Source organism: Aquarana catesbeiana, unplaced genomic scaffold, assembly GCF_042186555.1.
Source record: "Aquarana catesbeiana isolate 2022-GZ unplaced genomic scaffold, ASM4218655v1 unanchor9, whole genome shotgun sequence".
NCBI classification, from domain to species: Eukaryota; Metazoa; Chordata; class Amphibia; order Anura; family Ranidae; genus Aquarana; species Aquarana catesbeiana.
The window spans coordinates 113,117-185,205 of NW_027362750.1; the positions used below are offsets into that span (position 1 = coordinate 113,117).

General features: G+C 46.1%; 2 protein-coding genes across 2 annotated transcripts in view; both read right to left on the minus strand.

Moving 5' to 3' along the window:
- LOC141124019 (putative deoxyribonuclease TATDN3) overlaps positions 1 to 2,570 on the minus strand; it is a 20,289-nt gene extending 17,719 nt beyond the window's left edge. The window contains exon 1 of the mRNA XM_073612089.1: positions 2,391 to 2,570. Coding sequence (XP_073468190.1) covers positions 2,391 to 2,555 — 165 coding nt within the window. The 5' untranslated portion in view covers positions 2,556 to 2,570. The remainder of the gene's footprint in view (positions 1 to 2,390) is intronic.
- Positions 2,571 to 31,251: 28,681 nt separating this feature from the next.
- Positions 31,252 to 51,516, minus strand: LOC141124021 (putative deoxyribonuclease TATDN3). The gene is made up of 7 exons (XM_073612092.1): positions 51,337 to 51,516; positions 47,849 to 47,881; positions 43,967 to 44,040; positions 37,058 to 37,142; positions 34,532 to 34,594; positions 32,424 to 32,533; positions 31,252 to 31,552 (listed from the first exon to the last, which is right to left on the minus strand). The coding sequence occupies exons 1-7, from the start codon at positions 51,499 to 51,501 to the stop codon at positions 31,267 to 31,269; spliced, it is 816 nt and encodes a 271-aa protein (XP_073468193.1). The 5' UTR covers positions 51,502 to 51,516; the 3' UTR covers positions 31,252 to 31,266.
- Positions 51,517 to 72,089: the final 20,573 nt, after the last annotated feature.

Below are 72,089 nucleotides of genomic sequence, written 5' to 3' on the forward strand. Positions count from 1 at the left end.
TCAAAGTCACATTCAGTGTGAACCAGGGCTAAAGGATTAGTTCACCTTTACTTTTCCCAAAAATTTCCCAATACATCACAGTGTCTTTAAAGGAGAAGTTCAGCCTGGGCTCGTTTGGCTGGGCTTCTCCACTGGGTCACAAGAGTGCAATTCGTTTTGCACTCCTGTGACCCGTTTTCAGCAGAGAACAGTTTGAAATCCAACATTCTTCCCACTGACCCCCAACGTAGAGGGACATTCTTCCCACTGATCACCAATGTAGGGGGACATTCTTCCCACTGACCCCCAATGTAGGGGGACATTCTTCCCACTGACCCCCAATGTAGGGGGACATTCTTCCCACTGACTGCCAATGTAGGGGGACATTCTTCCCACTGACCCCCAATGTAGGGGGACATTCTTCCCACTGACCCCCAATGTAAGGGGACATTCTTCCCACTGACCATCAATGTAAGGGGACATTCTTCCCCCTGACCATCAATGTAAGGGGACATTCTTCCCACTGACCCCCAATGTAGGGGACATTCTTCCCACTGACCCCCAATGTAGGGGACATTCTTCCCACTGACCCCCAATGTAGGGGGACATTCTTCCCACTGACCCCCAATGTAGGGGGATATTCTTCCCACTGACCATCAATGTAAGGGGACATTCTTCCCACTGACCATCAATGTAAGGGGACATTCTTCCCACTGACCCCCAATGTAGGGGACATTCTTCCCACTGACCCCCCAATGTAGGGGGACATTCTTCCCACTGACCCCCAATGTAGAGGGACATTCTTCCCACTGACCCCAATGTAAGGGGACATTCTTCCCACTGACCACCAATGTAAGGGGACATTCTTCCCACTGACCACCAATATAAGGGGACATTCTTCCCACTGACCCCCAATGTAGGGGGACATTCCTCCCGCTGACCATCAATGTAAGGGGACATTCTTCCCCCTGACCATCAATGTAAGGGGACATTCTTCCCACTGACCCCCAATGCAGGGGGACATTCCTCCCACTGACCCCTAATGCAGGGGGACATTCTTCCCACTGACCATGAATGTAGGGGGACATTCTTCCCACTGACCATGAATGTAGGGGGGACATTCTTCCCACTGACCCCCAATGTAAGGGTACATTCTTCCCACTGACCCCCAATGTAAGGGTACATTCTTCCCACTGACCCCCAATGTAGGGGGACATTCTTCCCACTGACCATGAATGTAGGGGGACATTCTTCCCACTGACCATGAATGTAGGGGGACATTCTTCCCACTGACCATGAATGTAGGGGGACATTCTTCCCACTGACCCCTAATGTAGGGGGACATTCTTCACACTGCCCCCCAACGTATGGGGACATTCTTCACACTGCCCCCCAACGTATGGGGACATTCTTCCCACTGACCATCAATGTAAGGGGACATTCTTCCCACTGACCCCCCATGTAGGGGGACATTCTTCCCACTGACCCCCCATGTAGGGGGACATTCTTCCCACTGACCCCCAATGTAAGGGGATATTCTTCCCACTGACCCCCCATGTAGGGGGACATTCTTCCCACTGACCCCCCATGTAGGGGGACATTCTTCCCACTGACCCCCAATGTAAGGGCACATTCTTCCCACTGACCCCCAATGTAAGGGGACATTCTTCCCACTGACCTCCAGTTTAAAGGGACACTACAATTTTCACTGTCGGCGTCTCTTTTCTGGCCATTACTATTATTCTTTTCATCCCATGATTGCTACTAAAAATAATTTGGTTGGATAGATAAGGGTAATCTTTTCTGGGTGTCAAATACTCAAACAGGTGTGTCACAATCCATATTGTTTCCCTTATTATTATCTGTAAAGATCTGATCACACTCATATGCCTTACACTGTAGATATAATAATGTTTAGCGGGGGGTTCCCTGAGACCTGGAGATTATTTCAGGGGTTCCTCTGCGGTAAGGTGGAGAACGTCTACTCCCAGGTTGTAGATAACAAGGAATTTGCCTCCTCCTATTCCTTCTTTATTGAACTGTATTATAATTGTACTGTCCCCCCATCTACATTGTAAATCGCTGCGTAAACTGTTGGCACTATATAAATCCTGCATAATATAATAATGCTCTCATACATACCTGTAATATTCCTGTCCTGGCTGCAATCCATGGCAGGATACATGGGGCAGATCGCTCTGTATGCTGCCATGTTGGCACCAGAAAAACCGCATATTTAAATATTGTCATTGGAAAATAAAAGTCAGCTGATCACATGATTGGCCGGGCCAGCAATGATTCAATCAATTTGGAATTGTCAGCCCCATACACCCCAGGGGAAGAGCTGTGTTACTGTGATAACTGCACATTACAGAAGCATGGAAGGAGAGAGCAATGAATAGGACTCTCACCTGATTAAATTCTGCAGCAGACAGGTGACAGTGACAGTCCACCATCCCCCCATTCAGCTCCATCCCGGCTCCCCGAGCAAGAACTTCCAGACATCTGTCAGTCTCCAGCTCAGCATGGACTCTCACTGCGCATGCGCCTCCCCAGCCACCAGCACCGCCCTCCATCTTTGTACACCCGTTCTTACAGACCTAGCGATATAAACGCCAAAATTGTAACTTTTATTCCGGTAAAACTAATTTTACTCGAGGTAACTGTATTAAAAAATGTCCTCTAAAAAGTGATTTGTGTTTTATTTCAAGTACTGGCAACTGTCCGGTGTAGTAAGATGGCGATTTTTCCGTTTTAGCAGGCAACTGGTTACGTTATTTTATTTTTTTTGTTACTAAATTATTTTAAATATATCAATTACAAGGCTGTATGAATACAAGTTAGTTAGAAATAGTAATAAATAAAGATTGGGAGTAGCAAGATGGCGGCTGTCCGACTTCCGGTGCTCATTTGTACAGGGAAAAATACCGAAATATGCTGTGATGTTCGTTTGTAAAGAATGCTTAATAATATTCTAATACGTACAGAGTAATAACGATAGAAAAATATGAAAGCAAGCCGTCCCTTCAACCTACACGGAACGAATGTGTTAGGGACGGTTCCCGGGGGTGCAGATTTGGAAACGGAACTTCCGGCGCGGGGCTTTCCGGTTTTTGAAAATGGCGGCAAATGTTGACAGTCCGAAGCGTAGGAGTCTCCGCTTACAGGATACGAGAGTGGCCGCTGAGAACGGACCAGCTTCTTCCTCCTTCTCAGGGGCCCCGCAGAGCTCAGGACTTCCGGTAATGCAAAGAGCCTGTCTGCGGAGAAGAGGAGGGCAGGCACAGAGAGACAGGAGGGGTCCCTAGGCAAGAGGAGAAGCGAAGAGCTACTCAGGAGGAAGCAAGACCCCATTAAAGGGACTCCTCAGAGTAAGAATGAAACAGACCAGGAGCCCAATAACAGAGCGCCCTCCACAGGAAGGAAGGAGAAAAGAGACTCAAAGAGCGCGCACCCCGAGGGGCCCAACGCTGCCGAGAGGGCGCACACCGAGGGGCCCAACGCTGCCGAGAGGGCGCACCCCGAGGGGCCCAACGCTGCCGAGAGGGCGCACCCCGAGGGGCCCAACGCTGCCCGAGAGGGCGCACCCCGAGGGGCCCAACGCTGCCGAGAGGGCGCACCCCGAGGGGCCCAACGCTGCCGAGAGGGCGCACCCCAAAGGGCCCAACGCTGCCGAGAGGGCGCACCCCGAGGGGCCCAACGCTGCCGAGAGCGCGCACCCCGAGGGGCCCAAAAGTGCCTCTCATTCTCCTAGAGGTGATGACGGTAGAAGCCTACGACCACGGAGAAGCCAGGACAGCTCCAGTGTTAACATAGTGGACAACCCGCAAGGAGCCACCTCTTCCCCCACCACTAATGCCTCCCTCAGCAGAGAGACCAGATCCAGCAAAGCTAAAAGCCAAGAGCAGCCTGGAGCCTCTGCTGCAGTAAGAGGACTGGGTGAAGGTGCAATCTCAAGCAAAGACAAAGCACGCCTTGCTGAGCCCATCTCTGAAAAAACACAAGGCTCTGAGGGCTCTGTTGAGAGCAGCAGCCATGACAGTAGCCGGCGACCAAGGAGAAGCCGCGACGGCTCCAGCATTAAAGAAGAGAACCGCTCCAGAGGAGCCGCTGCTGTAACTAATGCATCGCTGAAGAGAGAGACCAGATCCAGTGCAGGAAGAATGCAGGAGGGATCTGAAGCCTCCATGGCCATCAGGGGTAAAGATGCCATTTCAAGCAAAGCGATATTGGAAAATGTAGACCTTGTGGAGCCCAACTCTCAAAAACTAGAGAACTCTGAGGAGAGCAGCAGTCATAAAAGAAGCCATGAGGGCTGCGGCTTTAATGTAGAGGATGACCACAAAGGAGCCACTTCATCCACCGTAACTAGTACATTGTCTACCAGAAAGACCAGAGCCAGCAGAGCAAAGGACATTGATGAACCTGGAGTCTCCATTGCGGTCGGGAGAGGAGGCGATGGTTTAGACTCAAGCCAGCAGAAGAATGAAAACAAAGCCAAGGGGAAGGATCTGAGGACCCTGGTGGGAGCAGCGGTCATAATAGAAGCTCACAACCAAAGGGAAACCTTAGTAGCAACAATGTTGATGTAGAGGACAGCCCCAGAGCAGCCGCTTTGTCCACTGGTACCAATGCTTCATTCACCAGAGAGACCAGATCCAGTAAAGCAATAAACTTTCAAGAGGAAAAAGGATCTGGGGACTCTGGGAGTAGCAGCCACAATAGAAGCTTACAAAGACTGAGGAGCCCTAAGGGCTCCAGCAGTAATGTACAGAGCAGCTCCAGAGGACCCAGTTCTTCCACTGAAAGGTGTGATTTAATCAGCGGAGGCACCAGGGGACATAAAGACTACGAGAAAGCTGGACTTTCCACTGCTGCCAATAAAAGGGACAGTGATACACTTTTAAGTAAAGGTGAAAGAGTAATGAGGCCCAGCAACCAAAGTGAGGAGACATTAGACATCTCTGGTGGGGTTAGAAGTCCGGGTAAAAACTTAAGACCAAGGAGAAGCTGTGATGGCTCTGGCATCAGTGGTGGCAATAGTGAGGCAATACGAGAAGGTTATGGTACACCTTCCAAAGAAAGGACTGGGAAAAGTGAACCTGTAACCCCGAGTGGGGATGTTTTGGGGAATCCTAGGGGGAACATCAGTCCCAGGAAAAACGTAACAAAAAATAAAAATCTCCAGGACCCTGTTGATGAAAGGCATCCTTCTAACTTGACCATGGAGAGCAATGCAGGAGAGGCTGCCAGAGACTATAAAGTGCACTGTTGTTCTAAGCAGTTACTGCAAGAGGTGCTGGGGATGTGTACAGGAATCTGCAAAGAAATTGTGGATAGTCAGCAGTATCTGAATGAGGAACAGAAGCAGCAGCATCACAAGAACTTGGTCTGGGTGAGAAGTGTTTGGCTTTGGAACCTGAATTTAATTTCAGTAGAGATGTTATGAGAGAGGAAAAAAAAAAATTTATATATATATATTTATTTATTTTCGTTTAAGGGCCAGTTCACACCATAGAAACGCATGCTTTTTCTGCATGTGCGTTTTTGATGCAGTCCAGTGCAATTGTTTCCCCCCTCTTTTTTTTTTCTTAAACTTAAATAAGGACATGTGTATTTCAGTGTGTTTTTGATGCTTTTTACAGCGTTCCAGTTTAGTCCAGTGCAGGAAAAATGCAGCATGTTCTACTTTTTTTTTTTTTTTTTCTTGGAACCCACAAATATTATATATTTTATAATCAGAGACCTTGGAGATTAAAAATGGTGGGTGTTGCAGTTTTTTATGTCACAAGATATTTGCATAGTGGATTATCAATTATCAAACTTTTTAGGAAAAAAATACACTGAGTTTTAGTACATAGAAATGCAGTCTAATACTCAGTTGTTTGGTAAAAAAAAAAAAAAAAGTTCCGCCGAGTATATAGACACCTAACACGCCATGCTTTAAAATTGTGTATGCCCGTGGAACAGCGCTAAACTATATTACCTAAAAATTTTCATAGGAGACACTTTAAAAGCCTTGACAGGTTACCAATTCAGAGTTACACAGGAGGTTTAAATTTTTTTTGGATTAACTTTATTGCTATCACAAGGGATGAACAACATCCCTTGTGACCGCATGAGCCTTGACAGGTCCTCTTTATGGTAAGATCTGGGGTCTTTCAGACCCCATATCTCTCCTATGCCCTCCAAAGCATCCGATCTGAGTTTGGTTTGATCGCCTGTAGAATTAAGATGCTGTTGCTCCCAACGTAGAACTCAACATTTTATCTGGCATAATGCAATGTCCGATAAAAGCAGGAATGTGTATTAAGCCAATTTGTCTCCATACACCCTCTTGGACTGGGTGTTTGCTAGGCGCTGACAGTATGGGGGAGATTTACTACAACTGGAAAGTGTAAAATCTGGTGCAGCTCTACATAGAAACCAATCCGCCTCCAGGTTTTATTGTCAAAGCTTCATTGAACGAGCTGAAGTTAGAAGCTGATTGGCTACCATGCACAGCCGCTCCACATTCTGAGTGCTCCAGTTTTAGTAAATCTCCCCCATTGTACATGGCACCTTTTCTGTAACCCGTGTGAATGTAACATTACAGAACTATATATATACAATTATTTTGCCATGTGTCTTTGTATATTTAACTTGCTCTCCAACAATTGTTTTTCTTTGTCGCAGTCCTAATTGGCTGTTTTACTTTTGATTGACAGGCCAGATTCTAAAGCCGTAGTTCTGGTGGAATCCGGGATCAGAATTCACACCACGGAGTTTGAATGGCCCAAGAATATGATGCCATCTGGGTTTGCAATGAAGGTTTGAAGGAAATCAATTACAGTCTCACTCAAAACATTAGTCATGTCATGGTCTTCTGAAGCTAGTCATAGTCATTACATTCTTAGTGCACAAACTCCTTTTGGAAGAGTTATGTAGTATATGGTAGGCCCTCAGACTACATGGTAGGCCCTCAGACTACATGGTATTCCCTCCGACTACATGGTATGCCCTCCGACTACATGGTATTCCCTCCGACTACATGGTAGGCCCTCAGACTACATGGTAGGTCCTATGGTAGGCCCTCAGACTACATGGTAGGCCCTCAGACTACATGGTATTCCCTCCGACTACATGGTATTCCCTACGACTACATGGTAGGCCCTCAGACTACATGGTAGGCCCTCAGACTACATGGAATTCCCTCCGACTACATGGTATTCCCTCCGACTACATGGTATTCCCTCCGACTACATGGTATTCCCTCCGACTACATGGTAGGCCCTCAGACTACATGGTAGGCCCTCAGACTACATGGTAGGCCCTCAGACTACATGGTATTTCCTCAGACTACATGGTATGCCCTCAGACTACATGGTATTCCCTCCGACTACATGGTATTCCCTACGACTACATGGTAGGCCCTCAGACTACATGGTAGGCCCTCAGACTACATGGAATTCCCTCCGACTACATGGTATTCCCTCCGACTACATGGTATTCCCTCCGACTACATGGTAGGCCCTCAGACTACATGGTAGGCCCTCAGACTACATGGTAGGCCCTCAGACTACATGGTATTTCCTCAGACTACATGGTAGGCCCTCAGACTACATGGTAGGCCCTCAGACAACATGGTAGGCCCTCAGACAACATGGTAGGCCCTCAGACTACATGGTAGGCCCTCAGACTACATTGATGGCCTTTTTCTGGCACCATCCTTCTATGTTTCTCACAAGCTTCCCAAGTATTATTTGATTGGTATGGTTGTCTGTTGAGCAGTTGGATCTTTTTTGAGATGGCCTTGGGCCAACCTTGTTTAAGAAAAGCCTTTTGGCATTCCAGCTGTGTAGGGTTTAACCACCTCCTGCCTGGTCTATTGTAAAATTACAGCCGCCCCGGAGCCTCTGTCTTCTGGGTGGACGTTATATGACACCCTCCCGGTTGCGTGCCTTGTGTGTCCCCTAGGGGTGTTTCGTCACATATGGCGACCCATCACATTTGGCTGCCCGCTGGAGTGGGCATGCGCGACGCCGCCATATGCGTTCCAACACTTATAAAACTTTTGTCACTTTTAACACTTTTTTAAAAGTGTTTAAAAAAATAAAAAGTGTTTTTGTCACTTTTAACACTTTTAAAACGTAAAGTTTTAAAAGTGTTGGAACGCATATGGGGCGCTGTCGCGCATGCGCACTCCAGCGGGAAGCCAAATGTGATGGGTCGCCATATGTGACAAAACAGGGGCCGTGCAGTGGCACAATCTGTGACCTGCTGTGTCCACCAGACACAGCGGAAGACAGATCGCTATACCGGGCCGGCCCTGGTACCATGTGATGGCTGTGACCAATCACAGTAGTGATCACATGTCAAATGTACACAATGGCTTATAGTCATAGCCAATCATTGTGTACTGTTGTGATCTCTGTGATTGGTCCCTGTGATCACATGGTACAGACAGGGCTAATCACAGCACACCTGTACCATGTGATAGCCAATCACAGCTATTGCAATAATACATAATGACACATGAATTGATGCCATTCATAAAAAATAAGCGAGTACACCCCTCACATTTTGTAAATATTTTATTATCTTTTCATGTGACAACACTGAAGAAATGACACATTGCTACAATGTAAAGTAGTGAGTGTACAGCTTGTATAACAGTGTACATTTGCTGTCCCCTCAAAATAACTCAACACACAGCCATTAATGTCTAAACCGCTGGCAACAAAAGTGAGTACACCCCTAAGTGAAAATGTCCAAATTGGGCTCAAAGTGTCAATATTTTGTGTGGCCACCATTATTTTCCAGCACTGCCTTAACCCTCTTGGGCATGGAGTTCACCAGAGCTTCACAGGTTGCCACTGGAGTTCTCTTCCCCTCCTCCATGACGACATCACAGAGCTGGTGGATGTTGGAGACCTTGCACTCCTCCACCTTCCGTTTGAGGATGCCCCACAGATGCTCAATAGGGTTTAGGTCTGGAGACATGCTTGGCCAGTCCATCACCTTTACCCTCAGCTTCTTTAGCAAGGCAGTGGTCGTCATGGAGGTGTGTTTGGGGTCGTTATCATGTTGGAATACTGCCCTGCGGCTCAGTCTCTGAAGGGAGGGGATCATGCTCGACTTCAGTATGTGACAGTACATTTTGGCATTCATGGTTCCCTCAATGAACTGTAGCTCCCCAGTGCTGGCAGCACTCATGCAGCCCCAGACCATGACACTCCCACCACCATGCTTGACTGTAGGCAAAAAACACTTGTCTTTGTACTCCTCACCTGGTACCGCCACACAGGCTTGACACCATCTGAACCAAGTAAGTTTATTTTGGTCTCATCCCCAAAAATGGGGATATTTATTACAGCAAAAAGTACAAAATATTGTTTTTTTTTTTCAAAATTGTCGCTATTTTTTTGTTTATAGCGCAAAAAATAAAAACCGCAGAGGTGATCAAATACCACCAAAAGAAAGCTCTATTTGTGGGGAAAAAAGGAGGTCAATTTTGTTTGGGTGCAACGTCGCACGACCGCGCAATTGTCAATTAAAGTGACGCAGTGTCGAATCGCAAAAAAATGGCCTGGTCATTCAGCAGCCAAATCTTCCAGGGCTGAAGTGGTTAACCACTTGTTTACTGGGCACTTAAACCCCCCTCCAGACCAATTTTCAGCTTTCAGTTCTGTCGCACTTTGAATGACCATTGCGCGGTCATACAACACTGTACCCAAATTAAATTTTTATCATTTTTTCCCACAGAGGTTTCTTTTGGTGGCATTCGATCACCTCTGCGGTTTTTATTTTTTGTTAAAAAAAATTTAAAAAGACTGAATTTAAAAATATATATATATTTTTTTTATATTTTGTTATAAAATGTTGCAAACAGGTAATTTTTCTCCTTCATTGATGTACGCTGATGAGGCTGCACTGATGGTCACCAATAGGCTACACTGATAGGCACCGATGGGCTGCACTGATGGGCACCGATAGGGCAGCACTGGTGGGCACTGAGAGGTGACACTGAGAGGTGGCACTGAAGGGCATTGATAGGTGGCATTGGTGGGCACTGAGAAGTGGCACTGATAGGTGGCACTGATAACTGGCAGTGATGGGCACTGATAGGTTACACTGAAAGGCAGCACTGCTAGGTGGCACTGATTGGCACCACTGGTGGGCATTGATAGGTGGCACTTGTGGGAATTGACAGGTGGCACTGGCAGGTGGCACTGGCAAGCACAGAGGAGGAGGCAGATGTGCCTCCTTCCTCTTCGGGACCGATGTCCCTTGAACATAAGCCGGTGATCAGCTTTTTTTTCTCCTCACACTGTCAGCGTGAGGAGAAAAAAAAACAATTACCGAGCTTTTGTTTACACACGTGATCAGATGTCATTGGCTGACAGCTGATTACGTGGTAAGGGGCCGCGATCGGCCCCTTACTCGGATCGGTGATCACCCGAGTCTCGGTTAATCACGCCGCGCGTGCCCTGCAGGGGGAGCGCTGGGAGCGCGCAAAGGGGAGGACGTCCTATGATGGCCTCCCAGAAATTCAGGTCAACGCTGGGGCCATCATTCGGCTACAGCACGGACCTCAAGTGGTTAAAGTATAACTAAAGGCAAAACTTTTGTTTTTTGGTTTTTTTTTTAGATAGAGGGCAGAGAGATTAGAACACCTGTCAATTTTGATTGCTGTCTCTGCCCCCATTATGGAGATTCTCCCTCTGTTTGTCCTGTTTACCATTATCATTGAAAAGGAAAAAAAAAAGGAGATCCCACATTTTTGGATTGTCCCCTGAAAAGTAATAGAGGGGGAAATCTTCCAATGGGGCATGAGTTCTGGTGACCTGGGGGTCCCCAAGGGATTCCCCTCATTTTCTGGTATTTCCTCTCACTTCCTTTTTTGGCTATGGGACAGGAAGTGAAGGGAAGTCTCCCTGCATTGGGACACAAATGGTGAAAAAAAAAAAAAATCTGACAGGGGTTATCATAGTTGCCAACATTGTAAAAAAAAAAAAAAAAAAAAAAATGTGGAACACTTTTGTGGCTGTAGGCGGAGCCGTACCATAATTAGGGGGCGTGGCATTCGTTGTAGGCGTGGCTTAGGAAAAATATACAAGTGCGCCGTGGCGAAAAATGGGCGTGGTTTACGTGACATGGTGGGCGTGACTCAAGAGGGTGTGGTTAGAGTCTGAGATGAATGATGGAAAGGGGGAGAGGGGGAGAGGGGGAGAGGGGGAGATGGGGAGAGGGGGAAAGGGGGAGAGGGAAATGACGCAACAGCAGCCCCAGATCCTACACAATAAAAATATGTGTATTCTAGAAAGTTTAACAATCATCAGATAAAGTTATTCCAAACACCTGGTGTTAGCACTTCAATCATCCCGGCACCATGGTTGTTATGGTGTCAGGATGATTAAAGAGCCCCCACCTCACACCAGGAGTCCCCGGCGGAGCTCCACCTCGCATCAGGAGTCCCCGGCGGAGCCCCCCCTCGCATCAGGAGTCCCCGGCGGAGCCCCCCCTCGCATCAGGAGTCCCCGGCGGAGCCCCCCCTCGCATCAGGAGTCCCCGGCGGAGCCCCCCCTCGCATCAGGAGTCCCCGGCGGAGCTCCCCCTCGCATCAGGTGTCCCCAGTGGAGCCCCCCTTATGATTCCCAGAGCTTTTCTTCCAATAATAATAATCCAAAAAGTGACTAAAAAAAACAAACGAAACTCCATATTAAGCCCCGGACCATTTGGCTGGCAAAAGACCAGAGACCAGAGCGTTTTTTGCGATTCGGCACTGCGTCGCTTTAACTGACAATTGTGCGGTCGTGCGACGTGGCTCCCAAAAAAAAAAATTGACGTCCTTTTTTTCCCCCACAAATAGAGCTTTCTTTTGGTGGTATTTGATCACCTCTGCGGTTTTTATTTTTTGCGCTATAAACAAAACAATAGCGACAATTTTGAAAAAAAATTCATTATTTTTTACTTTTTTGCTATAATAAATATCCCCAAAAAATATATAAAAAAACATTTTTTTTCCTCAGTTTAGGCCGATACGTATTGTTCTACATATTTTTGGTAAAAAAAAAAAAAAAATCACAATAAGCGTTTATTGATTGGTTTGTGCAAAAGTTATAGCATCCACAAAATAGGGGATAGTTCTATGGCATTTTTATTAATATTTTTTTTTTTTACTAGTAATGGCGACGATCATTTTTATCATAACTGCGACCTTATGGCGGACAGATGGGACCATTCACATTTATACAGCGATCAGTGCGATTAAAAATGGATTGATTACTGTCTAAATGTGACTGGCAGGGAAGGGGTTAACCATTAGGGGCCGGTGAAGGGGTTAAGTGTGTCCTAGGGAATGATTCTAACTGTGGGGGGGAGGGGCTATGTGTGACATGACACTGATCACCGCTCCCGATTACAGGGTGCTGTGATCAGTGTCCTGCCACTATGCAGAACGGGGAAATGCTTGTTTACATCAGCATTTCCCCGTTCTTCCTCTTCGTGAGATGATAGCGGGTATCCCCGCGGACATTGAGTCCGCAGGACCTGCAATCACACTCACGAAGGTAGCGCCCGGTGTTCTGGCGAGAAAGTTCCCCTCGGCGGATAAGGACCCCCCCCCGCCTGCGCAGTAGGAGCCAGCGGAAATAGCCGAATAGTTTGAAATCAGCTGTACACGGCGCCTGTAAGAGGGCTCCTCGCAGGCTCGCTGCGCTTCGGGCACGGCCTCGCTTCGCTCGGCACTTTTTTATTCTCCCTCTAGGTCCACTTGGATGGTGGGGCTTCAACCTGAACCCAGGCGCCGTGTACAGCTGATTGAAGATTTTCAGCTTCAGCTATCTTCGGCGGCTCCTAGTAGTTCGTACTGCGCAAGCGCTGCGCCTGCGCAGTACGGGGGGGGCCCTTATCCGCCGGGAGGAACTTTCTTGGCAAGACACCGGCGCGTGCGCCCGCAAACTGCTTCCTAAAGGGCAACGTCCAGGTACAATAATCTGCCTGTACGTGCCCTTCTGCCAACGTAACAACATTCTAATAATTGTCAAATAAGAATTTGCCAATCAGTTACTATGCCCTGTAGTCACAAAGTTATATCACAGTAGATGAGTAGAATGAGAACGTGGATGGCGCTGCTCTTAATGCTAATTACTGGGTGCAATAAAAGAGAATAGAATATCCCAGGATTCACACTGAATAGAAATAACTTTGATATATAAAACCTCCAATAATATCAAACCTTACTAAAAATTTTTTGGCTGAGAAATAGGCCAAGTAATCATGGATAAGCAAATTAAACAAACTCACCAGTAATCACAAAATTAGGTGTGTTCCCCCTATGGGGTATGAGTGTCATCCAAAGTGAAAATATATACCAAGGTGAGAAAATATAAATGAAAGGATCCCTAGTTGTAGAGAATTAAAGTAAAACAGTGCAAACCAAAAATCAGTGTAAGAAAGGGAAAAATCAAAAAATAAAAATAACTTTTAACCCAAAAGTATTGGGACAAAATGGCACCAAAGGATATTCAAAAGTATTGGGACATTAATAAGGAAAGATATATTTGTTGTGCAAATGTGGTTAGTGCAGTATCTACATATCCCCTTCCGTGTTTATATGCAGGAAATCTTACAAATATAAACACGGAAGGGGATATGTAGATACTGCTACAACTAGGGATCCTTTCATTTATATTTTCTCACCTTGGTATATATTTTCACTTTGGATGACACTCATACCCCATAGGGGGAACACACCTAATTTTGTGATTACTGGTGAGTTTGTTTAATTTGCTTATCCATGATTACTTGGCCTATTTCTCAGCCAAAAAATTTTTAGTAAGGTTTGATATTATTGGAGGTTTTATATATCAAAGTTATTTCTATTCAGTGTGAATCCTGGGATATTCTATTCTCTTTTATTGCACCCAGTAATTAGCATTAAGAGCAGCGCCATCCACGTTCTCATTCTACTCATCTATTGTAAAATTAGACCCTTAGGGGTACTAATTAGAGATAGGCAGCAGCTTTTACTCTGTCCTAAGCGCGGATTCATTCTTTTATAACAAAGTTATATCACGCTCACTGACAAGAACCTGTCTCCACTAATGGGGACATCTTGGTGGAGTCACCTGCCTAAGTTCCTAGGCATTTTCGTCGTCAGAAAAATGGCCGCCGCTCTGATCTCCGTTTGCTTTATTAGAGACAAGATTATAAACCGTGGTAGCTCGGAGCTGTCAGCGGACTGGTGACTACTTTCCCTTTCGGATAGTTTATATAGTTACAAAATTGGCAGAAACTCATCAGCGGTCACATGACAATGACAGTCAATAAAACCCACAGCCATTCCTCTCCACGTCTCTCTCAGACACAGGGGCCGGCCTTGGCAGCGGTAACGCCCATGGGAGGCGTGGTTGGTCGGCAGGCGGGATTTCTACTGTGCCTAGCTAAATCGAGAGGGGCGGAGACATTTTGAGCACGTGTTTACAGCTGCCTAATGATTTGCGGTGGTAGATGGTCTTGCATGTGTCTCTGCTGAGCACACACGGGACGATCTGATTGGTTGTATGGAGGTTGAAGTCTCATGCACGCTGTCAGGGTTGATGCTCCTAATTTAGAGGAACTATCCATCTTTTGGAACCAGAGCCCTCTGTACCACTTTCCTTCTCAGTCATCATTCTTTTGATTCTGACCTTTCCCATAAAAAAAGTTATAATAATAAGCAAAAAGTACTATTTAGGTACTAAAAGTGTTTTTGAAACCTAAAATCTTGTATAAAAAAAAATTTAAAAAGGCCCAGTTGACACCTGTGCATCGCATTGCTGCACGGTTTTTATTTTTTTTTGCACAACACAAAAAGTTCCCGCACCTTTATTGGGTGCAGAGATTGGCACTTTTTTTTTTTTTTTTTTACAGGGTGTTTCAGCTCTTTTGTTTTGCAACAAAACACGTATTTGCTGGCTGCTTTTGTACTTACCACCGTGGGTGATGAGCTATCAGTGCCCACAAAGCTGGTGCAGGTGTCCACAGGTTTAAAATCCCCCCTCTTCTTACTGCAGTGCTTCTAGGACAGGTCAGAGTTATTCTGATTGGTCAGCGCCAGCAAAGAGCAACGCTCTACTCCATCCTGGAAGTACTGCAAAAAGAAGTGGGAGAAGAGCATGAATATCAATTCATCACTTCCCGGGATCGCCACGCCATGCGTGGGCACTGACAGCTCTGCATCCACAGAGGCAAGTACAATGGGGACGGGGGCGGGGGCATAGGAACAAAGGAATAACCCCCTCAATCGGGACTTTGACAGACCACCCACTCAGAAATAGATAAAATATCATCTTTAACCGCTTGATATCCGCGCTATAGCCGAATGACGGCTACAGCGTGGACCTTAATTCCCGGGAGGCCGTCATATGACGGCCTCCCCTGTGCACGCGCCCTGCAGGGCGAGCACCGAGCGCGATGTGATCACCGAGTCACTGAGACTCGGCTGATCACCGATCCAAGTAAGGGGCCGGTCCCGGCCCCTTACCATGTGATCAACTGTCAGCCAATGACAGCTGATCACATGATCAAAACAAAAGCTCTGTGATCGTTTTTTTTTCCTCCTCGCGCTGACAGTGCGAGGAGAAAAAAAAGCCGATCACCGGCTCGTTAGCAAGAGACATCGGTCCCGAAGAGGAGGAGGCAATAATGCCTCGATTGTGCCACAAGTACCCCCTGCCAGTGCCACCTGACACATTGCCACCTGACAGTGCCCACAGTGCCCACCCATGCCATGTATCAATGCCCATGAGTGCCAACTATCAATGCCCACAAGTGTCACCTATCAATGCCCACCAGTGGTGCCAATCAGTGACACCTAGCAGCAGTGCCGGGACAAGGTCACCCAGTGCGAACATACCAAATTGCGCCCTCCCCCCCCCCCCCATTTACAGTGCAAGGGTTCAGTAGCAAGTGATGCAGAGCTCAGGAATGGAAAAAAAAAACATATTAAGGATTGTGGAAATAGGGTTCAGAAGACTGGTATAAAACCCAATATGTTATATATTGCAGTTTAACAATCATTAGATGTGGTGGCTGCATTAGTTTTATTTTAGGCTTTTCCCCTCTGTTTTCACCTGGCGATCTGGCCAGTGGCATATGTCCTGTATTAGAGTGCCCCCAATCTGGATAAAGGAGCACAGAAGGCACAGCTGATAGCAGCATAGTCAGTCTGGGAAGGAGGGTAGTGTTAGATGTACTAGCAGATTTAGCCAAACTCAATAGCCTATGAAAAACAGGATCACACATTCTCCACACTTCAGCACACTGGACTCCTCTACTTTCTGCTCTGCTGTCTAAAGTCAACATGGGAAAGAGAATGAGGAGGACACGCTCTGACACACAGGGGGCTCTGACACACAGGGGGCTCTGACACACAGGGGGGCTCTGACACACAGGGGGCTCTGACACACAGGGGGGCTCTGACACACAGGGGGGCTCTGACACACAGGGGGGCTCTGACACACAGGGGGCTCTGACACACAGGGGGGCTCTGACACACAGGGGGCTCTGACACACAGGGGGCTCTGACACACAGGGGGGCTCTGACACACAGGGGGGCTCTGACACACAGGGGGGCTCTGACACACAGGGGGGCTCTGACACACAGGGGGCTCTGACACACAGGGGGGCTCTGACACACAGGGGGCTCTGACACACAGGGGGCTCTGACACACAGGGGGGCTCTGACACACAGGGGGCTCTGACACACAGGGGGGCTCTGACACACAGGGGGCTCTGACACACAGGGGGCTCTGACACACAGGGGGGCTCTGACACACAGGGGGGCTCTGACACACAGGGGGGCTCTGATTCCCAACAACATCGATGGCATTTGCAGCTTGCTGAAATAATGTTTCCCCAGCCTTTATCCCCAGTCTGCACATGTACAGAGCTCTATGCTAACACCTCAGCTCTTTTCTGGGAATGTGGGGCTGACAGAGCAGGGGAGGGCTCAATAGACTGACAGGAGACTGAGCTAATAGGGACAGGTATTTATTTTTTCATTGCACCCAGCTTATATCAGGCAAATAATATAGTAAGTACACTGCTGTTAGTGAGACATATCCTGTGTTTAGGATGGGAGACAGCTGGGGGGAGTTAGTTAAGCACTGGATCCCCTCCCTATACACAAGTACTAGATGGATCAGCAGAGAACATTAACAAATGAAAAGTCCCAGTATATTCCCAACATATATAAGAATTGTTCTTCACTTTTTGTAAACCTGCTCTGCAAAGTACAGGGCGAGTTTACAGCACAGCCAGGTAGAGTTTGGAAGGCAGAGCAGTGGGGACTCACATGGAAGAAAACTAACATCCATCCTGTGAGATCTTCATGTTGGGAGAGCTGTATGATGTATGCAGGGGGCGGAGAGCAATGATCGGAACTGCACTGTTGTATCATCTTGCTCCGCCCACCTGTAGAGGAGCTCTCAGTGTCACAGCCCGATCCAGCCAGCCAGACTGATGAGAAATCAAGGCCAGTAGAATGAATTCTTCTCCCTCTGTGCCAGAATGTGGTTGCCGCTGTAGAGAGGAGGCAAGCAATATGTATGGGTGCATCCTCAGCCCACTTTTTGGGCAGACTGTACAATTGAGTGGAGCCATAACCTAAATATTCTCTGCATGCTCATGCTGCTGTCGGCGACCTAGAGCCCCCCTCCCACACTCCTCCCACACCCTGCCCAGGGCAGCCGATCCTCCCGCCCACCCCTTGTACCGGCCCTGCTGCCTATAGATGGCAGTGCTGAGCCGATGACGTCACTGAGAATCCAGCTTCAAGATAAAGAGAGCACTGCAATAACCTTGCCAGACGTAGTGGCGTGTGTCCTTAATCCAAGCCAACTGGGAGGTATATCGTCAGGTCCACGAGTTCTAGTCTACCCTGGGGCTTGTGGATCGGGTGTGCAAAGCACACTTTTTTTTCCTACATTTTTTTAATTATTCATTTTATTTATGGTATTTATGATTTTCATTTATTATTTTTATACCCCTTTATATTTATTCATTATTCATTTCATCAAGCACCCATTTTTATACACCATTATTTATTTTTAGATTTACCCATTATTATATTTTTTTTTTCTTTTTCTACACCATTTTTTATTTTTCATATGCATTTATTATTTTTATACACCCTGATTCATAGTTATTTTTATATTTATTAATTATTATCCTCATTATTTTTCTTTATTTTTATACACCCTTATTTAGAGTTATTTTTATATTTATTAACTATTATATTTATCATTATTATTTATTTTATACACCCTTTTTTTTTATCTTTATTCTTTAAATTTATTCATAAATGTATCCTTTTTTATTTTTTTATATACATTTTTATTCATTATCTTTATTTTTTTATGTATATTTATACTCTCTTATTTTTTTATTTTATATTACTTTTATTTGTTTATATTTTTAACCTATTTTTTTCCATTCACAATCTTTTATTTATATTTATTTATTATTAATGTCATCGCACACCCATTTTTATTTTTATACACCGTTATTTATTTTTAGATTTACTCATTATTAAGAAAGCGGGGCCCCATTCACAAGGGCCCTGGGGCCCAGGAACCATTCCTAACAAGGAAGTGACCTGGTGTAGTATAAAAGGGGTTTTTAACCGATTCAGCCCTCGGAAGATTTTACCCCCTTCCTGACCAGAGCACTTTTTACGATTCGGCACTGCGTCTCTTTAACTGACAATTGCGCGGTCGTGCGACGTTGTACCCAAACAAAATTGACGTCCTTTTTTTCCCCCCACAAATAGAGCTTTCTTTTGGTGGTATTTGATCACCTCTGTGGTTTTTATTTTTTGCGCTATAAACATAAAAATAGAGCGATAATTTTGAGGAAAAAAAAAGCAATATTTTTTTACTTTTTGCTATAATAAATATCCCCCAAAATATAAAAAAAACCCTTTTTTTTCCTCAGTTTAGACCAATATGAATTCTTCTACGTAATTTTAGTTAAAAAAAATCGCAATAAGCGATTGGTTTGTGCAAAATTTATAGCGTCTACAAAACGGGACAGTTTTATGGCACTTTTATTAATTTTTTTTTTTTAATTAGCAATGGCGATCTGCGATTTTTACCGTGACTGCGACATTATGGCGGACAATTTTGACACTATTTTGGGACCATTGTCATTTATACAGCGATCAGTGCTTTAAAAATGCACTGATTACTGTGTAAATGACCCTGGCAGGGAAGGGGTTAACCACTAGGGGGCAGTGAAGGGGTTAAGTGTGTCCTAGGGAGTGATTCTAACTGTTAGGGGGGGATGGGCTTCAACACACAGGACAGTGATCACTGCTCTCGATGACAGGGAGCAGTGATCTCTGTCATGTCACTAGGCAGAACGGGGAAATGCTTTGTTTACAAAAGTATCTCCCCGTTCTACCTCTCCGTGACACGATTGCGGGCATCCGACCGACATCGAGTCCACGGGACCCGCTGTCACGGAGGACGTGGCACTCGCGCGCCCGCAACACCGCTTCTTAAAGGGGACATACCTGTTTGCCCTTTTGCCCCCAGTGCCATTCTGCTGATGTACATCAGCGTGCGCTGGTCAGCAAGCGATTAAAATAGAAATGGTAAGCAAAACATTTGTGTATAGATATAAAAAATAAAAAAATTATAAATATCTTTGTTGCCTTTTTTATAAGTGATCACATTCCCTCTGTTCTCAGCTGCATAAGAGCTTGGGGAGGAGAAGCAGCAGCACACTGATCTTCTCAGTGAAAAGCTGTGCAGTGGGGGGGGGGGTGTCAGGACAAGTCTGATCATTGGAGGAGAGCAGGCTGAGTTCCCATCATAGCTAGAGAACTGACCACGCTGTGCTCTCCTGCTTAGTGTGGTCAGTTTTTATTAGGAAAGCAGAGGGACTGACAGACACACCAGGGATTTCACATAAAGGAAGCAAAACAAAGAGAACAGGAGACTTTCTCATACAAGTACATGGTACAGCAGGCACATATCAGGAATAGGAAATGTTGGGGTAACAAACACCTTCCATTCTGGGCCAATTCTGACATCTCTCTCATACACGGAACAATTCGTTTTTTTTTTCTTGGAACCCACAAATATTATATATTTTATAATCAGAGACCTTGGAGATTAAAAATGGTGGGTGTTGCAGTTTTTTATGTCACAAGATATTTGCATAGTGGATTATCAATTATCAAACTTTTTAGGAAAAAAATACACTGAGTTTTAGTACATAGAAATGCAGTCTAATACTCAGTTGTTTGGTAAAAAAAAAAAAAAGTTCCGCCGAGTATATAGACACCTAACACGCCATGCTTTAAAATTGTGTATGCCCGTGGAACAGCGCTAAACTATATTACCTAAAAATTTTCATAGGAGACACTTTAAAAGCCTTGACAGGTTACCAATTCAGAGTTACACAGGAGGTTTAAATTTTTTTTGGATTAACTTTATTGCTATCACAAGGGATGAACAACATCCCTTGTGACCGCATGAGCCTTGACAGGTCCTCTTTATGGTAAGATCTGGGGTCTTTCAGACCCCATATCTCTCCTATGCCCTCCAAAGCATCCGATCTGAGTTTGGTTTGATCGCCTGTAGAATTAAGATGCTGTTGCTCCCAACGTAGAACTCAACATTTTATCTGGCATAATGCAATGTCCGATAAAAGCAGGAATGTGTATTAAGCCAATTTGTCTCCATACACCTTCTTGGACTGGGTGTTTGCTAGGCGCTGACAGTATGGGGGAGATTTACTACAACTGGAAAGTGTAAAATCTGGTGCAGCTCTACATAGAAACCAATCCGCCTCCAGGTTTTATTGTCAAAGCTTCATTGAACGAGCTGAAGTTAGAAGCTGATTGGCTACCATGCACAGCCGCTCCACATTCTGAGTGCTCCAGTTTTAGTAAATCTCCCCCATTGTACATGGCACCTTTTCTGTAACCCGTGTGAATGTAACATTACAGAACTATATATATACAATTATTTTGCCATGTGTCTTTGTATATTTAACTTGCTCTCCAACAATTGTTTTTCTTTGTCGCAGTCCTAATTGGCTGTTTTACTTTTGATTGACAGGCCAGATTCTAAAGCCGTAGTTCTGGTGGAATCCGGGATCAGAATTCACACCACGGAGTTTGAATGGCCCAAGAATATGATGCCATCTGGGTTTGCAATGAAGGTTTGAAGGAAATCAATTACAGTCTCACTCAAAACATTAGTCATGTCATGGTCTTCTGAAGCTAGTCATAGTCATTACATTCTTAGTGCACAAACTCCTTTTGGAATAGTTATGTAGTATATGGTAGGCCCTCAGACTACATGGTAGGCCCTCAGACTACATGGTATTCCCTCCGACTACATGGTATGCCCTCCGACTACATGGTATTCCCTCCGACTACATGGTAGGCCCTCAGACTACATGGTAGGCCCTCAGACTACATGGTATTTCCTCAGACTACATGGTAGGCCCTCAGACTACATGGTATTCCCTCCGACTACATGGTATTCCCTCCGACTACATGGTATTCCCTACGACTACATGGTAGGCCCTCAGACTACATGGAATTCCCTCCGACTACATGGTATTCCCTCCGACTACATGGTATTCCCTCCGACTACATGGTATTCCCTCCGACTACATGGTAGGCCCTCAGACTACATGGTAGGCCCTCAGACTACATGGTGGGCCCTCAGACTACATGGTATTTCCTCAGACTACATGGTAGGCCCTCAGACTACATGGTAGGCCCTCAGACAACATGGTAGGCCCTCAGACAACATGGTAGGCCCTCAGACTACATGGTAGGCCCTCAGACTACATTGATGGCCTTTTTCTGGCACCATCCTTCTATGTTTCTCACGAGCTTCCCAAGTATTATTTGATTGGTATGGTTGTCTGTTGAGCAGTTGGATCTTTTTTGAAATGGCCTTGGGCCAACCTTGTTTAAGAAAAGCCTTTTGGCATTCCAGCTGTGTAGGGTTTAACCACCTCCTGCCTGGTCTATTGTAAAATTACAGCCGCCCCGGAGCCTCTGTCTTCTGGGTGGACGTTATATGACACCCTCCCGGTTGCGTGCCTTGTGTGTCCCCTAGGGGTGTTTCGTCACATATGGCGACCCATCACATTTGGCTGCCCGCTGGAGTGGGCATGCGCGACGCCGCCATATGCGTTCCAACACTTATAAAACTTTTGTCACTTTTAACACTTTTTTAAAAGTGTTTAAAAAAATAAAAAGTGTTTTTGTCACTTTTAACACTTTTAAAACGTAAAGTTTTAAAAGTGTTGGAACGCATATGGGGCGCTGTCGCGCATGCGCACTCCAGCGGGAAGCCAAATGTGATGGGTCGCCATATGTGACAAAACAGGGGCCGTGCAGTGGCACAATCTGTGACCTGCTGTGTCCACCAGACACAGCGGAAGACAGATCGCTATACCGGGCTGGCCCTGGTACCATGTGATGGCTGTGACCAATCACAGTGACATTGTTGCCAACCATCAGTATTTATACTGGCAGCCAGTAAAAAACAGGCACTTTTCTACTGCCAGTAAATGCCAGTGACAGGAAGAAGTTGCCAGTAAAAAAAGTCTGACGGTTGGCTTGATACTGCACATGTACAATTCTGGTCTGGAGCCGGCCGAGACTATTGAAGTGCCTGCTACAGTGTGTTCGGGCAGCACCGGCAGGGGCGGGTCTACCACAGGTGTGCCTGAGCATGTCGTGTGATGGTGCAAGGGAGCTGAGCAGAGCGGCCGGAGCCTCGTGTGCAGGTCTGTGGGACAGGAGTGGGGCTGTCAGTGCTGTTTGGACTGAAGGGACCACCTGGTGTGGAGAGAGACTGTGATTCAGGAGGAGACGCGTCGTGTCGTTGAGGTGTCCTCATCATCTGTGCTGCTGCACACTGCTGTCAATGTCATTGTGAGAGTCAGTTTCATGTGTGTGCGTGCCTCCCCATTCTTATTTCTTGCCCCGTGAGCTACTTACTATATCAAAAATAAGATAGAAATATATTTTTTTTAAGTTAATATCTACTTTTGGAAAATTCCAGTAAAAACTTGGCTGTGCCAGTAAATTTTGGATGTTGTGTCAGTAAATTTAAATCTGGTAGGTTGGCAGCACTGCACAGTGATCACATGTCAAATGTACACAATGGCTTATAGTCATAGCCAATCATTGTGTACTGTTGTGATCTCTGTGATTGGTCCCTGTGATCACATGGTACAGACAGGGCTAATCACAGCACACCTGTACCATGTGATAGCCAATCACAGCTATTGCAATAATACATAATGACACATGAATTGATGCCATTCATAAAAAATAAGCGAGTACACCCCTCACATTTTGTAAATATTTTATTATCTTTTCATGTGACAACACTGAAGAAATGACACATTGCTACAATGTAAAGTAGTGAGTGTACAGCTTGTATAACAGTGTAAATTTGCTGTCCCCTCAAAATAACTCAACACATAGCCATTAATGTCTAAACCGCTGGCAACAAAAGTGAGTACACCCCTGAAAATTGTGAAAAAGTGAAAATGTCCAAATTGGTCCCAAAGTGTCAATATTTTGTGTGGCCACCATTATTTTCCAGCACTGCCTTAACCCTCTTGGGCATGGAGTTCACCAGAGCTTCACAGGGTGCCACTGGAGTTCTCTTCCACTCCTCCATGACGACATCACAGAGCTGGTGGATGTTGGAGACCTTGCACTCCTCCACCTTCCGTTTGAGGATGCCCCACAGATGCTCAATAGGGTTTAGGTCTGGAGACATGCTTGGCCAGTCCATCACCTTTACCCTCAGCTTCTTTAGCAAGGCAGTGGTCGTCATGGAGGTGTGTTTGGGGTCGTTATCATGTTGGAATACTGCCCTGCGGTTAAGTCTCTGAAGGGAGGGGATCATGCTCGACTTCAGTATGTGACAGTACATTTTGGCATTCATGGTTCCCTCAATGAACTGTAGCTCCCCAGTGCTGGCAGCACTCATGCAGCCCCAGACCATGACACTCCCACCACCATGCTTGACTGTAGGCAAAAAACACTTGTCTTTGTACTCCTCACCTGGTACCGCCACACAGGCTTGACACCATCTGAACCAAGTAAGTTTATTTTGGTCTCATCCCCAAAAATGGGGATATTTATTACAGCAAAAAGTACAAAATATTGTTTTTTTTTCAAAATTGTCGCTCTTTTTTTGTTTATAGCGCAAAAAATAAAAACCGCAGAGGTGATCAAATACCACCAAAAGAAAGCTCTATTTGTGGGGAAAAAAGGACGTCAATTTTGTTTGGGTGCAACGTCGCACGACCGCGCAATTGTCAATTAAAATGACGCAGTGCCGAATCGCAAAAAATGGCCTGGTCATTCAGCAGCCAAATCTTCCAGGGCTGAAGTGGTTAACCACTTGTTTACTGGGCACTTAAACCCCCCTCCAGACCAATTTTCAGCTTTCAGCGCTGTCGCACTTTGAATGACCATTGCGCGGTCATACAACACTGTACCCAAATTAAATTTTTATCATTTTTTCCCACAAATAGAGGTTTCTTTTGGTGGCATTCGATCACCTCTGCGGTTTTTATTTTTTGTTAAAAAAATTTAAAAAGACTGAATTTAAAAAAATATATATATTTTTTTAATATTTTGTTATAAAATGTTGCAAACAGGTAATTTTTCTCCTTCATTGATGTACGCTGATGAGGCTGCACTGATGGTCACCAATAGGCTACACTGATAGGCACCGATGGGCTGCACTGATGGGCACCGATAGGGCAGCACTGGTGGGCACTGAGAGGTGACACTGAGAGGTGGCACTGAAGGGCATTGATAGGTGGCATTGGTGGGCACTGAGAAGTGGCACTGATAGGTGGCACTGATAACTGGCAGTGATGGGCACTGATAGGTTACACTGAAAGGCAGCACTGCTAGGTGGCACTGATTGGCACCACTGGTGGGCATTGATAGGTGGCACTTGTGGGAATTGACAGGTGGCACTGGCAGGTGGCACTGGCAAGCACAGAGGAGGAGGCAGATGTGCCTCCTTCCTCTTCGGGACCGATGTCCCTTGAACATAAGCCGGTGATCAGCTTTTTTTTCTCCTCACACTGTCAGCGTGAGGAGAAAAAAAAACAATTACCGAGCTTTTGTTTACACACGTGATCAGATGTCATTGGCTGACAGCTGATTACGTGGTAAGGGGCCGCGATCGGCCCCTTACTCGGATCGGTGATCACCCGAGTCTCGGTTAATCACGCCGCGCGTGCCCTGCAGGGGGAGCGCTGGGAGCGCGCAAAGGGGAGGACGTCCTATGATGGCCTCCCAGAAATTCAGGTCAACGCTGGGGCCGTCATTCGGCTACAGCACGGACCTCAAGTGGTTAAAGTATAACTAAAGGCAAAACTTTTGTTTTTTGTTTTTTTTTTTAGATAGAGGGCAGAGAGATTAGAACACCTGTCAATTTTGATTGCTGTCTCTGCCCTCATTATGGAGATTCTCCCTCTGTTTGTCCTGTTTACCATTATCATTGAAAAGGAAAAAAAAAAGAGGATCCCACATTTTTGGATTGTCCCCTGAAAAGTAATAGAGGGGGAAATCTTCCAATGGGGCATGAGTTCTGGTGACCTGGGGGTCCCCAAGGGATTCCCCTCATTTTCTGGTATTTCCTCTCACTTCCTTTTTTGGCTATGGGACAGGAAGTGAAGGGAAGTCTCCCTGCATTGGGACACAAATGGTGAAAAAAAAAAAAAAAATCTGACAGGGGTTATCATAGTTGCCAAGATTGTAAAAAAAAAAAAAGAAAAGTGGAACACTTTTGTGGCTGTAGGCGGAGCCGTACAATAATTAGGGGGAGAGGGGGAAAGGGGAAGAGGGAAATGACGCGACAGCAGCCCCAGATCCTACACAATAAAAATATGTGTATTCTAGAAAGTTTAACAATCAGCAGATAAAGTCACTCCAAAGACATGCTGGTAGGTTAATTGGATCCTGTCTAAAATTGTCCCTAGTATGTATGAATGTGAGTTAGGGACCTTAGATTGTAAGCTCCTTGAGGGTAGGGACTGATGTGAATGTACAATGTATATGTAAAGCGCTGCGTAAATTGACGGCGCTATATAAGTACCTGAAATAAAATAAATAAATAAATAAATAAATAAAGTTACTCCAAACACCTGGTGTTAGCACTTCAATCATCCCGGCACCATGGTTGTTATGGTGTCAGGATGATTAAAGAGCCCCCCCTCACACCAGGAGTCCCCGGCGGAGCCCCCCCTCACACCAGAAGTCCCCGGCGGAGCCCCCCCTCACACCAGGAGTCCCCGGCGGAGCCCCCCCTCACACCAGGAGTCCCCGGCGGAGTCCCCCCTCACACCAGAAGTCCCCGGCGGAGCCCCCCCTCACACCAGGAGTCCACGGTGGAGCTCCCCCTCGCATCAGGAGTCCTCGGCGGAGCCCCCCCTCGCATCAGGAGTCCCCGGCGGAGCTCCCCCTCGCATCAGGAGTCCCCAGGGAAGCCCCCCCTCGCATCAGGAGTCCCCGGCGGAGCTCCCCCTCGCATCAGGAGTCCCCGGCGGAGGCCCCCCCTCGCATCAGGAGTCCCCGGCGGAGCCCCCCCTCGCATCAGGAGTCCCCGGCGGAGCTCCACCTCGCATCAGGAGTCCCCGGCGAAGCCCCCCCTCGCATCAGGAGTCCCCGGCGGAGCCCCCCTCGCATCAGGAGTCCCCGGCGGAGCCCCCCCTCGCATCAGAAGTCTCCGGCGGAGCCCCCCCTCGCATCAGGAGTCCCCGGCGGAGCCCCCCCTCGCATCATGAGTCCCCGGCGGAGCCCCCCCTCGCATCAGGAGTCCCCGGCGGAGCTCCCCCTCGCATCAGGAGTCCCCAGGGAAGCCCCCCCTCGCATCAGGAGTCCCCGGCGGAGCTCCCCCTCGCATCAGGAGTCCCCGGCGGAGGCCCCCCCCTCGCATCAGGAGTCCCCGGCGGAGGCCCCCCCCTCGCATCAGGAGTCCCCGGCGGAGCCCCCCCTCGCATCAGGAGTCCCCGGCGGAGCCCCCCTCGCATCAGGAGTCCCCGGCGGAGCCCCCCCTCGCATCAGAAGTCTCCGGCGGAGCCCCCCCTCGCATCAGAAGTCTCCGGCGGAGCCCCCCCTCGCATCAGGAGTCCCCGGCGGAGCCCCCCCTCGCATCAGGAGTCCCCGGCGGAGCCCCCCCTCGCATCAGGAGTCCCCGGCGGAGCCCCCCCTCGCATCAGAAGTCTCCGGCGGAGCCCCCCCTCGCATCAGAAGTCTCCGGCGGAGCCCCCCCTCGCATCAGGAGTCCCCGGCGGAGCCCCCCCTCGCATCAGGAGTCCCCGGCGGAGCCCCCCCTCGCATCAGGAGTCCCCGGCGGAGCCCCCCTCGCATCAGGTGTCCCCAGTGGAGCCCCCCTTACGATTCCCAGAGCTTTTCTTCCAATAATAATAATCCAAAAAGTGACAAAAAAAAACAAACGAAACTCCATATTAAGTGTAACTAATGAATCCATAGAACCACTGTGCAAATAGAATATAAAAAAGCAATAAATACGGCACTCTAAAATAAGTAATGGTAGTGCAACTATGTGATCTGTGCAATAATAATATAGAATAAATATATATAAATAATGACAGATAAAAATCCACACAAGTGCAATAAATAATAATTAAGTCCAATGGTATCAAAAAGGTGCTTAGATCAGTGAAGAAACGTGCCCTTGGTAAAAAGGTCCCATAGACGATACAATCAAAATTGATAAAACAGCTCCACGATCCTCCTCAAAATGACTCTCCTAGGGATCTCTCGTCCTAACACCGCATAGGATTTTCCCTATAGAACCTCCATTCACGTGGTTGTTTTACATTTCTATTATATTCATTTTTTTGAGCAATATTTATTATACTTTTTTGAGCGTCACTTAATCATCAGTTTTTTACACCATTTATATTTTAATTTGATTGAGCGCTACATTCATTTAATATTTTGTTACCTACATCTACTAGCGCCTGGGTTGTCCACTATTTGCGCCTGAATTATGCCTACTCTACATGAATGGGTGCCCGGATTGCGCCTACTTGACCCCTATTAGCGGCTCAGTTGCTGCTGCTCTGTACCAGCCGATTTAGATAGCTACAGCTTGTGCGCAAGTGTGGTAGAGCAGAGAGCGCCCCTTCAAGCCCAGCAGCGTGCGGGTGTGATTTCCAATGCTGCCTATCAGTGCCGGGACAAGGTCACCCAGTGCCCAGGGTGAACATACCAGATTGCCCCCCCCCCCATTTACAGTGCAAGGGTTCAGTAGCAAGTGATGCAGAGCTCAGGAATGGAAAAAAAAAACATATTAAGGATTGTGGAAATAGGGTTCAGAAGACTGGTATAAAACCCAATATGTTATATATTGCAGTTTAACAATCATTAGATGTGGTGGCTGCATTAGTTTTATTTTAGGCTTTTCCCCTCTGTTTTCACCTGGCGATCTGGCCAGTGGCATATGTCCTGTATTAGAGTGCCCCCAATCTGGATAAAGGAGCACAGAAGGCACAGCTGATAGCAGCATAGTCAGTCTGGGAAGGAGGGTAGTGTTAGATGTACTAGCAGATTTAGCCAAACTCAATAGCCTATGAAAAACAGGATCACACATTCTCCACACTTCAGCACACTGGACTCCTCTACTTTCTGCTCTGCTGTCTAAAGTCAACATGGGAAAGAGAATGAGGAGGACACGCTCTGACACACAGGGGGCTCTGACACACAGGGGGGCTCTGACACACAGGGGGCTCTGACACACAGGGGGGCTCTGACACACAGGGGGCTCTGACACACAGGGGGCTCTGACACACAGGGGGGCTCTGACACACAGGGGGGCTCTGACACACAGGGGGCTCTAACACACAGGGGGGCTCTGACACACAGGGGGGCTCTGACACACAGGGGGCTCTGACACACAGGGGGGCTCTGACACACAGGGGGCTCTGACACACAGGGGGGCTCTGACACACAGGGGGCTCTGACACACAGGGGGGCTCTGACACACAGAGGGGCTCTGACACACAGGGGGGCTCTGACACACAGGGGGCTCTGACACACAGGGGGCTCTGACACACAGGGGGCTCTGACACACAGGGGGGCTCTGACACACAGGGGGCTCTGACACACAGGGGGCTCTGACACACAGGGGGCTCTGACACACAGGGGGCTCTGACACACAGGGGGGCTCTGACACACAGGGGGCTCTGACACACAGGGGGGCTCTGACACACAGGGGGGCTCTGAGACACAGGGGGCTCTGACACACAGGGGGGCTCTGACACACAGGGGGCTCTGACACACAGGGGGCTCTGACACACAGGGGGGCTCTGACACACAGGGGGCTCTGACACACAGGGGGGCTCTGACACACAGGGGGCTCTGACACACATGGGGCTCTGACACACAGGGGGCTCTGACACACAGGGGGGCTCTGACACACAGGGGGGCTCTGACACACAGGGGGGCTCTGACACACAGGGGGCTCTGACACACAGGGGGCACTGACACACAGGGGGGCTCTGACACACAGGGGGGCTCTGACACACAGGGGGGCTCTGACACACAGGGGGCTCTGACACACAGGGGGGCTCTGACACACAGGGGGCTCTGACACACAGGGGGCTCTGACACACAGGGGGCTCTGACACACAGGGGGGCTCTGACACACAGGGGGGCTCTGACACACAGGGGGCTCTGACACACAGGGGGGCTCTGACACACAGGGGGCTCTGACACACAGGGGGGCTCTGACACACAGGGGGCTCTGACACACAGGGGGCTCTGACACACAGGGGGCTCTGACACACAGGGGGGCTCTGATTCCCAACAACATCGATGGCATTTGCAGCTTGCTGAAATAATGTTTCCCCAGCCTTTATCCCCAGTCTGCACATGTACAGAGCTCTATGCTAACACCTCAGCTCTTTTCTGGGAATGTGGGGCTGACAGAGCAGGGGAGGGCTCAATAGACTGACAGGAGACTGAGCTAATAGGGACAGGTATTTATTTTTTCATTGCACCCAGCTTATATCAGGCAAATAATATAGTAAGTACACTGCTGTTAGTGAGACATATCCTGTGTTTAGGATGGGAGACAGCTGGGGGGAGTTAGTTAAGCACTGGATCCCCTCCCTATACACAAGTACTAGATGGATCAGCAGAGAACATTAACAAATGAAAAGTCCCAGTATATTCCCAACATATATAAGAATTGTTCTTCACTTTTTGTAAACCTGCTCTGCAAAGTACAGGGCGAGTTTACAGCACAGCCAGGTAGAGTTTGGAAGGCAGAGCAGTGGGGACTCACATGGAAGAAAACTAACATCCATCCTGTGAGATCTTCATGTTGGGAGAGCTGTATGATGTATGCAGGGGGCGGAGAGCAATGATCGGAACTGCACTGTTGTATCATCTTGCTCCGCCCACCTGTAGAGGAGCTCTCAGTGTCACAGCCCGATCCAGCCAGCCAGACTGATGAGAAATCAAGGCCAGTAGAATGAATTCTTCTCCCTCTGTGCCAGAATGTGGTTGCCGCTGTAGAGAGGAGGCAAGCAATATGTATGGGTGCATCCTCAGCCCACTTTTTGGGCAGACTGTACAATTGAGTGGAGCCATAACCTAAATATTCTCTGCATGCTCATGCTGCTGTCGGCGACCTAGAGCCCCCCTCCCACACTCCTCCCACACCCTGCCCAGGGCAGCCGATCCTCCCGCCCACCCCTTGTACCGGCCCTGCTGCCTATAGATGGCAGTGCTGAGCCGATGACGTCACTGAGAATCCAGCTTCAAGATAAAGAGAGCACTGCTATAACCTCGCCGGACGCAGTGGCGTGTGTCCTTAATCCAAGCCAACTGGGAGGTATATCGTCAGGTCCACGAGTTCTAGTCTACCCTGGGGCTTGTGGATCGGGTGTGCAAAGCACACTTTTTTTTCCTACATTTTTTTAATTATTCATTTTATTTATGGTATTTATGATTTTCATTTATTATTTTTATACCCCTTGATATTTATTCATTATTCATTTCATCAAGCACCCATTTTTATACACCATTATTTATTTTTAGATTTACCCATTATTATATTTTTTTTTTCTTTTTCTACACCATTTTTTATTTTTCATATGCATTTATTATTTTTATACACCCTGATTCATAGTTATTTTTATATTTATTAATTATTATCCTCATTATTTTTCTTTATTTTTATACACCCTTATTTAGAGTTATTTTTATATTTATTAACTATTATATTTATCATTATTATTTATTTTATACACCCTTTTTTTTGGAACCAATTCTTTTTTGGAATTTGGAATTTTTTTGGAACCAATTTTGCTCGTAATCCAAGGGAATACTGTTATTGCATTTTTAGTTATCACAGGGCTCTGTGATACTGATATGCACACAGGAGCCATGTTATTTTTTAGTAAATCTCCACGTGTTGAAATAATTAAACAAGACACTGTACCTTGTTCCTTCAAAAGATTTATAGTCGGCCTTCCTGCTGATCGGGAGTGAACATTTCTGGTAGTGAGAAAACAAAGTGTGAAAAGATCAGAACAGACTATGGCACAAGCCAACATATCCTCGTCTTCTAATGACACATTACTGTCTCATATTTATACGTATGTATGTTTATGATCAGTTTGCATATATAATGAACAAAAATCTTCTGTACACCAAATGAAAGAACAAACAGTTCTTATTGCCCAGAACAACCAAAGATGTTCTTTTATGCACCCATATTGCACTGTAAACATTAGTTGCAGCCATGCAATGAGAATGAAACATTACTTGTGCCAAGTAAGTAAAAAAGTTTTTTGTACAGAAACATTTCCTTTGGATGAAATTTTGCATTAACTGCTGTATGTTTCCAGATTTGGCAGTCATGCAATGTAAAGCTGGCCATAGGTTTTCTGTCTTTCAGCCCCGCAGGCTGAAGAAGAAAAATCTATTGAATACTCCATGCACACTACACAGTGTCAATGGGGTAAAGGCTGTGAGAACACCCAAACAGGGGTAGACTCTGATTGAATGCAGCCGATGTTCAGCCAACAGTTTTTTCCTTCAATTTACAGATCGAAGGATGTCAGGCGGGAAGGTGCTAACAGGGCCACCCGCAGCTCAAATTTTGGCTGCTTCCGTGGACATTTTAAGCAGTTGCATTCAGTGTTTTAAACTGCCTATTAAATTGCAGTGATACAACATTACAGTATCAGGGCCTCATTTTGACTAATGTAGTGATGAAAGGAAATATATCAATGGCAAAAGGAAGCACATACATAAGGAACTGTGTATTATTTGTAAAAGGGATTAAAAAAAAATGCCAAATAAGGAATATTCCCGACATATAGACCATGTTTGAATGGATGAGAATACTCAGTAAAGGTCTTACAGTGGTAGTCCTAGGTGTTTGGCCAGTTCAATCTGTCTGATGAACACCTGACGCTGCTCTTCCTTCTGATCATCTGTGCTGGCGATCCGGGGAGTGAAATCCAGGCCAACCTGAGAACAGACACAACAGAGCTAATTTATTGAAAACAAACTGTAACCAATCTAGAGGGCAGCACGGTGGTTTAAAGGGTAGTACTTCTGCCTTGTAGCACTGGGGTCCTTAATTTAAATTCCGACCAGGACACTATTTGCATGTCCTACCAGTGCTTGCATGGGATTTTTCATGTGCTCTGGTTTCCTCCCACATTCCAAAGACATGGTGATAGGTTAATCTAACTATTTAAATTTGTCCTAGTATGTGTATGTATGAATGCAAGTTAGGGACCTTACATTGTAAGCTCCTTGAGAGCAGAGACTGATGTAAATTTTCAATATATGACACGCTGTGTAAATTGTCAGTGCTGTATAAATGCCTTTAATAAATGCTGTGATGTTTATGTAAAAATGTCATCCCCATGTTAATTCCCTTCAACTGTTTTCAATTTGTATTCAAGAACTGGCCCCTGCCAATCTGTCTGGCTGTAGAGTTGTAATAGAGGCACTGGACTGAGGGAGGGATTCTGGAAAATATACTCCACCCACTACATGGACCAGGGGAGGGATTCAGGAGACGATGCTCCACCCACTACATTGACCGGGGGAGGAATTCAGGAGAAAATGCTCCACCCACTACATTGACCGGGGGAGGGATTCAGGAGAAAATGCTCCACCCACTACATTGACCGAGGAGAGAATCAGGAGAAAATGCTCCACTCACTACACAGACCAGGGGAGGGATTCAGGAGAGAATGCTCCACCCACTACATTGACCGGGGGAGGGATTCAGGAGAAAATGCTCCACCCACTACACAGACCAGGGGAGGGATTCAGGAGAAAATGCTCCACCCACTACATTGACCGGGGGAGGGATTCAGGAGAAAATGCTCCACTCACTACACAGACTACGGAAGGGATTTAGGAAAATATGCTCCACCCACTACATTGACGTGGGGGAGGGATTCAGGAGAAAATGCTCCACCCACTACATTGACCAGGGGAGAGATTCAGGAGAAAATGCTCCACTCACTACACAGACCATGGGAGGGTTTTAGGAAAATATGTTCCACCCACTACATTGACCGGGGGAGGGATTCAGAAAAAAATGCTCCACCCACTACATTGACCGGGGGAGGGATTCAGGAGAAAATGCTCCACCCACTACACAGACCAGGGGAGGGATTCAGGAGAAAATGCTCCACCCACTACATTGACCGGGGGGAGGGAATTAACCAGGGGAGGGATTCGGGAGAAAATGCTCCACCCACTACATTGACCGGGAGAGGGATTCAGGAGAAAATGCTCCACCCACTACATGGAGCGGGGGAGGGGGGGGAATTCAGGAGAAAATGCTCCACCCACTACACAGACCAGGGGAGGGATTCAGGAGAAAATTCTCCACCCACTACACAGACCAGGGGAGGGATTTAGGAAAATATGCTCCACCCACACAGCAACACAATACTGTAAATGTAATGTTGCAGTATATTAGGGACGGGGGTGTGAACTCTCACAGGCCTCTACATACAATGGTCACAGACCTTCCCCTGTATTCTACAGGTAATAGATAAATTTGCAACACAATTGGTCACCAGAAATATAACTTTATTAAAATTTTTATTACAAATAAACTTCAATTGGTTTAATCACTATTATAATTTAAAGTTTAACCCCTATTAAAAAGGTATAAAAGTTGCTCTCTGCAACACGGTGATAATGTAACTGCTACACTTACAAGATACTATATGGGTTTGCACAGGCAATTTGGTGCATAAAAAGTATATATTTATTATAATTTGTGGCTAGTGAGAAATAGATTTGAATGGAAATTTGTGTGCCTGGAGTTCAGCTTTAATTTCCATACCTGCAGCAAATAGTTGTAGTTCAATATTCTGATGAAACATGACAGTGTCTAATCTGGGGGTCATTCAGAGGATCCCATCAAGGAATTCTCACACAGCAAAATCTCTGACAATACACAAAACCTAAAATGGTATATTAGATATTCTGTACCTCACCAATTGCAACCAATTCATCCTTGTAGAGCTCAAATAAAGGCAAAGCATCTTCTAAGTCCTAGAGGATAAAATAACGTTCACTATCACATCTAAAAAATCTTTATTTTCCAAGTATTTAAGTATTTTTATTTATGAAAATAATGGCTGACGAAAGCTGCTTAAAGGATCACCCCATTCACTAAACTGGTATTTGGGTTCTAGGTGGGGTCTGGACTGAGTTGCCCGGTTTACTCCTAAACTTATTGTGGATTCCAGTGGTTGGAGGTCCCTGCCATGGTTTCCAGATGTTCCTTTTGCATCTGTTGCTTCTCCATCATAAGAAATAAAAAAAAAATCAATCAGTCAATGGGAAGAGTTGGACATCTTATTAGAAGGTGAGCAGACCTGGGAAGTCAAGCACAGAGATCTTTTCCATGGAGTCCCAAGAGGCGTAAGAATTTAAGGACTTAAGTCCCAGTCATGAAATACAAGTAAAGCGCTCAAATGAACTCCCTAAGGCTCCTTTCACACAGGCGCTTCCATTGGACGGACTCCGCTTGCTCATCGGTGACATGTCCGCTAACATCCGCCGCTATGCGATCCTGTCCGCCAAATCCAGACGGATGTTGGTCCTATTTTCTGCACAGTAAACGGAGATGGACAAAGTCCCGCTCTCCTCTATGGGGAGATCAGGTGAAAATGGACCGCCTGTCTGTTTTCATCCGATCCGTCAGACGGATGGAAAATAGGACCTCCATATGTCTGGATTTGGCAGACAGGATCAGATCATATAGGATAGCAGCAGATGTCAGCGGACATGTCACTGCTGATATCCGCCACTCCATAGAAGTGAATGCAGGATCCGATCAGGTCCGCCTGAAAAACTGACAGACAGATATGTTCGGACAGCCTGTGCGAAAGGGGCCCCAAAAAGTAACGATAAGTAATGGGCTCTGAATATTCTATGTGTGAGGATAGTTCAGGGAGGGTATCTCTGTTATACACACAAGGCAGTAGCTTCCAGGGTAAAACAAGTTTATTAAATGAAATAACACCAAGAAAAACATTCCATAATAATAGTATCTTATATGGTGCTTGGTGTCCAACAATGAAGCACAGGGATATGGCAATGTTCCAATGATGACAAAAGGGATAGCAATATGCCAAAACATCAAATGTGCCGATCTCGATGCAGAAGGTGGGGAAACACACTACCATCCCCGCTCCAGGATGGTCGCTGGCAGCGGCAAGGATGCGCATCACCAGAAGTGATGTCACCAGGAATCGTAAGTCATCGGCCGGGATCGGAGAACATGCTTTAGGGCACCAGGAATTGATACTGTCCCCCCTAATTTGGTATAGTAAATCCTCCCCTTTAAGCAAATGGTTTAGAATTACAATATCAATTCCAATATAAATGCTCTAATATGGAATACAGATTAAGAAGTTGGAGTCCCTCCTTAAGTGAGAAAGTAGACCCCTGCATATAAGCTAATCTATATCTTCTGGCCATCAGAACCCTCCCATATAAATATACCTCTAACCCTTTAAATGCTGGAGTTTACTCTTGATAGCTAAATAGGAATTAGCCCCATGGTTCATATATTTTTATTCGCTTTATATATTTTATTTGTCTTTTATATGACTGATTGTACTATTATAAGACGTTTATAAGCAAGAGAGTTTATGTATATTGTGTTGAATGCCAGCTTGCTGAAACCTATGCAAGTGTTAACGAAGCCCAGGGTATATTACGGACGGAGTGCACCATCATGGCGCAGCTCCTGATAAAGTCACAGTGACGAAACGCATTGGGCTGGACTTGCTGGTGTCACTTCCGTCTGTCTGGTTCCGGACTGTGGAACGCAAAACGCTTCTTGGATTACATGAGCATGTAGCTTATGTAATGTGAGCATTTTGACTATGTGAGTAGAAAATTGTATGTTTTTTAATACTTTTAATAAACAGAATCACGCTATGGGATGTTGTTTGGCTTCTATTTCCCTCCACATGTATGCAAATGATGGAGTATTGCTTGTAAAGGAGGTGTCCCATTCAATATAAGGGATACATGGGGGCAGTCAAAGGAAAAGCTGTTTGATTTTGCACAAAACTTACCTTTCTGGTGAGTGGGCAACACAAAGGAGGGGGAGCACGCAGTGTTGCAATTTAAAGCACAGACCCTATGAATTTTGAAGCACTGAGCACTTTTTGAAACACATGAACTTTATTAATCTTATTAAATGTATATGAATTCATTTGAAGCATGTAGCACTTTATTATGTGATTTATAGTTTATAAATTTATTATTGAGTTTTATAATGAGTTTATCTGAGCATTCTGAGCACTTTATCACACATGTGAAAATAGTGCAGCACATATTTGGTGGCATTGATATTCAGATTAACCCTTCACGGTGTAATCATAGTGCAGGCAGCTATAAGGAAATACACATCATAGCGCGGGGTTTATTGTTTTTTAATGTTCCTACACAGTAGAAGTTGGTAATATCTGGTTAATAATAAATTGTAAAGCATCTTACCTGAAGGGTGGCACTGCGTTGTTGCTCTGAGGTTTCCGTTTGCACTGGGTGCACTCCTAAACATGGAAATACCAGTCCCGCATTCCTGTATATAGTCAGGCACTGGATAAACAACATGACCGCCTTATAATTTTACATCTGTGCTACTAAACAAAGCCACTGCCTAAGGCTACTTTCACACTGGGGTGGGGGCAGGAGGGGGGGCAGGGTGGCATTAATCGGTAACAGCGCTTTTCGTGCCGCTAGCGAGGCTCTTTTAACCCACGCTATCGGCTGAATAAAGGGTTAAAAGTGCCTGCAAATCGCCGCTGCCAAAGCGCTTTGCAGGCGCTTCGGTAGTGCTGCCCATGCATGCACTACTTTTTTTCAGTACAGCCAGAGTCACTGCACAGCTGCCAATTGAACTTTATGAAATGTCTGTGCGACATTTCAATAAAGTTTGTTAAAAAAAAAAAAGGGAACAGAGCAGTACAGCGTGGTGATCCCGCTGAACTGCACTGCACACCAGCTGCTGTTACAATGCAGCAGCTGGTGTGAACGGACCGTAAAGGTACATCATATATTCATCTTTTGGTGCTTTCAGTTAAAGTGATTGTAAAGTCTCGTTTTTTTTTTTTTAGTTAAAAATAACAAACATGTTATACTTACCTCCTCTGTTACAGTGGTTTTGCACAGAGCAGCCCAGATCCTCCTCTTCTCGCATCCCTCTTGGGTGCTCCTGGTCCCTCCCTCCTGTTTAGTGCTCCTACAGCAAGCAGCTTGCTATGGGGGCACCCAAGCTGAGCTGCAGCTTCCCGTGTCCATTCAGACACGGAGCCATGGCGCAGCCCCACCCCCTTTCTCTCCTTTTTGGCTAACAGCAGCAAGAGCCAATGGCGGTACACTGCTGTCTCAGCCAATGAGGATTGGAGTCCCAGGCAGCCAAGACACTCCTGCAACATCGCTGGATCTAGTAAGTATTAGGGGGACTGAAGGCGGCTGCTGCACACAGAAGGCTTTTTATCTTAACCACTTGCCGACGCACATATACGGCGGCAGAATGGCACGGGCAGGCAGAATCACGTACCCATACGTGATCTGCCTCCCGCGGGCGGGGGGTCCGATCGGACCCCCCCCCCCCGGTGCCAGCGGCGGTCGGCATTTGTCTGGGAGCGTCGGGAGGCGAGGGGGAGACCATCCGATCGTGGCCCCCCCCTCGCGATCGCTCCCAGCCAATCGGAATCCTCCCCTGCCTGTGTGTAGTTTCACACAGGCAGAGGATGTGATGTCATCTCTCCTCGGCTTGGCAGTTTCCGTCCCAGCGCCGAGGAGAGAAGACATGTGAGTGCACAACACACACACACACAGTAGAACATGCCAGGCATACTTTACACCCCCGATCGCCCCCCGATCACCCCTCCCCCCTCCCTGTCACAAACTGACAGCAAGCAGTATTTTTTTTTTTCTGATTACTGCATGGTGTCAGTTTGTGACAGTTACAGTGTTAGGGCAGTGAGTATTACCCCCCTGTAGGTCTAGGATACCCCCTAACCAGCCCTAATAAAGTTTTAACCCCTTGATCACCCCCTGTCACCAGTGTCACTAAGCGATCATTTTTCTGATCGCTGTATTAGTGTCGCTGGTGACGCTAGTTAGGGAGGTAAATATTTAGGTTCGCCGTCAGCGTTTTATAGCGTCAGGGACCCCCCATATACTATATAATAAATGTTTTAACCCCTTGATTGCCCCCTAGTTAACCCTTTCACCACTGATCACTGTATAACCGTTACGGGTGACGCTGGTTAGTTCGTTTATTTTTTATAGTGTCAGGGCACCTGCCGTTTATTACCGAATAAAGGTTTAGCCCCCTGATCGCCTGGCGGTGATATGCGTCGTCCCAGGCAGCGTCAGATTAGCGCCAGTACCGTTAACACCCACGCACGCGGCATACGCCTCCCTTAGTGGTATAGTATCTGTACGGATCAATATCTGATCTGATCAGATCTATACTAGCGTCCCCAGCAGTTTAGGGTTCCCAAAAACGCAGTGTTAGCGGGATCAGCCCAGATACCTGCTAGCACCTGCGTTTTGCCCCTCTGCCCGGCCCAGCCCACCCAAGTGCAGTATCGATCGATCACTGTCACTTACAAAACACTAAACGCATAACTGCAGCGTTCGCAGAGTCAGGCCTGATCCCTGCGATCGCTAACAGTTTTCTTGGTAGCGTTTTGGTGAACTGGCAAGCACCAGCCCCAGGCAGCGTCAGGTTAGCGCCAGTACCGCTAACACCCACGCACGCACCGTACACCTCCCTTAGTGGTATAGTATCTGATCAAATCAATATCTGATCTGATCAGATCTATACTAGCGTCCCCAGCAGTTTAGGGTTCCCACAAACGCAGTGTTAGCGGGATCAGCCCAGATACCTGCTAGCACCTGCGTTTTGCCCCTCCGCCCGGCCCAGCCCAGCCCACCCAAGTGCAGTATCGATCGATCATTGTCACTTACAAAACACTAAACGCATAACTGCAGCGTTCGCAGAGTCAGGCCTGATCCCTGCGATCGCTAACAGTTTTTTTTGTAGCGTTTTGGTGAACTGGCAAGCACCAGCGGCCTAGTACACCCCGGTCGTAGTCAAACCAGCACTGCAGTAACACTTTGTGACGTGGCGAGTCCCATAAGTGCAGTTCAAGCTGGTGAGGTGGCAAGCACAAGTAGTGTCCCGCTGCCACCAAAAAGACAAACACAGGCCCGTCGTGCCCATAGTGCCCTTCCTGCTGCATTCGCCAATCCTAATTGGGAACCCACCGCTTCTGCAGCGCCCGTACTTCCCCCATTCACATCCCCAACCAAATGCAGTCGGCTGCATGAGAGGCATTTTCTTTATGTCCTCCCGAGTACCCCTACCCAACGAACCCCCAAAAAAGATGTCGTGTCTGCAGCAAGCGCAGATATAGGCGTGACACCCACTATTATTGTCCCTCCTGTCCTGACAATCCTGGTCTTTGCATTGGTGAATGTTTTGAACGCTACCATTCACTAGTGGAGTATTAGCGTAGGGTACAGCATTGCACAGACTAGGCACACTTTCACAGGGTCTCCCAAGATGCCATCGCATTTTGAGAGACCCGAACCTGGAACCGGTTACAGTTATAAAAGTTAGTTACAAAAAAAAAAAAAAACACATACAAAAATATAAAATAAAAAAAAAATAGTTGTCGTTTTATTGTTCTCTCTCTCTCTATTGTTCTGCTCTTTTTTACTGTATTCTATTCTGCAATGTTTTATTGTTATTATGTTTTATCATGTTTGCTTTTCAGATATGCAATTTTTTATACCTTACCGTTTACTGTGTTTTATTGTTAACCATTTTTTTGTCTTCAGGTACGCCATTCACGACTTTGAGTGGTTATACCAGAATGATGCCTGCAGGTTTAGGTATCATCTTGGTATCATTCTTTTCAGCCAGCGATCGGCTTTCATGTAAAAGCAATCCTAGCAGCTAATTAGCCTCTAGACTGCTTTTACAAGCAGTGGGAGGGAATGCCCCCCCCCCCCCAACGTCTTCCGTGTTTTTCTCTGGCTCTCCTGTCTCAACAGGGAACCTGAGAATGCAGCCGGTGATTCAGCCAGCTGACCATAGAGCTGATCAGAGACCAGAGTGGCTCCAAACATCTCTATGGCCTAAGAAAGCTACGAGCATTTTATGACTTAGATTTCGCCGGATGTAAACAGCGCCATTGGGAAATTGGGAAAGCATTTTATCACACCGATCTTGGTGTGGTCAGATGCTTTGAGGGCAGAGGAGAAATCTAGGGTCTAATAGACCCCAATTTTTGCAAAAAAGAGTACCTGTCACTACCTATTGCCATGATAGGGGATATTTACATTCCCTGAGATAACAATAAAAATGATTTAAAAAAAAAAAAGAATGAAAGGAACAGTTTAAAAATAAGATAAAAAAATAATAATAATAAAGAAAAAAAAAAAAAGCACCCCTGTCCCCCCTACTCTCGCGCTAAGGCGAACGCAAGCGTCGGTCTGGCGTCAAATGTAAACAGCAATTGCACCATGCATGTGAGGTATCACCGCGAACGTCAGATCGAGGGCAGTAATTTTAGCAGTAGACCTCCTCTGTAAATCTAAAGTGGTAACCTGTAAAGGCTTTTAAAGGCTTTTAAAAATGTATTTAGTTTGTCGCCACTGCACGTTTGTGCGCAATTTTAAAGCATGTCATGTTTGGTATCCATGTACTCGGCCTAAGATCATCTTTTTTATTTCATCAAACATTTGGGCAATATAGTGTGTTTTAGTGCATTAAAATTTAAAAAAGTGTGTTTTGTCCCCAAAAAATGCGTTTGAAAAATCGCTGCGCAAATACTGTGTGAAAAAAAAAAATGAAACACCCACCATTTTAATCTGTAGGGCATTTGCTTTAAAAAAATATATAATGTTTGGGGGTTCAAAGTAATTTTCTTGCAAAAAAAAATTATTTTTTTATGTAATCAAAAAGTGTCAGAAAGGGCTTTGTCTTCAAGTGGTTAGAAGAGTGAGTGATGTGTGACATAAGCTTCTAAATGTTGTGCATAAAATGCCAAGACAGTTCAAAACCCCCCCAAATGACCCCATTTTGGAAAGTAGACACCCCAAGCTATTTGCTGAGAGGCATGTCGAGTCCATGGAATATTTTATATTGTGACACAAGTTGCGGGAAAGAGACAATTTTTTATTTTTTTTTATTTTTTTTTGCGCAAAGTTGTCACTAAATGATATATTGCTCAAACATGCCATGGGAATATGTGAAATTACACCCCAAAATACATTCTGTTGCTTCTCCCGAGCACGGGGATACCACATGTGTGAGACTTTTTGGGAGCCTAGCCGCGTACGGGACCCCGAAAACCAAGCACCGCCTTCAGGCTTTCTAAGGCCGTAAATTTTTGATTTCACTCTTCACTGCCTATCACAGTTTCGGAGGCCATGGAATGCCCAGGTGGCAAAAAACCCCCCCAAATGACCCCATTTTGGAAAGTAGACACCCCAAGCTATTTGATGAGAGGTATAGTGAGTATTTTGCAGACCTCACTTTTTGTCACAAAGTTTTGAAAATTGAAAAAAGAAAAAAAAAATTTTTTTTTCCCGTCTTTCTTTATTTTCAAAAACAAATGAGAGCTGCAAAATACTCACCATGCCTCTCAGCAAATAGCTTGGGGTGTCTACTTTCCAAAATGGGGTCATTTGGGGGGGTTTGTGCCACCTGGGCATTCCATGGCCTCCGAAACTGTGATAGGTAGTGAGGAGTAAAATCAAAAATGTACGCCCTTAGAAATCCTGAAGGCGGTGATTGGTTTTCGGGGTCCCGTACGCGGCTAGGCTCCCAAAAAGTCTCACACATGTGGTATCCCCGTACTCAGGAGAAGCAGCTAAATGTATTTTGGGGTGCAATTCCACATATGCCCATGGCCTGTGTGAGCAATATATCATTTAGTGACAACTTTTTGTAATTTTTTTTTTTTTTTTTTTGTCATTATTCAATCACTTGGGACAAAAAAAAATGAATATTCAATGGGCTCAACATGCCTCTCAGCAAATTCCTTGGGGTGTCTACTTTCCAAAATGGGGTTATTTGTGGGGGTTTTGTACTGCCCTGCCATTTTAGCACCTCAAGAAACGACATAGGCAGTCATAAATTAAAGGCTGTGTAAATTCCAGAAAATGTACCCTAGTTTGTAGGCGCTGTAACTTTTGCGCAAACCAATAAATATACACTTATTGACATTTTTTCTACCAAAGACATGTGGCCGAATACATTTTGGCCTAAATGTATGACTAAAATTGAGTTTATTGGATTTTTTTTAGAACAAAAAGTAGAAAATATCATTTTTTTTCAAAATTTTCGGTCTTTTTCCGTGTATAGCGCAAAAAATAAAAACGGCAGAGGTGATCAAATACCATCAAAAGAAAGCTCTATTTGTGGAAAGAAAAGGACGCAAATTTCGTTTGGGTACAGCATTGCATGACCGCGCAATTAGCAGTTAAAGCGACGCAGTGCCAAATTTTAAAAAGTGCTCTGGTCAGGAAGGGGGTAAAACCTTCCGGGGCTGAAGTGGTTAATGCCTATAATGCATGAAGATAAAAACCTTCTGCCTTTACAACCACTTTAAATAAATTAAAAATAAGCACAAGGGACAGTACTTACATTGCATGAGAAGTGTCCTTTATACTGGTAGCTGCTCTCCATCCAAAAAAGCGCTGTATGAAATGAGGAGGTGGACCCTTTATTCATCTGCCTGTCCTCCATTAACAAATCGCTTTTTATTACTGGAGGATAGAATACGGCTTCTATGAATTTAGGGAGAGGAGAATGACATTAAAGAGGAGCTCCAGTCATATCTGTGTTTATTAAAAGTCAGCAGCTACAAAAACCTGTAGCTGCCAACCTAATAAACATACACTCACCTGTCCCAGAATCCATCGATGTGCTCACCTGAGCTGTGCTCTGTGTTCTGTCCCTGGCACCTTATCTCAACTGTGCGCACCTGGCTGTGACAGCTTGCGGCTTCACAGCCGGGTGCCCACTGCGCATGCGCGAGCCACGCATTCTGAATGGTCCTGCAGCCTTCTGGGACCTGTAATGTGTTCCAGAAGATTATGGGGGGTTGGGTCGAAGTTCTGGTCACCTATGCTATCTGAGCGGAAGTGGGAGTGGGCACCTGTCAAAACCAGGCCCCCCCCCCCAAAAAAAAGTGCCAATTCGTAAAGAGTTGGGGGGAGGAGGCCTTAAAGCATAATTCCCCTTTTGGGTGAAGCTCCGCTTTAATCCTGTCGCTTTGCCCTGCATGACTACAAGGCAGGTTTACTATAAATACAGACTTTGGGTGGAGTTGGCCTTTAATAGATACATATGATGTACAGATACTTTAGTCTTACCTTCTAGAAAGCTGAATTAATTTTTCGAATTCTGCAGCATGCTCTGCCACCGCCACTAGAGCCCGGACCCCAGCCTGAAAGCCAGAAAAAGGCCCAAAAATATGAAACATGGTAGTCATTTTTAAACAGGGCATAGTGCTGTCAGAGAAGACCATGATACAGGGTCACTGTGTGCCCGGGAGAACATACCAGCTCTATTCACATTGACCCCAATTTACTAAAGGAGTAGACCATTTTAATTTTTAAACTATTAACTTTGCAAAGAATGCCCAATATATACAGTGGGGATGGAAAGTATTCAGACCCCCTTAAATTTTTCGCTCTTTGTTATATTGCAGCCATTTGCTAAAATCATTTAAGTTCATTTTGTTTCCTCATTAATGTACACACAGCACCCCATATTGACAGAAAAACACAGAATTGTTGACATTTTTGCAGATTTATTAAAAAAGAAAAACTGAAATAATCACATGGTCTGAAGTATTCAGACCCTTTGCTCAGTATTTAGTAGAAGCCCCCTTTTGATCTAATACAGCCATGAGTCTTTTTGGGAAAGATGCAACAAGTTTTTCACACCTGGATTTGGGGATCCTCTGCCATTCCTCCTTGCAGATCCTCTCCAGTTCTGTCAGGTTGGATGGTAAACGTTGGTGGACGGCCATTTTTAGGTCTCTCCAGAGATGCTCAATTGGGTTTAAGTCAGGGCTCTGGCTGGGCCATTTAAGAACGGTCACGGAGTTGTTGTGAAGTCACTCCTTCGTTATTTTAGCTGTGTGCTTAGGGTCATTGTCTTGTTGGAAGGTAAACCTTTGGCCCAGTCTGAGGTCCTGAGCACTCTGGAGAAGGTTTTCATTCAGGATAACCCTGTACTTGGCCGCATTCATCTTTCCCTCGATTGCAACCAGTCGTCCTGTCCCTGCAGCTGAAAAACACCCCCACAGCATGATGCTGCCACCACCATGCTTCACTGTTGGGACTGTATTGGACAGGTTATGAGCAGTGCCTGGTTCTCTCCACACATACCACTTAGAATTAAGGCCAAAAAGTTCTATCTTGGTCTCATCAGACCAAAGAATCTTATTTCTCACCATCTTGGAGTCCTTCAGGTGTTTTTTTAGCAAATTCCATGCGGGCTTTCATGTGTCTTGCACTGAGGAGAGGCTTCCGTTGGGCCACTCTGCCATAAAGCCCCGATTGGTGGAGGGCTGCAGTGATGGTTGACTTTCTACAACTTTCTCCCATCTCCTGACTGCATCTCTGGAGCTCAGCCACAGTGATCTTTGGGTTCTTCTTTACCTCTCTCACCAAGGCTCTTCTCCCCCAATAGCTCAGTTTGGCCGGGCGGCCAGCTCTAGGAAGGGTTCTGGTCGTCCCAAATGTCTTCCATTTAAGGATTATGGAGGCCACTGTGCTCTTAGGAACCTTAAGTGCAGCAGAAATTTTTGTAACCTTGGCCAGATCTGTGCCTTGCCACAATTCTGTCTCTGAGCTCTTCAGGCAGTTCCTTTGACCTCATGATTCTCATTTGCACTGACATGCACCGTGAGCTGTAAGGTCTTATATAGACAGGTGTGTGGCTTTCCTAATCAAGTCCAATCAATATAATCAAACACAGCTGGACTCAAATGAAAGTGTAGAACCATCTCAAGGATGATCAGAAGAAATGGACAGCACCTGAGTTAAATATATGAGTGTCACAGCAAAGGGTCTGAATACTTAGGACCATGTGATATTTCGGTTTTTCTTATTTAATAAATCTGCAAAAATGTCAACAATTCTGTATTTTTCTGTCAATATGGGGTGCTGTGTGTACATTAATGAGGAAAAAAAGGAACTTAAATGATTTTAGCAAATGGCTGCAACATAACAGAGTGAAAAATTTAAGGGGGTCTGAATACTTTCCGTCCCCACTGTGTGTGTATATGTATATATATATATATATATATATATATATATATATATATATATATATATTCTTATGTTAGCATAATTGGAGGCTTCACCTCATTCACACATTCACTAAGCTAAGTGAAAATTCCCTTTGCAAAAAGAAAATGTCCCCAGCTTAGCAAACAAGGTGAAGCTGGGCTGATTTGAATCATCCAATCATGTGTCAGCAAAAATCCTTTTACATTCGTATGACTGGGTATTTTTGCTAAGTGAATTTTTATTTTTTCTCACCTCATTCACAGTACACCAAGACAGCTTTACTAGCCACTGTATAATCTTTTCCTTTATGGCTTCTCTATACATGCAGCAGCCCTCAGAGGAACGATCCGCAGCGGAGGCATTATCTTGCCTCCTCGCCATCTGTTTTAACCCTTTAAAGCCCACAACACAATCCTATGCACTGCACATGGTTGCAGGGTGGCCCCATTAAATGGGCCATGCTCAACAGGAGGTACTGCTCAACGAACCTGCCAGAGGGTTTAATTCTTGCCATCACAACTGCAGCATGTGTAGATCCCTGGCTACTTCTTTTGTTTTTGTTTAAGGGGGAATGGTTGGGAGGGCTGTAAAAATGTGGCTATAATACGTATTTTTACTGCCCTCCCGAACCACAAGTGTAAATAAGACCTTTCTCTGCTGTGATCATTTCTACCAAACTAACAATTAGTCAAATGGCTAAAAATTAGGGGTGCACCGAATGGAAATTTTGGTGCCGAAACAGAAACCGAAAATGCAGGATGCACTTAGCCAAGTCTGAAACCGAAAATGACAGTTTTTAAAAAATATTTATATTTTTATATATAAATTGTATTATATTCGACTTTTTAATTATCATCAATTTAAATTAATAAGAATTTATTGTTGGCCATTATTGGCACCTTTAGTGCAAGAAAAGCTCAAGAAAAATGCAGTCTGCAGTCTCTAAACATCTCTTGTATCGTGTCCTCAGTCTAACCATCTCTTGCATCACATCTGCAATAACTTACTTAAACTTAAACATACTGCTAATAGTATTAGCAAAATTTCCATTTGGTGCACCTCTAGCATACATGATACAGGAGATGGCCAGAGACTGCAGACATGATACAAAAGATCAATGCAGCCTCACCAGTGCCCGCCAGATGCAGCCTCACCAGTGCCCGTCAGATGCAGCCCCACCAGTGCCCGTCAGATGCAGCCTCACCAGTGCCCGTCAGATGCAGCCCCACCAGTGCCCGTCAGATGCAGCCCCACCAGTGCCCGTCAGATGCAGCCCCACCAGTGCCCGTCAGATGCAGCCCCACCAGTGCCCGTCAGATGCAGCCCCACCAGTGCCCGCCAGATGCAGCCTCACCAGTGCCCGTCAGATGCAGCCCCACCAGTGACCGTCAGATGCAGCCCCACCAGTGACCGTCAGATGCAGCCCCACCAGTGACCGTCAGACGCAGCCTCACCAGTGCCCGTCAGATGCAGCCTCACCAGTGCCCGAATCAGAGCGGCGATCTCCCTCTGTGTTACGGAGCTGGATTTGAATTTCCCGGTGATACATCACACTGATTCAATCTCCCGGCATTGGATCAGTGTGCCGATTATCACAGGAGACAGGACATTGTTACTGCAGCTGCCCGGACTATTCAGCTCCGTGACATAGAGGGAGATCGTCGCTCTGCACGAGGAGAGGAGGAGGGTGGAGAAGACTGACTGAGCAGCCAGACACCCCTACAATGTGTGGCACCCGAGGCAGACCCTGCCCCCTTTTAGGTGCCATTATCAGCACCTTTTCTTCTTTCAGCCGCATGCCGAAAACAACGTTTTTAGCAGATATGTTTCGGCGGGCCGAAGTTTTTTTGTACCACTACTAAAAATGGATAACAGCGGTCCAAAATCTAAGTAAAGTTGCTAAGCAATAGGTTTTAGCAGTTATATGTGTAAAGAAAATAAAACAATACTTACTGTTCTTGCTTCTTGCAAAATGTTATCGATGTCCTGCAATGTAAAGGAGCAATAAATGAATAGATGCACACACAAATTGTAGAAATTTTAAAGACATTGGTATGTTATGAATTGGCACCAGGAGCAAAAAGCTGAAAGTTCTTACCTGTCAGAATTGCAGAGGGGAAAAAGAGACAAAAATAATCAGGGTAGGGTGCAATATTTCACAATCCACCGTCATGGATATTCAAAGATTTACGAATCTTGAAAAAGCAGTAAAAGCACCTAAAACTGAACCCTGTTGCTGCAGGCACTGAGAAGTAATTATTTCTCAAAGTTTACAGAGGTAAACACTTTCACTTTTATTTAGGCAACTCAGCTCACTCTGTATCTCCCAGCAGTGACTTTTCAGCATGACAGCCTTCTAATCTATAATGTAAACACAGAGCAGGTGCCCAGGAAGAGGGGTAGAGAGCAGAGTGCTGAGACTTAAACTTTGGGCAAATTTCTTTTCCCCATGCAGTGGGCCTGTGCCCGCATTGCATGGGTCCGCTTGTTTTTTCTAGGGGTCAGCAGAAAATTTATACTCACCTGATTTGCCGATCCTCCAAAAAAACGTGCTCCCCCACAGTGCAGCGGTGGACTATTCTAGGAGCCGCAGAGACTGGTCTTGTGCGGGGAGGATCGGCGGGTCAGGGAAGTACAGTATATCTCCGTTGTCCACTCCCCTCGTACAAAACGAGCGGCTAACCCGTGCAGTGCGGGCACAGTCCTACTGCACAGGTAAAAATAAATTGCCTGGAGTTTTCCTTTGACTTCACTGCTTCTATTGTAAACTCTAAGCCCCATTCACACCGATGTTACTTGTCATGCAATTTGACAGTTCCAAATTCCTTGACAAGTCGCACCCTATTGTCAACAATGGAACCGTTCAAAGCGGTGCGACTCAGACTTTGTGGTGCTGCATTGATTTTGAAAAAAAAGATTCCTGCACTATTTTTTGCGATTTAAGACTTGTATAGCCATCTCTGTATGAAGTCGCACAGATGTCAGGCAAGACTGAAATTGCACTGACCTGTGGCATTGAAACCGTACTACTTTAAGTGAAGTAGCATCATTTCAAAGTCACATTCAGTGTGAACCAGGGCTAAAGGATTAGTTCACCTTTACTTTTCCCAAAAATTTCCCAATACATCACAGTGTCTTTAAAGGAGAAGTTCAGCCTGGGCTCGTTTGGCTGGGCTTCTCCACTGGGTCACAAGAGTGCAATTCGTTTTGCACTCCTGTGACCCGTTTTCAGCAGAGAACAGTTTGAAATCCAACATTCTTCCCACTGACCCCCAACGTAGAGGGACATTCTTCCCACTGATCACCAATGTAGGGGGACATTCTTCCCACTGACCCCCAATGTAGGGGGACATTCTTCCCACTGACCCCCAATGTAGGGGGACATTCTTCCCACTGACTCCCAATGTAGGGGGACATTCTTCCCACTGACCCCCAATGTAGGGGGACATTCTTCCCACTGACCCCCAATGTAAGGGGACATTCTTCCCACTGACCATCAATGTAAGGGGACATTCTTCCCCCTGACCATCAATGTAAGGGGACATTCTTCCCACTGACCCCCAATGTAGGGGACATTCTTCCCACTGACCCCCAATGTAGGGGACATTCTTCCCACTGACCCCCAATGTAGGGGGACATTCTTCCCACTGACCCCCAATGTAGGGGGATATTCTTCCCACTGACCATCAATGTAAGGGGACATTCTTCCCACTGACCATCAATGTAAGGGGACATTCTTCCCACTGACCCCCAATGTAGGGGACATTCTTCCCACTGACCCCCCAATGTAGGGGGACATTCTTCCCACTGACCCCCAATGTAGAGGGACATTCTTCCCACTGACCCCAATGTAAGGGGACATTCTTCCCACTGACCACCAATGTAAGGGGACATTCTTCCCACTGACCACCAATATAAGGGGACATTCTTCCCACTGACCCCCAATGTAGGGGGACATTCCTCCCGCTGACCATCAATGTAAGGGGACATTCTTCCCCCTGACCATCAATGTAAGGGGACATTCTTCCCACTGACCCCCAATGCAGGGGGACATTCCTCCCACTGACCCCTAATGCAGGGGGACATTCTTCCCACTGACCATGAATGTAGGGGGACATTCTTCCCACTGACCATGAATGTAGGGGGGACATTCTTCCCACTGACCCCCAATGTAAGGGTACATTCTTCCCACTGACCCCCAATGTAAGGGTACATTCTTCCCACTGACCCCCAATGTAGGGGGACATTCTTCCCACTGACCATGAATGTAGGGGGACATTCTTCCCACTGACCATGAATGTAGGGGGACATTCTTCCCACTGACCATGAATGTAGGGGGACATTCTTCCCACTGACCCCTAATGTAGGGGGACATTCTTCACACTGCCCCCCAACGTATGGGGACATTCTTCACACTGCCCCCCAACGTATGGGGACATTCTTCCCACTGACCATCAATGTAAGGGGACATTCTTCCCACTGACCCCCCATGTAGGGGGACATTCTTCCCACTGACCCCCCATGTAGGGGGACATTCTTCCCACTGACCCCCAATGTAAGGGGATATTCTTCCCACTGACCCCCCATGTAGGGGGACATTCTTCCCACTGACCCCCCATGTAGGGGGACATTCTTCCCACTGACCCCCAATGTAAGGGCACATTCTTCCCACTGACCCCCAATGTAAGGGGACATTCTTCCCACTGACCTCCAGTTTAAAGGGACACTACAATTTTCACTGTAGGCGTCTCTTTTCTGGCCATTACTATTATTCTTTTCATCCCATGATTGCTACTAAAAATAATTTGGTTGGATAGATAAGGGTAATCTTTTCTGGGTGTCAAATACTCAAACAGGTGTGTCACAATCCATATTGTTTCCCTTATTATTATCTGTAAAGATCTGATCACACTCATATGCCTTACACTGTAGATATAATAATGTTTAGCGGGGGGTTCCCTGAGACCTGGAGATTATTTCAGGGGTTCCTCTGCGGTAAGGTGGAGAACGTCTACTCCCAGGTTGTAGATAACAAGGAATTTGCCTCCTCCTATTCCTTCTTTATTGAACTGTATTATAATTGTACTGTCCCCCCATCTACATTGTAAATCGCTGCGTAAACTGTTGGCACTATATAAATCCTGCATAATATAATAATGCTCTCATACATACCTGTAATATTCCTGTCCTGGCTGCAATCCATGGCAGGATACATGGGGCAGATCGCTCTGTATGCTGCCATGTTGGCACCAGAAAAACCGCATATTTAAATATTGTCATTGGAAAATAAAAGTCAGCTGATCACATGATTGGCCGGGCCAGCAATGATTCAATCAATTTGGAATTGTCAGCCCCATACACCCCAGGGGAAGAGCTGTGTTACTGTGATAACTGCACATTACAGAAGCATGGAAGGAGAGAGCAATGAATAGGACTCTCACCTGATTAAATTCTGCAGCAGACAGGTGACAGTGACAGTCCACCATCCCCCCATTCAGCTCCATCCCGGCTCCCCGAGCAAGAACTTCCAGACATCTGTCAGTCTCCAGCTCAGCATGGACTCTCACTGCGCATGCGCCTCCCCAGCCACCAGCACCGCCCTCCATCTTTGTACACCCGTTCTTACAGACCTAGCGATATAAACGCCAAAATTGTAACTTTTATTCCGGTAAAACTAATTTTACTCGAGGTAACTGTATTAAAAAATGTCCTCTAAAAAGTGATTTGTGTTTTATTTCAAGTACTGGCAACTGTCCGGTGTAGTAAGATGGCGATTTTTCCGTTTTAGCAGGCAACTGGTTACGTTATTTTATTTTTTTTGTTACTAAATTATTTTAAATATATCAATTACAAGGCTGTATGAATACAAGTTAGTTAGAAATAGTAATAAATAAAGATTGGGAGTAGCAAGATGGCGGCTGTCCGACTTCCGGTGCTCATTTGTACAGGGAAAAATACCGAAATATGCTGTGATGTTCGTTTGTAAAGAATGCTTAATAATATTCTAATACGTACAGAGTAATAACGATAGAAAAATATGAAAGCAAGCCGTCCCTTCAACCTACACGGAACGAATGTGTTAGGGACGGTTCCCGGGGGTGCAGATTTGGAAACGGAACTTCCGGCGCGGGGCTTTCCGGTTTTTGAAAATGGCGGCAAATGTTGACAGTCCGAAGCGTAGGAGTCTCCGCTTACAGGATACGAGAGTGGCCGCTGAGAACGGACCAGCTTCTTCCTCCTTCTCAGGGGCCCCGCAGAGCTCAGGACTTCCGTTAATGCAAAGAGCCTGTCTGCGGAGAAGAGGAGGGCAGGCACAGAGAGACAGGAGGGGTCCCTAGGCAAGAGGAGAAGCGAAGAGCTACTCAGGAGGAAGCAAGACCCCATTAAAGGGACTCCTCAGAGTAAGAATGAAACAGACCAGGAGCCCAATAACAGAGCGCCCTCCACAGGAAGGAAGGAGAAAAGAGACTCAAAGAGCGCGCACCCCGAGGGGCCCAACGCTGCCGAGAGGGCGCACACCGAGGGGCCCAACGCTGCCGAGAGGGCGCACCCCGAGGGGCCCAACGCTGCCGAGAGGGCGCACCCCGAGGGGCCCAACGCTGCCCGAGAGGGCGCACCCCGAGGGGCCCAACGCTGCCGAGAGGGCGCACCCCGAGGGGCCCAACGCTGCCGAGAGGGCGCACCCCAAAGGGCCCAACGCTGCCGAGAGGGCGCACCCCGAGGGGCCCAACGCTGCCGAGAGCGCGCACCCCGAGGGGCCCAAAAGTGCCTCTCATTCTCCTAGAGGTGATGACGGTAGAAGCCTACGACCACGGAGAAGCCAGGACAGCTCCAGTGTTAACATAGTGGACAACCCGCAAGGAGCCACCTCTTCCCCCACCACTAATGCCTCCCTCAGCAGAGAGACCAGATCCAGCAAAGCTAAAAGCCAAGAGCAGCCTGGAGCCTCTGCTGCAGTAAGAGGACTGGGTGAAGGTGCAATCTCAAGCAAAGACAAAGCACGCCTTGCTGAGCCCATCTCTGAAAAAACACAAGGCTCTGAGGGCTCTGTTGAGAGCAGCAGCCATGACAGTAGCCGGCGACCAAGGAGAAGCCGCGACGGCTCCAGCATTAAAGAAGAGAACCGCTCCAGAGGAGCCGCTGCTGTAACTAATGCATCGCTGAAGAGAGAGACCAGATCCAGTGCAGGAAGAATGCAGGAGGGATCTGAAGCCTCCATGGCCATCAGGGGTAAAGATGCCATTTCAAGCAAAGCGATATTGGAAAATGTAGACCTTGTGGAGCCCAACTCTCAAAAACTAGAGAACTCTGAGGAGAGCAGCAGTCATAAAAGAAGCCATGAGGGCTGCGGCTTTAATGTAGAGGATGACCACAAAGGAGCCACTTCATCCACCGTAACTAGTACATTGTCTACCAGAAAGACCAGAGCCAGCAGAGCAAAGGACATTGATGAACCTGGAGTCTCCATTGCGGTCGGGAGAGGAGGCGATGGTTTAGACTCAAGCCAGCAGAAGAATGAAAACAAAGCCAAGGGGAAGGATCTGAGGACCCTGGTGGGAGCAGCGGTCATAATAGAAGCTCACAACCAAAGGGAAACCTTAGTAGCAACAATGTTGATGTAGAGGACAGCCCCAGAGCAGCCGCTTTGTCCACTGGTACCAATGCTTCATTCACCAGAGAGACCAGATCCAGTAAAGCAATAAACTTTCAAGAGGAAAAAGGATCTGGGGACTCTGGGAGTAGCAGCCACAATAGAAGCTTACAAAGACTGAGGAGCCCTAAGGGCTCCAGCAGTAATGTACAGAGCAGCTCCAGAGGACCCAGTTCTTCCACTGAAAGGTGTGATTTAATCAGCGGAGGCACCAGGGGACATAAAGACTACGAGAAAGCTGGACTTTCCACTGCTGCCAATAAAAGGGACAGTGATACACTTTTAAGTAAAGGTGAAAGAGTAATGAGGCCCAGCAACCAAAGTGAGGAGACATTAGACATCTCTGGTGGGGTTAGAAGTCCGGGTAAAAACTTAAGACCAAGGAGAAGCTGTGATGGCTCTGGCATCAGTGGTGGCAATAGTGAGGCAATACGAGAAGGTTATGGTACACCTTCCAAAGAAAGGACTGGGAAAAGTGAACCTGTAACCCCGAGTGGGGATGTTTTGGGGAATCCTAGGGGGAACATCAGTCCCAGGAAAAACGTAACAAAAAATAAAAATCTCCAGGACCCTGTTGATGAAAGGCATCCTTCTAACTTGACCATGGAGAGCAATGCAGGAGAGGCTGCCAGAGACTATAAAGTGCACTGTTGTTCTAAGCAGTTACTGCAAGAGGTGCTGGGGATGTGTACAGGAATCTGCAAAGAAATTGTGGATAGTCAGCAGTATCTGAATGAGGAACAGAAGCAGCAGCATCACAAGAACTTGGTCTGGGTGAGAAGTGTTTGGCTTTGGAACCTGAATTTAATTTCAGTAGAGATGTTATGAGAGAGGAAAAAAAAAAATTTATATATATATATTTATTTATTTTCGTTTAAGGGCCAGTTCACACCATAGAAACGCATGCTTTTTCTGCATGTGCGTTTTTGATGCAGTCCAGTGCAATTGTTTCCCCCCTCTTTTTTTTTTCTTAAACTTAAATAAGGACATGTGTATTTCAGTGTGTTTTTGATGCTTTTTACAGCGTTCCAGTTTAGTCCAGTGCAGGAAAAATGCAGCATGTTCTACTTTTTTTTTTTTTTTTTCTTGGAACCCACAAATATTATATATTTTATAATCAGAGACCTTGGAGATTAAAAATGGTGGGTGTTGCAGTTTTTTATGTCACAAGATATTTGCATAGTGGATTATCAATTATCAAACTTTTTAGGAAAAAAATACACTGAGTTTTAGTACATAGAAATGCAGTCTAATACTCAGTTGTTTGGTAAAAAAAAAAAAAAAAGTTCCGCCGAGTATATAGACACCTAACACGCCATGCTTTAAAATTGTGTATGCCCGTGGAACAGCGCTAAACTATATTACCTAAAAATTTTCATAGGAGACACTTTAAAAGCCTTGACAGGTTACCAATTCAGAGTTACACAGGAGGTTTAAATTTTTTTTGGATTAACTTTATTGCTATCACAAGGGATGAACAACATCCCTTGTGACCGCATGAGCCTTGACAGGTCCTCTTTATGGTAAGATCTGGGGTCTTTCAGACCCCATATCTCTCCTATGCCCTCCAAAGCATCCGATCTGAGTTTGGTTTGATCGCCTGTAGAATTAAGATGCTGTTGCTCCCAACGTAGAACTCAACATTTTATCTGGCATAATGCAATGTCCGATAAAAGCAGGAATGTGTATTAAGCCAATTTGTCTCCATACACCTTCTTGGACTGGGTGTTTGCTAGGCGCTGACAGTATGGGGGAGATTTACTACAACTGGAAAGTGTAAAATCTGGTGCAGCTCTACATAGAAACCAATCCGCCTCCAGGTTTTATTGTCAAAGCTTCATTGAACGAGCTGAAGTTAGAAGCTGATTGGCTACCATGCACAGCCGCTCCACATTCTGAGTGCTCCAGTTTTAGTAAATCTCCCCCATTGTACATGGCACCTTTTCTGTAACCCGTGTGAATGTAACATTACAGAACTATATATATACAATTATTTTGCCATGTGTCTTTGTATATTTAACTTGCTCTCCAACAATTGTTTTTCTTTGTCGCAGTCCTAATTGGCTGTTTTACTTTTGATTGACAGGCCAGATTCTAAAGCCGTAGTTCTGGTGGAATCCGGGATCAGAATTCACACCACGGAGTTTGAATGGCCCAAGAATATGATGCCATCTGGGTTTGCAATGAAGGTTTGAAGGAAATCAATTACAGTCTCACTCAAAACATTAGTCATGTCATGGTCTTCTGAAGCTAGTCATAGTCATTACATTCTTAGTGCACAAACTCCTTTTGGAAGAGTTATGTAGTATATGGTAGGCCCTCAGACTACATGGTAGGCCCTCAGACTACATGGTATTCCCTCCGACTACATGGTATGCCCTCCGACTACATGGTATTCCCTCCGACTACATGGTAGGCCCTCAGACTACATGGTAGGTCCTATGGTAGGCCCTCAGACTACATGGTAGGCCCTCAGACTACATGGTAGGCCCTCAGACTACATGGTATTCCCTCCGACTACATGGTATTCCCTACGACTACATGGTAGGCCCTCAGACTACATGGTAGGCCCTCAGACTACATGGAATTCCCTCCGACTACATGGTATTCCCTCCGACTACATGGTATTCCCTCCGACTACATGGTATTCCCTCCGACTACATGGTAGGCCCTCAGACTACATGGTAGGCCCTCAGACTACATGGTAGGCCCTCAGACTACATGGTATTTCCTCAGACTACATGGTATGCCCTCAGACTACATGGTATTCCCTCCGACTACATGGTATTCCCTACGACTACATGGTAGGCCCTCAGACTACATGGTAGGCCCTCAGACTACATGGAATTCCCTCCGACTACATGGTATTCCCTCCGACTACATGGTATTCCCTCCGACTACATGGTAGGCCCTCAGACTACATGGTAGGCCCTCAGACTACATGGTATTTCCTCAGACTACATGGTAGGCCCTCAGACTACATGGTAGGCCCTCAGACAACATGGTAGGCCCTCAGACAACATGGTAGGCCCTCAGACTACATGGTAGGCCCTCAGACTACATTGATGGCCTTTTTCTGGCACCATCCTTCTATGTTTCTCACAAGCTTCCCAAGTATTATTTGATTGGTATGGTTGTCTGTTGAGCAGTTGGATCTTTTTTGAGATGGCCTTGGGCCAACCTTGTTTAAGAAAAGCCTTTTGGCATTCCAGCTGTGTAGGGTTTAACCACCTCCTGCCTGGTCTATTGTAAAATTACAGCCGCCCCGGAGCCTCTGTCTTCTGGGTGGACGTTATATGACACCCTCCCGGTTGCGTGCCTTGTGTGTCCCCTAGGGGTGTTTCGTCACATATGGCGACCCATCACATTTGGCTGCCCGCTGGAGTGGGCATGCGCGACGCCGCCATATGCGTTCCAACACTTATAAAACTTTTGTCACTTTTAACACTTTTTTAAAAGTGTTTAAAAAAATAAAAAGTGTTTTTGTCACTTTTAACACTTTTAAAACGTAAAGTTTTAAAAGTGTTGGAACGCATATGGGGCGCTGTCGCGCATGCGCACTCCAGCGGGAAGCCAAATGTGATGGGTCGCCATATGTGACAAAACAGGGGCCGTGCAGTGGCACAATCTGTGACCTGCTGTGTCCACCAGACACAGCGGAAGACAGATCGCTATACCGGGCCGGCCCTGGTACCATGTGATGGCTGTGACCAATCACAGTAGTGATCACATGTCAAATGTACACAATGGCTTATAGTCATAGCCAATCATTGTGTACTGTTGTGATCTCTGTGATTGGTCCCTGTGATCACATGGTACAGACAGGGCTAATCACAGCACACCTGTACCATGTGATAGCCAATCACAGCTATTGCAATAATACATAATGACACATGAATTGATGCCATTCATAAAAAATAAGCGAGTACACCTCTCACATTTTGTAAATATTTTATTATCTTTTCATGTGACAACACTGAAGAAATGACACATTGCTACAATGTAAAGTAGTGAGTGTACAGCTTGTATAACAGTGTACATTTGCTGTCCCCTCAAAATAACTCAACACACAGCCATTAATGTCTAAACCGCTGGCAACAAAAGTGAGTACACCCCTGAAAATTGTGAAAAAGTGAAAATGTCCAAATTGGTCCCAAAGTGTCAATATTTTGTGTGGCCACCATTATTTTCCAGCACTGCCTTAACCCTCTTGGGCATGGAGTTCACCAGAGCTTCACAGGTTGCCACTGGAGTTCTCTTCCCCTCCTCCATGACGACATCACAGAGCTGGTGGATGTTGGAGACCTTGCACTCCTCCACCTTCCGTTTGAGGATGCCCCACAGATGCTCAATAGGGTTTAGGTCTGGAGACATGCTTGGCCAGTCCATCACCTTTACCCTCAGCTTCTTTAGCAAGGCAGTGGTCGTCATGGAGGTGTGTTTGGGGTCGTTATCATGTTGGAATACTGCCCTGCGGCTCAGTCTCTGAAGGGAGGGGATCATGCTCGACTTCAGTATGTGACAGTACATTTTGGCATTCATGGTTCCCTCAATGAACTGTAGCTCCCCAGTGCTGGCAGCACTCATGCAGCCCCAGACCATGACACTCCCACCACCATGCTTGACTGTAGGCAAAAAACACTTGTCTTTGTACTCCTCACCTGGTACCGCCACACAGGCTTGACACCATCTGAACCAAGTAAGTTTATTTTGGTCTCATCCCCAAAAATGGGGATATTTATTACAGCAAAAAGTACAAAATATTGTTTTTTTTTTCAAAATTGTCGCTATTTTTTTGTTTATAGCGCAAAAAATAAAAACCGCAGAGGTGATCAAATACCACCAAAAGAAAGCTCTATTTGTGGGGAAAAAAAGGAGGTCAATTTTGTTTGGGTGCAACGTCGCACGACCGCGCAATTGTCAATTAAAGTGACGCAGTGCCGAATCGCAAAAAAATGGCCTGGTCATTCAGCAGCCAAATCTTCCAGGGCTGAAGTGGTTAACCACTTGTTTACCGGGCACTTAAACCCCCCTCCAGACCAATTTTCAGCTTTCAGTTCTGTCGCACTTTGAATGACCATTGCGCGGTCATACAACACTGTACCCAAATTAAATTTTTATCATTTTTTCCCACAAATAGAGGTTTCTTTTGGTGGCATTCGATCACCTCTGCGGTTTTTATTTTTTGTTAAAAAAAAATTTAAAAAGACTGAATTTAAAAAAATATATATATTTTTTTTATATTTTGTTATAAAATGTTGCAAACAGGTAATTTTTCTCCTTCATTGATGTACGCTGATGAGGCTGCACTGATGGTCACCAATAGGCTACACTGATAGGCACCGATGGGCTGCACTGATGGGCACCGATAGGGCAGCACTGGTGGGCACTGAGAGGTGACACTGAGAGGTGGCACTGAAGGGCATTGATAGGTGGCATTGGTGGGCACTGAGAAGTGGCACTGATAGGTGGCACTGATAACTGGCAGTGATGGGCACTGATAGGTTACACTGAAAGGCAGCACTGCTAGGTGGCACTGATTGGCACCACTGGTGGGCATTGATAGGTGGCACTTGTGGGAATTGACAGGTGGCACTGGCAGGTGGCACTGGCAAGCACAGAGGAGGAGGCAGATGTGCCTCCTTCCTCTTCGGGACCGATGTCCCTTGAACATAAGCCGGTGATCAGCTTTTTTTTCTCCTCACACTGTCAGCGTGAGGAGAAAAAAAAACAATTACCGAGCTTTTGTTTACACACGTGATCAGATGTCATTGGCTGACAGCTGATTACGTGGTAAGGGGCCGCGATCGGCCCCTTACTCGGATCGGTGATCACCCGAGTCTCGGTTAATCACGCCGCGCGTGCCCTGCAGGGGGAGCGCTGGGAGCGCGCAAAGGGGAGGACGTCCTATGATGGCCTCCCAGAAATTCAGGTCAACGCTGGGGCCATCATTCGGCTACAGCACGGACCTCAAGTGGTTAAAGTATAACTAAAGGCAAAACTTTTGTTTTTTGTTTTTTTTTTTAGATAGAGGGCAGAGAGATTAGAACACCTGTCAATTTTGATTGCTGTCTCTGCCCCCATTATGGAGATTCTCCCTCTGTTTGTCCTGTTTACCATTATCATTGAAAAGGAAAAAAAAAAGGAGATCCCACATTTTTGGATTGTCCCCTGAAAAGTAATAGAGGGGGAAATCTTCCAATGGGGCATGAGTTCTGGTGACCTGGGGGTCCCCAAGGGATTCCCCTCATTTTCTGGTATTTCCTCTCACTTCCTTTTTTGGCTATGGGACAGGAAGTGAAGGGAAGTCTCCCTGCATTGGGACACAAATGGTGAAAAAAAAAAAAAATCTGACAGGGGTTATCATAGTTGCCAACATTGTAAAAAAAAAAAAAAAAAAAAAAAATGTGGAACACTTTTGTGGCTGTAGGCGGAGCCGTACCATAATTAGGGGGCGTGGCATTCGTTGTAGGCGTGGCTTAGGAAAAATATACAAGTGCGCCGTGGCAAAAAATGGGCGTGGTTTACGTGACATGGTGGGCGTGACTCAAGAGGGTGTGGTTAGAGTCTGAGATGAATGATGGAAAGGGGGAGAGGGGGAGAGGGGGAGAGGGGGAGATGGGGAGAGGGGGAAAGGGGGAGAGGGAAATGACGCAACAGCAGCCCCAGATCCTACACAATAAAAATATGTGTATTCTAGAAAGTTTAACAATCATCAGATAAAGTTATTCCAAACACCTGGTGTTAGCACTTCAATCATCCCGGCACCATGGTTGTTATGGTGTCAGGATGATTAAAGAGCCCCCACCTCACACCAGGAGTCCCCGGCGGAGCTCCACCTCGCATCAGGAGTCCCCGGCGGAGCCCCCCCTCGCATCAGGAGTCCCCGGCGGAGCCCCCCCTCGCATCAGGAGTCCCCGGCGGAGCCCCCGCTCGCATCAGGAGTCCCCGGCGGAGCCCCCCCTCGCATCAGGAGTCCCCGGCGGAGCTCCCCCTCGCATCAGGTGTCCCCAGTGGAGCCCCCCTTACGATTCCCAGAGCTTTTCTTCCAATAATAATAATCCAAAAAGTGACTAAAAAAAACAAACGAAACTCCATATTAAGCCCCGGACCATTTGGCTGGCAAAAGACCAGAGACCAGAACGTTTTTTGCGATTCGGCACTGCGTCGCTTTAACTGACAATTGTGCGGTCGTGCGACGTGGCTCCCAAAAAAAAAAATTGACGTCCTTTTTTTCCCCCACAAATAGAGCTTTCTTTTGGTGGTATTTGATCACCTCTGCGGTTTTTATTTTTTGCGCTATAAACAAAACAATAGCGACAATTTTGAAAAAAAATTCATTATTTTTTACTTTTTTGCTATAATAAATATCCCCAAAAAATATATAAAAAAACATTTTTTTTCCTCAGTTTAGGCCGATACGTATTGTTCTACATATTTTTGGTAAAAAAAAAAAAAAATCACAATAAGCGTTTATTGATTGGTTTGTGCAAAAGTTATAGCATCCACAAAATAGGGGATAGTTCTATGGCATTTTTATTAATATTTTTTTTTTTTTACTAGTAATGGCGACGATCATTTTTATCATAACTGCGACCTTATGGCGGACAGATGGGACCATTCACATTTATACAGCGATCAGTGCGATTAAAAATGGATTGATTACTGTCTAAATGTGACTGGCAGGGAAGGGGTTAACCATTAGGGGCCGGTGAAGGGGTTAAGTGTGTCCTAGGGAATGATTCTAACTGTGGGGGGGAGGGGCTATGTGTGACATGACACTGATCACCGCTCCCGATTACAGGGTGCTGTGATCAGTGTCCTGCCACTATGCAGAACGGGGAAATGCTTGTTTACATCAGCATTTCCCCGTTCTTCCTCTTCGTGAGATGATAGCGGGTATCCCCGCGGACATTGAGTCCGCAGGACCTGCAATCACACTCACGAAGGTAGCGCCCGGTGTTCTGGCGAGAAAGTTCCCCTCGGCGGATAAGGACCCCCCCCCGCCTGCGCAGTAGGAGCCAGCGGAAATAGCCGAATAGTTTGAAATCAGCTGTACACGGCGCCTGTAAGAGGGCTCCTCGCAGGCTCGCTGCGCTTCGGGCACGGCCTCGCTTCGCTCGGCACTTTTTTATTCTCCCTCTAGGTCCACTTGGATGGTGGGGCTTCAACCTGAACCCAGGCGCCGTGTACAGCTGATTGAAGATTTTCAGCTTCAGCTATCTTCGGCGGCTCCTAGTAGTTCGTACTGCGCAAGCGCTGCGCCTGCGCAGTACGGGGGGGGCCCTTATCCGCCGGGAGGAACTTTCTTGGCAAGACACCGGCGCGTGCGCCCGCAAACTGCTTCCTAAAGGGCAACGTCCAGGTACAATAATCTGCCTGTACGTGCCCTTCTGCCAACGTAACAACATTCTAATAATTGTCAAATAAGAATTTGCCAATCAGTTACTATGCCCTGTAGTCACAAAGTTATATCACAGTAGATGAGTAGAATGAGAACGTGGATGGCGCTGCTCTTAATGCTAATTACTGGGTGCAATAAAAGAGAATAGAATATCCCAGGATTCACACTGAATAGAAATAACTTTGATATATAAAACCTCCAATAATATCAAACCTTACTAAAAATTTTTTGGCTGAGAAATAGGCCAAGTAATCATGGATAAGCAAATTAAACAAACTCACCAGTAATCACAAAATTAGGTGTGTTCCCCCTATGGGGTATGAGTGTCATCCAAAGTGAAAATATATACCAAGGTGAGAAAATATAAATGAAAGGATCCCTAGTTGTAGAGAATTAAAGTAAAACAGTGCAAACCAAAAATCAGTGTAAGAAAGGGAAAAATCAAAAAATAAAAATAACTTTTAACCCAAAAGTATTGGGACAAAATGGCACCAAAGGATATTCAAAAGTATTGGGACATTAATAAGGAAAGATATATTTGTTGTGCAAATGTGGTTAGTGCAGTATCTACATATCCCCTTCCGTGTTTATATGCAGGAAATCTTACAAATATAAACACGGAAGGGGATATGTAGATACTGCTACAACTAGGGATCCTTTCATTTATATTTTCTCACCTTGGTATATATTTTCACTTTGGATGACACTCATACCCCATAGGGGGAACACACCTAATTTTGTGATTACTGGTGAGTTTGTTTAATTTGCTTATCCATGATTACTTGGCCTATTTCTCAGCCAAAAAATTTTTAGTAAGGTTTGATATTATTGGAGGTTTTATATATCAAAGTTATTTCTATTCAGTGTGAATCCTGGGATATTCTATTCTCTTTTATTGCACCCAGTAATTAGCATTAAGAGCAGCGCCATCCACGTTCTCATTCTACTCATCTATTGTAAAATTAGACCCTTAGGGGTACTAATTAGAGATAGGCAGCAGCTCTTACTCTGTCCTAAGCGCGGATTCATTCTTTTATAACAAAGTTATATCACGCTCACTGACAAGAACCTGTCTCCACTAATGGGGACATCTTGGTGGAGTCACCTGCCTAAGTTCCTAGGCATTTTCGTCGTCAGAAAAATGGCCGCCGCTCTGATCTCCGTTTGCTTTATTAGAGACAAGATTATAAACCGTGGTAGCTCGGAGCTGTCAGCGGACTGGTGACTAGTGATGTCCAGTTCATGAACGAATCGTTCTTTTGAATCGATTCTTTTCAGTGAACTGGATGAATCGATTCATCTGAGTGAACTGATCCGTTTGAAACAGTTCACAATGCACTCAATACATAGTATAGGAGAGCAGAGCAGGCCTGGTAATATGATCCTAGAGTGAGAGAGCTTGGCCCCTCCCTGCAACCAATCAGCGTGCTCAAGGCACAGTGACACTCAGGAACTGGATACACACTTAAAACAAGAGTCAGGAGTACACAGTACACCGAGTTAAAGAATCATACAAGTTACCAAGTTAAAGAATCATACAGGTTACCGAGTTAAAGAATCATAGGAGTTGTTAGAACATAGTACACTGAAAGAACCATGAGTCGCCACCAGTAGAACAATACACTAAATCAATGATCAGGTAGCAGCACTACACTACGGACTGCTTCAAAGACAGAGAGGACAAAGTCAAGATAACAAGCCTCTATGTGATAGTTTGTTGAAGTGACAGGTTCTCTTTATTGCATCTTGGGTCTGTTATATGATCATATGAGTATAGGATTGTGCTCAGTAACCTGGGTATCAGGTGTTCTGTCAGATCAAGCAATCTATAGGAGTAGCCAATATTGCCACTTACGTGATGCACAAACAGCTGTGTAAAGGAAAAGCGGGTTTTTGTGCATGTGAACTGCATTCTGATGGGCCAACTTCACAGTTAAGATTGCTAGCCATCAGATTTGTCCGTAGTCTTTACAGTGCATAATGAGGCCCCTTTCACACTTGTGTGACTTGTCCTGCGACTTGGGACTACAAAGTCACATGACAAGTGGTACCCCATGATTTCCAATGAGTACCGTTCATATCTGTGCGTCTTCAAGTCACAGCGACTTCAAAGTAGTCACTGCATTACTTTGGTCCTATTTTGATGCGACTTGAGGCAGAGACCTCAAGATTACATAGGTAATTCTTCAAGTCACATCAAAGTCACGGTAAAAATCGTGGCAAAAATTGCACGACTTTCAAATGGCACAAGTGTGAAAGGAGCCTAACGATTGGATTTTACTACCGTGGATACTTCGCCCGCCTGTGGTAGTAAAATCCGATAATTTTTTCTGTGCATGCGCTGTAAAGACTATGGAAAAATCTGATGGCTAGCAATGTTAACTGTGAAGTTGGCCCATCAGAATGAGGTTCACACGCACAAAAACCCACTTTTCATCTACACAGCTTTTTGTGCGACACCAAAATTGATGACGCTGGCTGCTCTGACAAATTGTGGTCTGACAGTCTGACACAATAGTATTGTGCTTGTGCTCTGAGCAACAAACTAAATACAAGTAAACCTCCCCAGGACCTGCCAACCTTCTGTGAAGAATCATTCTTTTGATTCTAATCATTTAAGAAGGTTGAGTCAGAGATTTGGTTCACTTGCTTGTCAGTAGACTCAGCAAGTGAACCGAAGAACCGAAGAATCGATTCATTGAATCGGTTCATTTCAGTGAGTAGTTCGAAATGAACCGATTCACTTAAAAGATCCGGACTTCCCATCACTACTGGTGACTACTTTCCCTTTCGGATAGTTTATATAGTTACAAAATTGGCAGAAACTCATCAGCGGTCACATGACAATGACAGTCAATAAAACCCACAGCCATTCCTCTCCACGTCTCTCTCAGACACAGGGGCCGGCCTTGGCAGCGGTAACGCCCATGGGAGGCGTGGTTGGTCGGCAGGCGGGATTTCTACTGTGCCTAGCTAAATCGAGAGGGGCGGAGACATTTTGAGCACGTGTTTACAGCTGCCTAATGATTTGCGGTGGTAGATGGTCTTGCATGTGTCTCTGCTGAGCACACACGGGACGATCTGATTGGTTGTATGGAGGTTGAAGTCTCATGCACGCTGTCAGGGTTGATGCTCCTAATTTAGAGGAACTATCCATCTTTTGGAACCAGAGCCCTCTGTACCACTTTCCTTCTCAGTCATCATTCTTTTGATTCTGACCTTTCCCATAAAAAAAGTTATAATAATAAGCAAAAAGTACTATTTAGGTACTAAAAGTGTTTTTGAAACCTAAAATCTTGTATAAAAAAAAATTTAAAAAGGCCCCATTGACACCTGTGCATCGCATTGCTGCACGGTTTTTATTTTTTTTTGCACAACACAAAAAGTTCCCGCACCTTTATTGGGTGCAGAGATTGGCACTTTTTTTTTTTTTTTTTTTACAGGGTGTTTCAGCTCTTTTGTTTTGCAACAAAACACGTATTTGCTGGCTGCTTTTGTACTTACCACCGTGGGTGATGAGCTATCAGTGCCCACAAAGCTGGTGCAGGTGTCCACAGGTTTAAAATCCCCCCTCTTCTTACTGCAGTGCTTCTAGGACAGGTCAGAGTTATTCTGATTGGTCAGCGCCAGCAAAGAGCAACGCTCTACTCCATCCTGGAAGTACTGCAAAAAGAAGTGGGAGAAGAGCATGAATATCAATTCATCACTTCCCGGGATCGCCACGCCATGCGTGGGCACTGACAGCTCTGCATCCACAGAGGCAAGTACAATGGGGACGGGGGCGGGGGCATAGGAACAAAGGAATAACCCCCTCAATCGGGACTTTGACAGACCACCCACTCAGAAATAGATAAAATATCATCTTTAACCGCTTGATATCCGCGCTATAGCCGAATGACGGCTACAGCGTGGACCTTAATTCCCGGGAGGCCGTCATATGACGGCCTCCCCTGTGCACGCGCCCTGCAGGGCGAGCACCGAGCGCGATGTGATCACCGAGTCACTGAGACTCGGCTGATCACCGATCCAAGTAAGGGGCCGGTCCCGGCCCCTTACCATGTGATCAACTGTCAGCCAATGACAGCTGATCACATGATCAAAACAAAAGCTCTGTGATCGTTTTTTTTTCCTCCTCGCGCTGACAGTGCGAGGAGAAAAAAAAGCCGATCACCGGCTCGTTAGCAAGAGACATCGGTCCCGAAGAGGAGGAGGCAATAATGCCTCGATTGTGCCACAAGTACCCCCTGCCAGTGCCACCTGACACATTGCCACCTGACAGTGCCCACAGTGCCCACCCATGCCATGTATCAATGCCCATGAGTGCCAACTATCAATGCCCACAAGTGTCACCTATCAATGCCCACCAGTGGTGCCAATCAGTGACACCTAGCAGCAGTGCCGGGACAAGGTCACCCAGTGCGAACATACCAAATTGCGCCCTCCCCCCCCCCCCATTTACAGTGCAAGGGTTCAGTAGCAAGTGATGCAGAGCTCAGGAATGGAAAAAAAAAACATATTAAGGATTGTGGAAATAGGGTTCAGAAGACTGGTATAAAACCCAATATGTTATATATTGCAGTTTAACAATCATTAGATGTGGTGGCTGCATTAGTTTTATTTTAGGCTTTTCCCCTCTGTTTTCACCTGGCGATCTGGCCAGTGGCATATGTCCTGTATTAGAGTGCCCCCAATCTGGATAAAGGAGCACAGAAGGCACAGCTGATAGCAGCATAGTCAGTCTGGGAAGGAGGGTAGTGTTAGATGTACTAGCAGATTTAGCCAAACTCAATAGCCTATGAAAAACAGGATCACACATTCTCCACACTTCAGCACACTGGACTCCTCTACTTTCTGCTCTGCTGTCTAAAGTCAACATGGGAAAGAGAATGAGGAGGACACGCTCTGACACACAGGGGGCTCTGACACACAGGGGGGCTCTGACACACAGGGGGGCTCTGACACACAGGGGGGCTCTGACACACAGGGGGCTCTGACACACAGGGGGCTCTGACACACAGGGGGGCTCTGACACACAGGGGGCTCTGACACACAGGGGGGCTCTGACACACAGGGGGCTCTGACACACAGGGGGGCTCTGACACACAGGGGGCTCTGACACACAGGGGGGCTCTGACACACAGGGGGGCTCTGACACACAGGGGGCTCTGACACACAGGGGGGCTCTGACACACAGGGGGGCTCTGACACACAGGGGGCTCTGACACACAGGGGGCTCTGACACACAGGGGGCTCTGACACACAGGGGGGCTCTGACACACAGGGGGCTCTGACACACAGGGGGGCTCTGACACACAGAGGGGCTCTGACACACAGAGGGGCTCTGACACACAGGGGGCTCTGACACACAGGGGGGCTCTGACACACAGAGGGGCTCTGACACACAGGGGGCTCTGACACACAGGGGGCTCTGACACACAGGGGGGCTCTGACACACAGGGGGGCTCTGACACACAGGGGGCTCTGACACACAGGGGGGCTCTGACACACAGGGGGCTCTGACACACAGGGGGCTCTGACACACAGGGGGGCTCTGACACACAGGGGGCTCTGACACACAGGGGGCTCTGACACACAGGGGGGCTCTGACACACAGGGGGCTCTGACACACAGGGGGCTCTGACACACAGAGGGGCTCTGACACACAGGGGGCTCTGACACACAGGGGGCTCTGACACACAGGGGGCTCTGACACACAGGGGGCTCTGACACACAGGGGGGCTCTGACACACAGGGGGCTCTGACACACAGGGGGGCTCTGACACACAGAGGGGCTCTGACACACAGAGGGGCTCTGACACACAGGGGGCTCTGACACACAGGGGGGCTCTGACACACAGAGGGGCTCTGACACACAGGGGGCTCTGACACACAGGGGGCTCTGACACACAGGGGGGCTCTGACACACAGGGGGGCTCTGACACACAGGGGGCTCTGACACACAGGGGGGCTCTGACACACAGGGGGCTCTGACACACAGGGGGCTCTGACACACAGGGGGGCTCTGACACACAGGGGGCTCTGACACACAGGGGGGCTCTGACACACAGGGGGGCTCTGACACACAGGGGGGCTCTGACACACAGGGGGGCTCTGACACACAGGGGGCTCTGACACACAGGGGGGCTCTGACACACAGGGGGCTCTGACACACAGGGGGGCTCTGACACACAGGGGGGCTCTGACACACAGGGGGGCTCTGACACACAGGGGGCTCTGACACACAGGGGGGCTCTGACACACAGGGGGCTCTGACACACAGGGGGGCTCTGACACACAGGGGGGCTCTGACACACAGGGGGCTCTGACATACAGGGGGCTCTGACACACAGGGGGGCTCTGACACACAGGGGGGCTCTGATTCCCAACAACATCGATGGCATTTGCAGCTTGCTGAAATAATGTTTCCCCAGCCTTTATCCCCAGTCTGCACATGTACAGAGCTCTATGCTAACACCTCAGCTCTTTTCTGGGAATGTGGGGCTGACAGAGCAGGGGAGGGCTCAATAGACTGACAGGAGACTGAGCTAATAGGGACAGGTATTTATTTTTTCATTGCACCCAGCTTATATCAGGCAAATAATATAGTAAGTACACTGCTGTTAGTGAGACATATCCTGTGTTTAGGATGGGAGACAGCTGGGGGGAGTTAGTTAAGCACTGGATCCCCTCCCTATACACAAGTACTAGATGGATCAGCAGAGAACATTAACAAATGAAAAGTCCCAGTATATTCCCAACATATATAAGAATTGTTCTTCACTTTTTGTAAACCTGCTCTGCAAAGTACAGGGCGAGTTTACAGCACAGCCAGGTAGAGTTTGGAAGGCAGAGCAGTGGGGACTCACATGGAAGAAAACTAACATCCATCCTGTGAGATCTTCATGTTGGGAGAGCTGTATGATGTATGCAGGGGGCGGAAAGCAATGATCGGAACTGCACTGTTGTATCATCTTGCTCCGCCCACCTGTAGAGGAGCTCTCAGTGTCACAGCCCGATCCAGCCAGGCAGACTGATGAGAAATCAAGGCCAGTAGAATGAATTCTTCTCCCTCTGTGCCAGAATGTGGTTGCCGCTGTAGAGAGGAGGCAAGCAATATGTATGGGTGCATCCTCAGCCCACTTTTTGGGCAGACTGTACAATTGAGTGGAGCCATAACCTAAATATTCTCTGCATGCTCATGCTGCTGTCGGCGACCTAGAGCCCCCCTCCCACACTCCTCCCACACCCTGCCCAGGGCAGCCGATCCTCCCGCCCGCCCCTTGTACCGGCCCTGCTGCCTATAGATGGCAGTGCTGAGCCGATGACGTCACTGAGAATCCAGCTTCAAGATAAAGAGAGCACTGCTATAACCTCGCCGGACGCAGTGGCGTGTGTCCTTAATCCAAGCCAACTGGGAGGTATATCGTCAGGTCCACGAGTTCTAGTCTACCCTGGGGCTTGTGGATCGGGTGTGCAAAGCACACTTTTTTTTTCCTACATTTTTTTAATTATTCATTTTATTTATGGTATTTATGATTTTCATTTATTATTTTTATACCCCTTTATATTTATTCATTATTCATTTCATCAAGCACCCATTTTTATACACCATTATTTATTTTTAGATTTACCCATTATTATATTTTTTTTTTCTTTTTCTACACCATTTTTTATTTTTCATATGCATTTATTATTTTTATACACCCTGATTCATAGTTATTTTTATATTTATTAATTATTATCCTCATTATTTTTCTTTATTTTTATACACCCTTATTTAGAGTTATTTTTATATTTATTAACTATTATATTTATCATTATTATTTATTTTATACACCCTTTTTTTTATCTTTATTCTTTAAATTTATTCATAAATGTATCCTTTTTTATTTTTTTATATACATTTTTATTCATTATCTTTATTTTTTTATGTATATTTATACTCTCTTATTTTTTTATTTTATATTACTTTTATTTGTTTATATTTTTAACCTATTTTTTTCCATTCACAATCTTTTATTTATATTTATTTATTATTAATGTCATCGCACACCCATTTTTATTTTTATACACCGTTATTTATTTTTAGATTTACTCATTATTAAGAAAGCGGGGCCCCATTCACAGGGGCCCTGGGGCCCAGGAACCATTCCTAACAAGGAAGTGACCTGGTGTAGTATAAAAGGGGTTTTTAACCGATTCAGCCCTCGGAAGATTTTACCCCCTTCCTGACCAGAGCACTTTTTACGATTCGGCACTGCGTCTCTTTAACTGACAATTGCGCGGTCGTGCGACGTTGTACCCAAACAAAATTGACGTCCTTTTTTTCCCCCCACAAATAGAGCTTTCTTTTGGTGGTATTTGATCACCTCTGTGGTTTTTATTTTTTGCGCTATAAACATAAAAATAGAGCGATAATTTTGAGGAAAAAAAAAGCAATATTTTTTTACTTTTTGCTATAATAAATATCCCCCAAAATATAAAAAAAACCCTTTTTTTTCCTCAGTTTAGACCAATATGAATTCTTCTACGTAATTTTAGTTAAAAAAAATCGCAATAAGCGATTGGTTTGTGCAAAATTTATAGCGTCTACAAAACGGGACAGTTTTATGGCACTTTTATTAATTTTTTTTTTTAATTAGCAATGGCGATCTGCGATTTTTACCGTGACTGCGACATTATGGCGGACAATTTTGACACTATTTTGGGACCATTGTCATTTATACAGCGATCAGTGCTTTAAAAATGCACTGATTACTGTGTAAATGACCCTGGCAGGGAAGGGGTTAACCACTAGGGGGCAGTGAAGGGGTTAAGTGTGTCCTAGGGAGTGATTCTAACTGTTAGGGGGGGATGGGCTTCAACACACAGGACAGTGATCACTGCTCTCGATGACAGGGAGCAGTGATCTCTGTCATGTCACTAGGCAGAACGGGGAAATGCTTTGTTTACAAAAGTATCTCCCCATTCTACCTCTCCGTGACACGATTGCGGGCATCCGACCGACATCGAGTCCACGGGACCCGCTGTCACGGAGGACGTGGCACTCGCGCGCCCGCAACACCGCTTCTTAAAGGGGACATACCTGTTTGCCCTTTTGCCCCCAGTGCCATTCTGCTGATGTACATCAGCGTGCGCTGGTCAGCAAGCGATTAAAATAGAAATGGTAAGCAAAACATTTGTGTATAGATATAAAAAATAAAAAAATTATAAATATCTTTGTTGCCTTTTTTATAAGTGATCACATTCCCTCTGTTCTCAGCTGCATAAGAGCTTGGGGAGGAGAAGCAGCAGCACACTGATCTTCTCAGTGAAAAGCTGTGCAGTGGGGGGGGGGGTGTCAGGACAAGTCTGATCATTGGAGGAGAGCAGGCTGAGTTCCCATCATAGCTAGAGAACTGACCACGCTGTGCTCTCCTGCTTAGTGTGGTCAGTTTTTATTAGGAAAGCAGAGGGACTGACAGACACACCAGGGATTTCACATAAAGGAAGCAAAACAAAGAGAACAGGAGACTTTCTCATACAAGTACATGGTACAGCAGGCACATATCAGGAATAGGAAATGTTGGGGTAACAAACACCTTCCATTCTGGGCCAATTCTGACATCTCTCTCATACACGGAACAATTCGGTTTTTTTTTCTTGGAACCCACAAATATTATATATTTTATAATCAGAGACCTTGGAGATTAAAAATGGTGGGTGTTGCAGTTTTTTTATGTCACAAGATATTTGCATAGTGGATTATCAATTATCAAACTTTTTAGGAAAAAAATACACTGAGTTTTAGTACATAGAAATGCAGTCTAATACTCAGTTGTTTGGTAAAAAAAAAAAAAAGTTCCGCCGAGTATATAGACACCTAACACGCCATGCTTTAAAATTGTGTATGCCCGTGGAACAGCGCTAAACTATATTACCTAAAAATTTTCATAGGAGACACTTTAAAAGCCTTGACAGGTTACCAATTCAGAGTTACACAGGAGGTTTAAATTTTTTTTGGATTAACTTTATTGCTATCACAAGGGATGAACAACATCCCTTGTGACCGCATGAGCCTTGACAGGTCCTCTTTATGGTAAGATCTGGGGTCTTTCAGACCCCATATCTCTCCTATGCCCTCCAAAGCATCCGATCTG

Excerpts from the sequence above, each read along its gene's own strand:
- LOC141124021 (XM_073612092.1), bottom strand. The coding sequence starts at position 51,501 with ATGGAGGGCGGTGCTGGTGGCTGGGGAGGCGCATGCGCAGTGAGAGTC. Across the intron at positions 32,534-34,531 it reads AATTGGTTGCAATTGGTGAG|GTTGGCCTGGATTTCACTCC; the intron begins GTACAGAATATC and ends GTCTGTTCTCAG. Across the intron at positions 31,553-32,423 it reads AAACACCTAGGACTACCACT|AAATGTTCACTCCCGATCAG; the intron begins GTAAGACCTTTA and ends TCTCACTACCAG.